Source organism: Pollachius pollachius (genome assembly GCF_949987615.1).
Source record: "Pollachius pollachius genome assembly, chromosome: 5".
Lineage (NCBI taxonomy): Eukaryota > Metazoa > Chordata > Actinopteri > Gadiformes > Gadidae > Pollachius > Pollachius pollachius.
In genome coordinates, this window is record NC_136938.1 from 3554073 (window position 1) to 3626161 (window position 72089).

The 72089-nt window shown below is 49.4% G+C and overlaps 2 protein-coding genes across 2 annotated transcripts in view; both read left to right on the forward strand.

Annotated features, from left to right (window-relative positions):
• The first annotated feature begins 9878 nt into the window (after positions 1-9878).
• cskl (c-src tyrosine kinase-like) lies at positions 9879-49052 on the forward strand. The gene is made up of 13 exons (XM_079737316.1): positions 9879-10057; positions 30309-30388; positions 32123-32236; positions 32661-32773; positions 37222-37441; positions 41595-41688; positions 42852-42917; positions 43345-43444; positions 44009-44099; positions 44491-44564; positions 45176-45371; positions 46217-46303; positions 47506-49052. The coding sequence occupies exons 2-13, from the start codon at positions 30374-30376 to the stop codon at positions 47686-47688; spliced, it is 1353 nt and encodes a 450-aa protein (XP_079593442.1). The 5' UTR covers positions 9879-10057; positions 30309-30373; the 3' UTR covers positions 47689-49052.
• An 18649-nt stretch (positions 49053-67701) lies between these two features.
• The window catches only part of cplx3b (complexin 3b), a gene marked incomplete at both ends in the record, with an annotated part of 5942 nt that continues 1554 nt past the window's right edge, over positions 67702-72089 (forward strand). The window contains one exon of the mRNA XM_079736915.1: positions 67702-67862. Coding sequence (XP_079593041.1) covers positions 67702-67862 — 161 coding nt within the window. The remainder of the gene's footprint in view (positions 67863-72089) is intronic.

The following is a 72089-nucleotide window of genomic DNA, read 5'->3' on the forward strand; positions in this document are numbered from 1 at the left end:
AAAACTATCTAAAAAGCGTATGCTGCCATTGTTGTGAGACATCAACCGAGATAGCTGTTGTAATGAAATCATGCAGAGGGTTTTGAAGTGATAGCATGACTCCTGCACATCAAGACATCAATCAGTGTGTTTTCACATTGTGCGTTCACATTGTGTCAAACAGATTGCCACAACAAACAACCTGACCATATTGTTAATTAAATAAGGTCCACTTTCTATAGCACTTTGTTTGTGTGGTTCAGTGCAGTAATCACATCTGGTGACGGAAACATGAATGAAACATGAATGGTGCACAATTGCAACACAAAGGGAAGTAATAACGAAACATGCAAATGTCTTTTTTCCAGTCAGCGCCTCAGTTCTATCAGTCTCGGTTCAGTCCAGGTCACTGCTGAGTCTCACACCACCGCCTCCATCGAGAACATGGATGGATGCCACTCGTCTGCTAACCTTCTCCCCTTCATCAGACACCCTTCACCCTTCTCCCCTTTACCAGACACCTTCACCCCTTCACCAGACACCTTCACCCCTTCATGAGACACCCTTCACCCTTCACCCCTTCACCAGACACCCTTCTCCCCTTTACCAGACCCCTTCACCCCTTCACCAGACACCTTCACCAGACACCCTTCACCCCTTCACCAGACACCTTCACCCCTTCACCAGACACACTTCACCCCTTCACCAGACACCTTCACCCCTTCACCAGACACACTTCACCCCTTCACCAGACACCATCACCCCATCACCAGACACCTTCACCCCTTCACCAGACACCCTTCACCCCTTTACCAGACCCCTTCACCCCTTCACCAGACACCTTCACCCCTTCACCAGACACCCTTCACCCCTTCACCACACACCTTCACCCCTTCACCAGACACACTTCACCCCTTCACCAGACACCTTCACCCCTTCACCAGACACACTTCACCCCTTCACCAGACACCATCACCCCTTCACCAGACACACTTCACCCCTTCACCAGACACCCTTCACCCTTCACCCCTTCACCAGACACCTTCACCCCTTCACCAGACACACTTCACCCTTTCACCAGACCCCCTTCACCCCTTCACCAGACACCCTTCACTCCTTCAAAAGACACCCTTCACCCCTTCACCAGACACCCTTCACCCCTTCACCAGGCACCCTTCACTCCTTCACAAGACACCCTTCACCCCTTCACCAGACATCCTTCACTCCTTCACTACACATATTTCACCCCTTCACCAGATACACTTCACCCCTTCACCAGACACACTTCACCCCTTCACCAGACCGGTTCACCCCTTCACCAGACACCCTTCACCCCTTCACCAGACACCCTTCACCCCTTCACCAGACACCCTTCACTCCTTCACAAGACACCCTTCACCCCTTCAGCAGACTCACTTCACCCCTTTACCAGACACCCTTCACTCCTTCACCAGACATATTTCACCCCTTCACCAGACACACATCACCCCTTCACCAGACACCTTCACCCCTTCACCAGACACCCTCCACTCCTTCACCAGACACAATTCACCCCTTCACCAGACACACTTCTGCCCTTCACCAGACACACTTCACCCCTTCACCAGACCGGTTCACCAGACACACCTCACCCCTTCACCAGACACCCTTCACCCCTTCACCAGACACCCATCATCCCTTCACCAGACACTCTTCACCAGACACCCTTCACCAGACACACACACACACCACAGGAGCCAGCATGTCATTGAAACACATAATTAAGGGAGCAGGCTCACGCTAACAGGGGGTGTGTGTCTCAGTGGTGACGATCAGAAGGTAATGTTGTGTTGGTATCCGGCAGCGCCCGGGGCCCAAAAGCTTATTATAGCGTGCCCTCTAAACAGGGGCCCAAGCAGTTGGCTTCAGAATGAGCTTCTTCGTCTTGGTATATGCGTGACTTGGTCCTGTGTGTGTGTGTGTGTGTGTGTGTGTGTGTGTGTGTGTGTGTGTGTGGAGGGGCCAAGGGGCCACTGGACTTTAAGTCAAGCTGACGAGCAGCTCACTTTAATTACACCGCGTTACGGAGCCTCTCTCACTGCAGGACTCCTTTGTTTACCTCCTAGTGCCACTCTTATCAACTGTGAGTCTGTGTTTTCTCCTTTCTTTTCTTTTTTACTTTTACTTTAGGATCAAAGCGCCTCGGTTCCCGGTCTCATATAACAATTGTCCTCAGAGAGCTGCAGGGATCCTTTCATTTAACCAGTCCTATAAGACCTCTGTGTCTCAACGCTTCTGAACCGACCGCGCTGAACTCTGGTCTGCTAGCCCTGTTATGCAACACCGCTGTTTCCAACGGCACAGCCTGCCCTCTGCTCTCTATAGCGGTGTCCCCAGCCTCCACCCTCCCTAGCACCACCATCGGCCTCCACCTTCCCCAGCCTCCACCCTCCCCGGCCCCACCCGCCTCCCTGGCCCCACCATCAGCCTCCGCTCCACCTCCAGCCTCCGCTCTGTCCGGTCCCAGTGATCGTGGTGAGGAGGCCACGGCTGTGGGCTCACTCCCTGAGCGGGCTCCTCCTCAGGTCACCTGATGTCATGCCGGCAGCGGGAGAGGCTGCACAGCAACAGGTCGGAGTGCCGTGTGAAGTCGTACGAGGTGGAGTGTGTGTGTGTGTCTAGTGTGGTGTCTGATGTATGCGTTTTTGTGTGTGTGTGTGTGTGTGTGTGTGTGTGTTTGTGTGTGTGTGTGTGTGTGGGTGTGTGTGTGTCCCGGTGTGTGTATGTGGTGTGTGTGTCTGGTCGAGTGTGCGTGTGTGTCTGGTGTGTGCGAGTGTGTGCTTGTGTGTGTCTGTGGGAATCAAAGGAATGTTAAATAATAAGTCCAACCGTTGGCAGCTACTCAGCATGCTTTCAGATGGAGCCAGGTGCATTATGGCACAGCACAACATTGTCAAAAAATGTGTTGACACACATTCAATTGATCAGAATCCAACATTCCTATGAGCGGTTATGGACCTTATAAAGATAAACGTGTTATCTGACATGTAAACGGCATGTACTGGTGCGCAGATTGGCCGTGAGTCACGGATGTGACCTTTGCCCTGTGGCTGCTCACCTTAACAGGTCTGAGAAACACCGGAGATGTTCTCAGGATTAGGTTTGTTCGTTAGTAAGTTATTTAGTGGTATTTCAATTTCCTTTGCCCATATTTAGCTAGATCTGTTCATAGATGTAATAGCTATTATAATATAAGAGCTTTTAGGAGTCCAGGTCCGAGACACAAATAGTCTTAGTGAACACATGTTCACTAAGACTATTTCTCTAACTGTTCATGTGTAATTTCACTTCTGTCCTGCAGGTGTCTCCCTGGTTTTAATTCAGCCTCATCACCTTACTTCTGTTAATTATTTCACCTGTGTTAAAACATGGCCTTAAAAGAGTTTCTTATTTTTATTTCACCTAATTTTCTTTTAATTAATATTACATTTTGTTAAGGGGCTTCTTATAGCAAACTTCAAAATTTTTAAGAGAATGACCAACCCTGGTTAATTCAGCAACAAAATTGTACTCATGTCTAGTTGTCTGTAGCATGTTACTAATGTGTTTTATTGTATCTTGATGTACTTAGTTTATCTTTTTTTACCTTGTGCTTCATTGTATCTCGCTGTACTCAGTTTACCTTCTTTTTTGCTCACTGTTTTACCTCTTTCATCTTATTTTTACCTTGTGCTTTTTTGTATCTCACTCTGTTTAACTTATTTTTACCGTTTACTCATTGTTTTGCAAATTAGCATCCGCTATAAGCACTATGATACTTGCCTTGAATAGCTGTTCTCAGTTTGTCTATGTACACTGTATCTGTCCCTATCAAATAAACCATAAATAAATAAATATAGTCATATATATAGTCATAGCAGTATATAGTCACAGCTCCTCCGATACGGAACAACAAGCCTTCTCTGGGGAACTTCATCATGAACTACTGAACTCTTGCACTACTGCGTGCGTGATAAGACTGCTGACTCCCTTTCCTTGCTCATAATGTTGAAATTTAACATATTTGGTATTTCCGCAATCACTGACCTTTTCTCGGTAAAGACGCCCCATACCGTTAAGACGGATCTGTATCTGTTAGAAGCTGGGGACAACAGCATGTCATGCAACATTAGTTCTGGAATAAATTATGACGTTTCCCAGTGGATATGCGAGCGGTGTGGAATGGCCCCTCACTGTCTCAGTGTCTCCCTCTGGTGGATTTATCCCGGACCAGAACATACCTTATCAGCCCAGAGGATTGATATGTTCACCGTTATGACATGAGTATTACACAGAGTGATAGTAATAAGATCTTATTTTTAAAAGTTGCCTATGATAGAGCAACCAATCTTTTCCAATTATACCTTATCTGTCTGGTCCTTTTTAATTCAACAAGTTCTTCAGGTAGATTAATTTTGTTCAATGACTACAAGGTAAAGGTACAATACCACTCAGTACCTTAGTGTCTCTCCTCTCTGATACTTCTACAATAATAAAGGTTTATATGATCTAGTACCAGTCTGATGTCCAATCAGAACCAGGACCTCAGGGGTCTGCTCCAATCAGCCTCCAGAACCAGGCTGACTGGGTCATGGCCCACCTTCCTATAGGGGTGTCCTGCTTCGTGAATGGTGGATGGGTGAACTCATCCCTGGTGATCATGCTCATGTATTATTACACAGAAAATAAAATACACAGAGAGACAATGGTGAGGGAATGGGGAATGGTATGTATGACCAGAGAGAGAGAGAGAGAGAGAGAGAGAGAGAGAAAGAGAGAGAAAGAGAGAGAGAGAGAGAGAGGGAGAGAGAGAGAGAGAGAGAGAGAGAGAGAGAGAGAGAGAGAGAGAGAGAGAGAGTCAGACACAGAGATCAGGCGCCGCTGTGCTCTGAGTTCCACAGCGATAGCAGAGACAAAACAATGGCCGTCCAAGAATGTACACAGCAGCACTCCGACTTATGGCTTTCAGACCCAACCGCCCATGTTCCGATCAGTGAAGGTTTGTTACGTTCAAATACTCCAAATCTCTCACACGCTATACACATACACACACACACACACACACACACACACACACACACACACACACACACACACACACACACACACACACACACACACACACACAATCAGCAGCTCCGCAGCGGGCATGGGGTTGCGTGCGGTCTCTTGTTTTGGCGAGGGGAAAGGCTTCCTGTGGCGTGGGGTGCTGTGATAAGGGCTCCGTGTGGCCCTCTGCGATCCCCGGGAGTCAATACGCAGACTGCTGACCATTGTGACTCTCCTTATCGCTGACCTCTGACCTTTGACCCCCTTCCTGTTTCCTCTTTTGTCTGGAACACCAGATCAGGGCGGCCGTGTTGGACGTGAGGCGGGGGTTTCTCCACCGGCCATCTGGGTGGTTGTTCTCACACACGCTGGCCCGCTGGTCTGACCAGCCCGGTGGGGGGTGGGGATACGGGTGGAGGTTCACTGGGTGGTTATGGAGGTTCACTGGGTGGTGGTGGAGGTTCACTGGGTGGTGGTGGAGGTTCACTGGGTGGTGGTAGAGGTTCACTGGGTAGTGATGATGGAGGTTAACTGGGTAGTGGTGGAGGTTCACTGGGTGGTGATGGAGGTTCACTGGGTGGTGGTGGAGGTTCACTGGGTGGTGGTGGAGGTTCACTGAGTAGTGGTGGAGGTTCACTGGGTAGTGATGGAGGTTCACTGGGTAGTGGTGGAGGTTCACTGGGTGGTGATGGAGGTTAAATGGGTGGTGGTGGAGGTTCACTGGGTAGTGGTGGAGGTTCACTGGGTGGTGATGGAGGTTCACTGGGTGGTGGTGGAGGTTCACTGGGTAGTGGTGGAGGTTCACTGGGTGGTGATGGAGGTTCACTGGGTAGTGATGATGGAGGTTCACTGGGTAGTGCTGGAGGTTCACTGGGTAGTGGTGGAGGTTCACTGGGTGGTGATGGAGGTTCACTGGGTGGTGGTGGAGGTTCACTGGGTAGTGGTGGAGGTTCACTGGGTGGTGATGGAGGTTCACTGGGTAGTGATGATGGAGGTTCACTGGGCAGTGGTGGAGGTTCACTGGGTGGTGATGGAGGTTCACTGGGTAGTGGTGATGGAGGTTCACTGGGTAGTGGTGGAGGTTCACTGGGTAGTGGTGGAGGTTCACTGGGTGGTGATGGAGGTTCACTGGGCAGTGGTGGAGGTTCACTGGGTGGTGGTGGAGGTTCACTGGGTAGTGGTGGAGGTTCACTGGGTGGTGATGGAGGTTCACTGGGCAGTGGTGGAGGTTCACTGGGTGGTGGTGGAGGTTCACTGGGTAGTGGTGGAGGTTCACTGGGTGGTGATGGAGGTTCACTGGGTGGTGGTGGAGGTTCACTGGGTAGTGGTGGAGGTTCACTGGGTGGTGATGGAGGTTCACTGGGTGGTGGTGGAGGTTCACTGGGTGGTGATGGAGGTTCACTGGGTAGTGATGATGGAGGTTCACTGGGTAGTGGTGGAGGTTCACTGGGTAGTGGTGGAGGTTCACTGGGTGGTGATGGAGGTTCACTGGGTAGTGATGATGGAGGTTCACTGGGCGGTGGTGGAGGTTCACTGGGTGGTGATGGAGGTTCACTGGGTAGTGGTGGAGGTTCACTGGGTAGTGCTGGAGGTTCACTGGGTAGTGGTGGAGGTTCACTGGGTAGTGATGGAGTTTCACTGGGTAGTGGTGGAGGTTCACTGGGTAGTGATGATGGAGGTTCACTGGGTAGTGGTGGAGGTTCACTGGGTGGTGATGGAGGTTCACTGGGAAGTGGTGGTGGAGGTTCACTGGGTAGTGGTGATGGAGGTTCACTGGGTAGTGGTGGAGGTTCACTGGGTAGTGGTGGAGGTTCACTGGGTAGTGGTGGAGGTTCACTGGGTAGTGATGGAGGTTCACTGGGTGGTGGTGGAGGTTCACTGGGTAGTGGTGGAGGTTCACTGGGTAGTGGTGGAGGTTCACTGGTTAGTGGTGGAGGTTCACTGGGTAGTGATGGAGGTTCACTGGGTGGTGGTTGAGGTTCACTGGGTAGTGGTGGAGGTTCACTGGGTAGTGGTGGAGGTTCACTGGGTAATGGTGATGGAGGTTCACTTGGTGGTGGTGGAGGTTCACTGAGTGGTGGTGGAGGTTCACTGGGTAGTGGTGGAGGTTCACTGGGTAGTGGTGGAGGTTCACTGGGTGGTGGTGATGGAGGTTTACTGGGCAGTGGTGGAGGTTCACTGGGTAGTGGTGGAGGTTCACTGGGTAGTGGTGGAGGTTCACTGGGTAGTGGTGATGGAGGTTCACTGGGTGGTGATGGAGGTTCACTGGGTAGTGGTGGAGGTTCACTAGGTAGTGGTGGAGGTTCACTGGGTAGTGGTGGAGGTTCACTGGGTGGTGATGGAGGTTCACTGGGTGGTGATGGAGCTTCACTGGGTAGTGGTGATGGAGGTTCACTGGGTAGTGGTGGAGGTTCACTGGGTGGTGGTGGAGGTTCACTGGGTGGTGGTGGAGGTTCACTGGGTAGTGATGGAGGTTCACTGGGTGGTGGTGGTGGAGGTTCACTGGGTAGTGGTGGAGGTTCACTGGGTGGTGATGGAGGTTCACTGGGTAGAGGTGATGGAGGTTCAATGTGATTTTTCCTCAACATATTTGTGAAGTAAATGGATTCCTAATCCCAGAAGTACTGTGTAAAATAAGAGGGAAGGCAGGCAGCACAAGGTAAGAAGTGTATCCTGGCTACAGGTTGTCTGACTCCTAGTCAGAAGGTACTTGGTTCAATTCCCAATGTCTGCACCCTATAATACATTTACCCACCCTTGTCTTGAACAAAATGCAGGCTCCTTGTTTACATGTTTGTGAAACCACGTATGGCTTTGTATTAAGGTTAAATGCCCTATTATACCAGGTGGGGGTGTGATTAGCCATTACAAACCGTTTCAAAATCTGCCTTTTCCTGTGTTTTAGTGACACCTCGATGTACGCTGGATAGATCAACATTTGCTACAGTCCACTGGGTAGGCCGATAGACTGATCTATGCGGTGTACATCTGGGTGGATATGCCCACTTGTGATGTCACAGAGGCACAGGGAAAGGCAGATTTTCACGGCTTGTAATGGCATATCACACTCCCCCCTGGTGGTACATTAGGGGCCCTTTGAGTGTTAAATGGCTGAGCAGTGCACAGCATAGCGGCCCTCCCTGCTCCAGAGAGCTGAGGACAGACGTCGCCTGACACACGCTGGTTCCCAGGGGAATAGCAAGGGTGTGACTGAGATAGACACCTCAAGGTGGCCTGTCTGTCTGCCTGTTGGTCAGAGTCCGCTGGGATATGCCCACAGAACACTAACTTTGAATTCAATAAGATTTGTTTTCATACAATGAGGGATTAAGATTAAGATACTATATTTGTTATCGTAGGCGTAAAACCAAATTATGTTTGGTACTCTCGGAATAAGCAGCCATTTAAAAAGTCTCCCTGTTCCTGATGAGGTTTAGAGTGGATCCATGGCTTGGAACCATCATCATCATCCATCACCAGCAGGAATGCATGCAGTTGGTTCTAATTTTGCCTAGTGCCACCCAAGATGCTTCATCTGAAACGTTTATCACATCCAGACCACGTCTCCATTGTTGTGTTATTATGAAGACCATTAGACATCTGGAGACTGGTGTGTTCCGCCAGCAGCTGGGAGTGTGTTCTTCACTGGTGGAAGGGGAATGGGACACAAACAACACTAAATATCAACAAACTGCAGGCCTCCTTGAGCAAGATGCCTGGGTAAAAGCATCACCTACTAAATTCATTAATAGGCCAAATGTAAATGATTTATTATTTATTTTGTGTAAAAGAAATCAACACACTATTTCTGCCTACGAAATTTAATAGAAACACCAACTTATTTGACATAATTGCTAGCTAAATACTGACTTAAATGACCTACAGACAGAGTCTCTTATAGTAACTGAATCAGCATTATCTTGCTGCATCACAAAGATCAATGCAGCCTTAATAAAAACAAGATATATCAGAAAATAATGAAAGACAGCAAGAAAGAGAGAGGAAGAAAGGAAGGAAGAAAGAAAGATAGATAGATAGATAGATAGATAGATAGATAGATAGATAGATAGATAGATAGATAGATAGATAGATAGATAGATAGATAGATAGATAGAGAGATAGATAGATAGATAGAACACAAAAATAAAGAATTAAAACTCAAATGTTTACGCAAAATTTTAGGATGAGATAATTCGTACATGCCCTACCTTACCCACAGTACTGCCTTGCTACTTGTGGGGGATGTACTTTTAGAAGTTTCCCACCAGGTGGCAGTTAAGTGTTGTTACATTTAAATTGGTAACTGGTATCTCAGTCGATGGATGCACATGTTGTCCATCTTCATCAAACACGATACATAGAACAAAAACTCAATCTGAATCATGCGGGATCCGTTTCTGGCCCTTCTATAATTCACCATAGGGTTAGGATCTCATGTATTTACACTTTACACTTTACTACACTCATTACTTATGACTACTGTTTTAGTTTCTGTTATTATGACTTACTTTATTTTATTATTAATATTTATTTTTGTGACTATGCTGCTACTTATTTTTTTGCATATTTTTATTTTTTTACTTTATTTAATTTATCTTGTATTGTTGCTGCTTTGTGGCTGTTGAGGAATCAAGCCTAATAATTTGACTCTTATCTACTTTACAATAACATGTAATAAAAGTAACTGCTTCTGATTCTGATTCTCATGTTGCATGATGCTCTCATCACCCCTTCGGCCACAGCGCGGTGCTCAGACTCCGCTCCGCTCGCCGCTCGCGTCTACGCATGCGCGCTGCGATCTGACTGGGGGAGACCATTTCCTCTTCCAGGCCTACAGAGAGATCGCCGAGCATCGAGTCCACGGAGCGTTTCGTTACAGCCCTGTCCCGGACTGGCTCATTTCCCCGAGACCCGAACCCGGACGCCCCGCAGACCGAGGAGTCGTCCTCATGGGAGCGCATCCCTGATCTGAAGCAACATCTGGTCCAACCCCAAAGTGGTCTCGTTTACGGTGAGTTCACAGCGATTACACGCGATGTAGGCTCTCCTTGTGTTCCTCAGGGCAGCAACACTCCAGCCAGGACGCTTGGTGGATGAAGCCCCGAGGAAAGGCCCTAATTGGCCCGTATCGGCTGTTGTGTTGTAGTGTTGTTGTGTACCACCGGAACGCATGCGTGCTCCTGTCGTCGGATCACATTGTGTCTCCACAGGGGGCATTAGGTAGCTTCAGCCGCTACATGGTAGCCTCCTCCGCGTCCACAGCAGCAGGACCTCCTCCTCCTGACTGCGATATCAACACTGCATGCATGATCACTGTTGAGTGCAATATTGTTCTAAGGCTTATTGATATGCGTTCTATCGCAATGAATGTTTCACTCTGCTACGCCATGCATCGCGTAGTCAATGCAGAGATGGCTTGTGTTGCATACAGCCGAGGATGAGCAGGAGGTGCACCGGGGATTGTTGTTGGGAGGGTTCAGGAAACGGGCCGAGAAGACGCCTGACCTGCCCGTCTCACCAGGAGACTCTGTTGTTCTCTGTTTTTCTTGGTCAGGACTACAACATGAACCCGGGACATGTGTTTAGATGTGCATACCTCTACGTGGTGTGGCAGGACGTTTAGAAATACTGTCCCCCTCCGAATGTTGTAGTTGATCATGCCATTGTCTCTAGATGGTCGATATGATGATGGTTGTGGTGGTGGTGGCTGGTGCTTTAAATAAAGAACAATACTGTACTGTTAATCTAATGGATGCTAACGCACCAGTGGGATAGATGTTATTGGTATTGGTACTGTAGTCACCTTTCCCTTCATGTTGGTTTTTATGGTCTTCTTTTGTATTTGAAATCCCCAATTTTCAATGTAAAAAAAACAAACGTTAATTCATTACTATATATTAGAGGTCCTTGAATAAATCACATAGTCCAATATGATGGAACCATTTCCCCTTTTAACATCTCAATTTAAAGTATTCCGCTTTCATCGGTGCAAGAACACAACTCATAACTTCCCCATCACCTCGTAGGTGTCATTTTAATAAGGAAGATTGCAATTTCAAACGGTTGCTTCCCTGCTTGAATATCGTGCTTCGTGTAAACAATTTCCTTAAGTGGCTGACTAATTAGAATGAGTGCAGGGAGGGTAATGAGGCAGAATGATAGCTCAGCGGCTGCCATTGGAGGAATCTGTTGCCATGATGCTCGGAGCTACGGATTAGGACTTCTATTATCCCCCCTGGAATCTGGTCAACCACATGACAACATGTTCGATATGTGGCGTGTGTCCGGGCCGTCCCACCTCTCAGACTATACTGAGGTCGAGGGGTCCTCTCTCTCTCTCCTCCACTCCATCCTACTCGGACCACGTCCCGTCGATTATTGTTAGGGTTCTCTTGTGATCGTATTTGGTCAATTGTTTACCAACTCCTTTTATAATTTCCCTGGTTCCTCTCCTCCTCTTTACATCGAGGTGTTATTACATTTTGATTCATTTAAATGGAGAGTAGGTCTTATGTATTATTGCTACGGTATTTAAGGTATGGAGTCAGATGCCATCGGATATCGAAAATGTCCCCAAACTCTACCGCCCAGTCCATCAAATGGTTAGCAACCCGTCTTGTCACTATCGACACATGCTCCCTGGCCACGTCCCCTCGGCTGACCATTGATTGGCTGATGAACCTCTCGCCGGCGGTCAGCTGTCTTTCTGAAGCAGAGTGCTTAGAAGGGAAAGCTCATCATCTCGTTGGTGTGGAGCTGCACTGTGTTACTGTCTCACGCTAAGCCAGGCGCTCGGGCCTCAGGCTGGTCCGATACCGAGCAGACCAGGCGCCGCGAGGCCCAGGCTGCACTGGGGCCTCCGATTGTCCCAGGCTTAGTATATTAAACGGTTGCGAGTAAAATCAATGTTCCGCGGTGGCCTGCTGCTATCGAGTGGACACTGTTTCAAAGAGTCACCGCTCATGAACTCACATCTTTTAATTCAGAGAAAGCGTCCATGCTGATCTTTATTCTGTGCTAACCTGAGGTAGTTTAGTCACAATGAGTGGATGAATTCACCACGAGCCGGAGGCCAGTGCTCACCGTACGGGGATCATTCTATTTAAAAGATCTATCCTACACTTCTGAAAGGGATTCCCGGTATTAAACAGATGCTGACCGGGAATAGCCCGCCGTCCCGGGAACGTGACCCTGTGCTCTGTGTTTGTTCAGGGCTTTGAGCGGTCCTGGAAGGCGGAGGGATATGTGTTGCATCACTGGTGGTGCTGCGACCAGACGGCCACACCTTCGGCCTGTTATAGCGAGCTCCATTCCTGTCATGACTCAGACAGACCTCGTACCTCCAGTGCTCCAGCTGCTGCCGCGGTTATTTCAGCCCGGCCTCCGAGGTGGCTTCCCACCCCGCTTCCTCTCCCCCTGGTCGAGCGGCCCAGTAGAATAGGCACATTGTGGCGTCCGTTCTGGGCGCCAACGTGGGCAGACGGCCCCGTCTGGACAGCAGGGGCCAGGCGGCACGCTCCTAAAGGAGGCAGGGAGGCCCCGCGTGGCCTTGTACTTGGAGCCAAGGCATGGGGCCTGGAGGGAGGGGTGCTGTCTATGTACTGGGAAGGGTCTGGCTACGTACTGGGAAGGCTCTGGCTACGTACTGGGAAGGCTCTGGCTACGTACTGGGAAGGCTCTGGCTACGTACTTGGAAGGGTCTGGCTACGTACTAGGAGTAAATTGTCTACGTACTGGGAAGGACTTGCTTTCGGTTGGCTGATATTGGTCTCTCACAGATATATCAGTATCGTGTATCCCAAGGAGCTGCTCCTCAATACCACAATATACATATTGAATATCAGCCGATATATCCATATTCAGAATATCTGCCGATATATTGATCTGAATTTCTTCACTCCCTAATATCGACTTTGTCCCCTAGAATCCAGTATCTGTCAGGCTCTACTACGGTCTCCTAGAGAAGTGTGCCAAGAGGAAATACTGACCTGGATCCCAACAGCATCGCATTCTGTGTTAATGATTAGGGCTTGTACTCAGAATGCATCATGGGATTTGTTGTTGTTGTTGTTGTTGGTGATACTCCGGCATATTTGTAGTTCTGTAAAGTCCTAAATCAATTTCAATATAGCATAACGTAGCCTAAAGAAAACAGTTTATTGTCTCATGAGAAACACTGTGGCAGTTACAAACACACTGTCTCCCCATAATAAAAAAATCTTTCACGATTGTGCCCAAACGATGACCGAAACACCATTACTGCTAGCATTACAGAATAACTAGCCTCCAATGCTTGCTCCCCAAATGGCGACAGTCACTGCGATGTGAAAGCCCTACGATTATTATTCACTACTGATCACAGAATCAATCTACTAACCCAGCAGCGCGTTAGACAAACTGGTTTCATCAGAATCCTATAACCTGCCATCTACAACAAGACACATACACACATGTGGTTAGATACCTAGAATCGTTTATCGTCCCTTACTGGATTTCAAATGGAGAAATAAACACACACACACGCCACAGCATAGCACAACACAACACACAGCACAGCACAGCAGGTGCTTTGGGTTATTTATTGACACCACAGGTGGTCTTTGATTGTTTGTTATTCTGTAGCAGATTGGAATTAATAAGCGGGGGGGCGCACGGGTGAAGGACTCTCCCTCCTCCTACCGGACCCCCGACATGTGGGGGGCTCTCTGGCTGACGAGCCGCGATGGCCGGGCTGGGGTCTGTGATGCGGCGGGTGCGGGTGATTAATTTAACTCAGACGGCTGCGGGCTGCTTAGGCACGAGGACTCGGCCGGCACAAAGAAATGGACGAAAGGAGGACGGAGGAGCTCATCTGCTAAGTAGACATGCCCACCCTGATTAGGTGTTTCAGGGTGCGTTTCATTTAAGTGCCCGCCTTGTCAAGCCGACCCAGAGAGATAAACGACCACAGAGTGATGTGGACATGCTGAGGGCGGAGCTATGTCTGACCTATTGGCTCAGTCGAAGCGTCTTCTAATCAGAACAGGTTGGATGGCTTGCCTGAGCAGGATGGGTTGGGCGGTAGTAGCTCAGGAGGTAGAGCGGGTTGACTTGTAACCAGAAGGTTGCTGGTTTGATCCCGGCTCCTCCTAGCGTGTTGAGGTGTCCCTGAGCCAGGCGCCTCACCCTAAACTCCCAGCTGGCTGTCAGTGTGCTGTTGACTCTGCCGTCGGGTTGTGACTGGGTGTATGAATGGTTGTTAGTCGCTTTGGATTAACGCATCTGCTCAATGTAAAGTGAGGCCATTTCAAACTCAATGTAATGTTCTGTTCCGTCTGTTGTCAGACGGCTCGTTGCGTCTCCCTTGTGTTGCTGTTGGTGGTTCCTGTAGTGAACGAGCGCGTTCTTGTGTTCACCCGTGTGTTCTCAGAGGAGCTGCTAACCAGCGGCTCTCAGGGGCCCCTACTCTCAGGAGCCCCCACTCTCAGGGCCCCTACTCAGAGCATCAGTTCACAACACAACCGAGGTCGGGGTGCTCGTCTGGGTTCACAACACCAGCTCTCAGTATGTCAATCATAACTTGTGGGACTGTCGGCTATATCATACAGAGCACTAGAATACCGCCGGGCTAGCCTGCTACACAGAGAATGTCAATGCATATTTAACTATAGTGACTTCAATAAGCTACTTAATAAGTGGCTTATTCAAGTCACTAATGTCGCCAAACCCAATCAAATCCTATGCAGCCATGTATTTTACATGACGTATGATGCACATATACAAGGAGGTTACTGAAGGTTCCAAACAAGCCTCACGTCTATCCTTATACAGCCGCTGCTAATGACATCACACAATGATGTGTGTGTTGATGAATTGCTGGCACTTTACAGGCCTTACTGTTGCTCTTTAAAAGGACACTACTGCACTGGAACAGGAAGTGAAATGTGATGTGTTCTCATGGTGCAATCAGGTTTTCTCAAAGGTACGGTTTGTAGCGGATATTTGACTAATGCTTGAAGGCTCATTTTTCCTCCGCTGTTTAAACGGCAGCAGACACGTTGGTTTGGTTCATGTTCCTCGAGTCTGAAAGGTATGTCAATTTCAATAGAAATCCTAGTCATCTACTGCTGCCTGGGTTCTTTGTGTTGTGTAGACGCTGTACAGGTTATCTTTGTTGTGTTTCATGACTGAAGAAAGGAGGCTAGCTTAGTACATGATACTAGGAACTAGCAGATCCAGTATAGGGCTGGAACATCAGAAGGCATCATGGGACTTGGCGATACTCATATCGAATTGAACAGGCTCAAGAGAGACACTGTAACCTTGGCTAATGAAAACCTTGTTTTGCCAATTCTCGCATATGAAAAACTGGCCATTTCAAACAGAACGTCTCACATAATCACGAATTACTTCTCGAGTAATTACTAAACGATGAACAATTACAGTTATTACATCAGTTTAAGTAATAGTTCCATCAAAATAAATAACATTTCATTGTGTTATTTATTGGAGCATGTCATAGTGATCCTGGCATTACAAAATGGAGGCGGTCATTGTGATGTTGGAGTCCTACTGTTAGTGTTCACTACCTCATAAGATATGTTTACTGTCGCCTGAATAGACAGATGGCCAAATAGATCACTATCAAATAAGACTGTGGAGTTATGGTTTATAAACGGTTGATCTCCTTTCTTCAGCACCTATCATTCCAATCAGCTAAATACTGGTTTGTAGGTCAACATGATCCGTGTTGTCCTGAGTCCGGAGAGCCTGCAGATAGGATTTGCTCCGAGTTCAAGTGTCTTCCTAGTGGAGAACAACACGTTGCATCAGCTTCAGCAGGGCTAGAAAGCTTTGCTCCTGGAACCACCTGTCATTACTTGGTGATGGGTGGTCTTGTTGCTCCATCACATCTGTCACTGCTAGGGATACTAAATCATGGGCTGTAACCCAGGGGCCACCGCCCTCTGTTGAGGACTCCTACGGCCTTTGGGATGGCTCGGGAGGGTTTAAAGATAGGCTTATCTTCTAGCTGTCGCTCATTGGCGCGGTACTGTAACTGAGGCCGTGAGAGCAGGGTGATGCTGTCACACCACTCTGTGTGATAACCCGTCCCATCAATCAGTGGGCTTAGGTTCTAGTAGTGGGGGGGCCTTACTTCCTTTACCTCCTTCTGCTTTTTGCAATAGCTTATTGCAAGTTTGAATTTAGACCATTGTTTACTTTTGTGTTTAGAGGCATATCATGTGAGGATTCAACCCACCGATGCTGAAACTAAAGTCACTTTATCCATCGTAAAAGTTTGATATTGTTTCAATGGCCACTATCAACGGCTTCCTACACATCCCTGAGCTTAACGTGGCTTTCCACTCTCGCTCTGCTGGTACAGCGCTGACTTGCTCCTGAGCACTCTGCCCACATCTGTTGGGCAGGCAGGGAGGAGGGCTGCCTTCTCCAAGGGGGACCAAAGTAAGGCCTTCTCCACGCTGCCCGGATTGTTTTTCTCAAATCACTGCTCTGCTCCTCTGCCAACGGCAGGACATGACCACGTCGCACTTTGGGTCAGAGCGCCTGTCTGCGTCTTGTCAAGTTCACTTCCTGGTTTCTAAAAATACGAGCGATTGTCACAGGAAAGGAGATTACAGAGCAGAGGACCGGCCCTGTGGCTCGCAGTGGTCGGTCTGCGGTGAGGCTATTGGTCAAAAAGTCTTCACTTAGTTTTCCTTCTTTTGAGCCACACGCTTATCGGAATACACTCTACACTCTGCTAAGACACGTGGACTCACTCTGTGTCCCTAGTCGTCCTGATACTCTCAATAACTCCTAAAGCCACCGCCCTCCACTATCTGTCGTTTGAGCTTCAAACTTTTACGCAATAAAATCAAGTGGTTCTCCATAGTTCATCACACTCTTGGTGATAGCTACTCAAAAGCACATCCTATGCTCAGCAGAACTATGACACATATCCACCAGCCTGGGCCTGACCCTGTGTGTGTGTGTTGCAGAATAACAATAGAGTCCACGTTGTGAATGGTTTTGTGTTGGTTTTGCTGAAGAACGTGTGATGCGCTGAAGGCCCTCCCGGCCCCCGGCTCGTGACCGGGCATTGTGAGCGGCACTCTGCAGTGGGGGGCTTTTGTTTTCACACTATGCCCACACTGCATCTCTTCCACCAGCGCTGGGTGGCTGGGGGTCATGTTGTGACCACAGAGAATGAGGCAACCCTTATCAAACGCCTGCAATTGGCCGGAACCGTTGTGATGACCTACATACCTGCATGCCTGTTTCATTTTTTTATATTTGTCTGCGCTGCATCCTTATTCAATTTAGCGTGACATTTCTTATCTATAAATTGTGTCAAACATTTGTTATCATGTTTTTTCTTCTGCACAACAATATAACAGTAAGTTATGTTTAGAACCAGTTCCTTTCTGTAATAGACTGGGAGTAGCCCAGGAGTAGTTAGTCTGAGGCTGGGAATAGTATTGGTTGTTTAATTGTGACACACACTTAAACACTTTCATACTTTTGATGAATTGTTTCTTTGTAACCTAAACCACAAAGTGTCCCATCAAACAACACAACCTTAACTGAATACAGAACAACGCCATATTATCCTATTACCAGCCATCCCAGGCCCTGCTAAAGAAAACCCACAGAGCTCTCTGGCTCCTGGGTCTGTCTGAAGGCCTGGGGGGCGGGTGGGTTGAGGGTCACCATTACCCTATCCAGGTCACAGCCTTTGACCTCATTGTTTCACGTTGGGCTCAAGTTTGGATTCATGTCGTAGGTCTGGGTGATTCACACGGTGGGCCGGGTTAATATCGGCTCTGTGATCGGAGTCAGGAGTCTCATGCGATGGCGTGCGACCTGGTTAGTGGACTTGTTGCTGGTGAAACTTCTAACGCTTCCTCGCTGAGCCGTGCTTCTCTGACACACATGGGCCGGCCAAGTAAACAATATCACTTATTTACAACTGACAGCAGTACTATAGCTCAGCCACATTTACATTTTAAATGAACAGGAGTTACAGTTTAACTTTAAAAACTTTTTCCTGGGGTTATAAACTCTGTGAACCCATCCGCGGCTATAATCAAATTTTAGCAGGATCTGCTCTCTTATCATATTATATTTGTATAATAGTGCAATATTTGCATAACCATCGCCAATCTTTGTGCTGAAGCAGGGATGGAAACAAGTAGAAACTGAGGTAGAAACTGAGGTAGCATTGTCAACAGTAATCTGATAAAGTTTGTTTAGCCCAATAGGCAGTGGTCATGGGGAACGTGCTAGTGCATGCACACACTGTTGTGACTGGAACTTCACTTTCATTCTCACTCAAGCTGTCACATGAGCGTGAACGTTGGCTGAGATGGACGAGTAAACGGAACAGTGGATGGAACGGTCGGGGGAAAATCGGTTCAATGTCCGGTCCAAAGTTATTACCGACATTTGCATTCATCCACACGTTCTCTCTGAAGGGGGGGGGGGGTTCGTTTCATTCGCTGTTTTCATTTCTTCCACGTCTTATGTAGTTCCTGGAGTCCCGTTTGATTCCTCTGCTGGCGGCGTGCCGGAGATTCTCGCTCTTTCATTTGAAAAGCGGTGAAACCTTCCTAGCCTAGTTAACTCACGTTGTGACACCTATCACTCGACTTCATTTTTAGCCGAGCCTATGAAAAGATCTCCATGCCCTAGTTAACGAGGGACTAATCTGCCCAAGGGCAGCACACTGATCTGCTTGATTGATAGCCAAATAAATGTCTGCTATAATGTAAAACACATTTGTGACTACATGTTGTACGTTTAGAGATGATCAAACAGGAGGAGCAATGGTTGAACAGGATGGCTCTGTGTTGATGAAATCCCCCCCCCCTCCCCTTCCCCCCCCTGATGGAGCCTTTAAACTAGAGATTAAAGGGATCCACATCCTGTATGTGTGTGTGTGTGTGTGTGTGTGTGTGTGTGTGTGTCTGGTAGGGCAGCAAGATTCTGATTTATATACTAAAAATTACCGTATTTCGGTCAGAGGTGACTAACGTGCCCACGTTTCAGTGTTAGAGTTAGGGTTCGGGTTAAGAGTTACTGCAAAACGTCTAGTGTCTTCAAACAAGGGCTGGGACAGTGCTTTGATTTCAGTAAAATAATCGACAACATATAAAATATATAACATAAACAAGGGTGCTTATTAAGAAACTGTTAAAACACATAGATCCACCCAAAAACATCAGACCATCAATGTTGATGTTACAGTGTACTGTGTGTGTTACCTGAACTGTTACACATCATTTAAATTAGCTCCAGCAGTGGTGGAGAATCGTTAATAGACACCACACTTTTGACACCATTGTGTTGCCGTCAAACATCAAAACAGGAAGTAATGTTAGTACTGCTGAACTTTGCATTGGGCCCAAAGGTCAGGGTATTTCATCTTTTATAGCACAAATGGGCAGTGCAGATAGTGTTAAAGGTAGCCTACGTGTGTGTGTGTGTGTGTGTGTGTGTGTGTGTGTTCTTCATTTCTATTTATCTATTTTTATGTATTGCACTATTACAGTTTAGGTCTCTTACTTTACCAACTCAGGGTACTTTATGTGTCAAAGTACTGTTTTGAATTCCGGCCGACTGACATATCTGGATTCTGATTCTTAGAGGGATCGGGCCTTCTTGCTTGTGTCCCCCGTCCCCGCCGTCCCAGCAGTGGTTCTTGTGCAAATGGAGGGCTGTGGTTGGCTATCAATTATTGAGTGGGAGGGGCTGGTGAGACTGCAGCAAGAGGGGCGGAGCCTCCATTATTCATGCGGGGCATCTCGTTCCATTCCAAGCAGCACCAGGAATATAACGGCCTCCCAAGAACCGTCTCCCCCCTCACTCTCCTCTCCCTCCCTCTCTCACCCTCTTGTCTCCCTCCCTTTCTCACCCTCTTGTCTCCCTCCCTTTCTCACCCTCTCCTCTCCCTCCCTCTCTCACCCCCTTGTCTCCCTCTGTCCCTCTTTGTCTCCCTCTCCCTCCATATCATCAGTGCAGCCGTCTCTGAATGCAGCTTCTATCTGTTGAACTGAGCTCAACAACACACACTTCTGCCATATTGGTTCCCTGCCATCCTTTAGCTGTCGCCGCTAATAAGCAGCTTTTGTGTACACACACACACACACACACACACACACACTCACACTCACACCCTCCCCTTGTGACTGATGTGAAAGGAGAAGCAGTCAGGGGGGGGCGTGCTGCGGTTTTGCCCAGTGGAAGGCCCCCCCCCTCAGTCCCACACCCCCCTGGGGGGGATCTCTGGAAGTGCCGCTGTGTTGTTGTACCACAGTCCGCCTCAGCCGGGTCAGAGGTCACCTGGAGCCTTCACATGACATTCATGATATGAACTAGTTGATGTTGATACATTGTTTATGATATCCTAGTGATTATTGGAATCATGATTTAGGCTTATAGCTTCAGTGGGCAGCATGGCCTGGTACTTTAACCTCGTTCACCTAGCGTTAGGGAGGAGGAGGGTGACTGTGGTATTCACAGAGGGGCGGCACGTTGCTCACAAGGAGGTACAGCGGGTTGGCTGGTAACCGGAAGGTTGCTGGTTCTATCCCCGGTACCTCCTAGCTGAGCGTCGAGTTGTCCCTGAGCAAGACGCCTCACCCTTACTGCTCCTGACGAGCTGGATGTCGCCTTGCATGGTTGAGTCCGCCGTCGGTGTGAATGTGTGCATGAATGGGTGAATGTTAGGCAATATTGTAAAGTGCTTTGAGTGGCGACTGGGTCGAACAGCCCTTTATAAATGTGTGGAGGGTCCTGCATGATGCCAGTTAGGGACCTCCTCAGGAGGGGGGCTTTGGTCTTCCTCATTTGCGAGGCTCATACATTATTCCATCGCCGCCTGCTTACCTCAGCCGTGCTGCTCAGCCTGTCCTGCGGCGCTCAGGAGAACGCCATCTTTTCCCCCAGTCTCCGCCTCTGATGCATGGCCAAGCTCCCAGCATGCACTGCGTTCTCCTCCCTTACCTCCCCCCTAACCACCATCGCTCTCACTCTCACTCACCGTCTCCGTCTCTCTCTCTCTCTCTCATCTTCATCTCTCGCCCTCCGCTCAGTCATTCTGTCCGCTGCTCTTCCTCAGCTCTCCCTCCTCCTCCTCCTCTGTCACTGTCTGCGCTCATCAACCAAATTGAGTTAACAGGAACTCTCACCTGAAGCTAATGGGGGGAGAAGCACTTCAGACCAGCGCACACGTCCACACGCACCAGCAAGCTAGCCAGCTTCCGTCTGTTCATGGACAGAGACGGATGCCCAAGCTCTCTCTCTCTCTCTCTCTCTCTCTCTCTCTCTCTCTCTCTCTCTCTCTCTCTCTCTCTCTCTCTCTCTCTCTCTCTCTCTCTCTCTCTCTCATGCTCTTTCAATGGTAATGTGGAGCTGGTCTTCAATTAAGTAATTAATGCTCCAAATAGCCTTCCTGTTTGAAAGTTTTCAGGTCTGTATTATCCCTCAGTATCATTACTGTTCTATTGGCACCGGGTCCACAGCCATCACTAAAGAGTTTAAAGGTACGTACGCACATTAGAGACGCATTTAGAAACCATGGAGTGGATCACAAACGCTCATGAATAGAACATAGTGCACTTCGTAATTGCAGTTTGGACAAACAGGCTTCCCCGTTACGTAAGCATCTCTTCCCCAGCAAGTGCACCCCCCCGGCTCATTTCTTGTGCCTCAGAGGGCTTGTAGACCAAAAGTTTTTATTCAGTTTCTTTATTTTTTTTAAATCTTGCGTTTAGTGTCTGACGCTGCATTGCTCTGCTCTGCACTAGAGGATGCTGCTCTGGCGGTTTGGTTAACCCAGGTGTCTGTTATGTCTACTGCTGGTCAGGATGTGTACTTCGGCTCTCCTTCTCCCTTTCTATCAGGTTTGATGGTACCCATCCCTTAAACAGTTATCAAATTTCCAATTCAGGTCTGACACAGATTTTAATACTGGGTTTAAATACATTCCACTTCTAAACTGGTTTGAATAGCTCATGTTATTATTTATAGCTTTTGCTAATGTAAAAAACCTAATAATGCTACAGATGGCACAGTTGCTTTTTCTTGGCTGCTTACCAAAACAGTCATAAAGTACTCTGTCAATACCACACAACATGTTTCTGTGTGCAGGTGGGTGGGTGGTGTGTTTCAGTTTCAATGGCTCAGCCTAGATCGTATTGATGCGTGACTCAAGTACTGCTGTTCAACTCTGTTACACTTTCATGGCTTACCTTCCATATGGAGGCCTACATCTAGATAGCTTCTGGTCTTGTTTTGGTGGGATTAAGTTAAGTAGAGAGGGTCTGCGGGATCACCTAACCTGGAGATCATAGCAGAACACTCTCCCCTTCTCAAGGGCTGATGAAATGAATCGGAAAGCCTGTAATTACAGCTACAGTGTGGAAGGGATTCACAGACTTGTGTCAGCCCATGTTTACCCTACAGATGGACAGAGTCTCTCTGGGACTCCTGCACATAACCTGATAAAGAAATCCATACTGCAGCACTTGTCTAACTGGTTCCACAAAATCCATACGTGAAAAATGTGTAATTCTCCTCAGTCACTGACTGTATGAAGGTATTTATTTATGACTTTGATTATTGGATACACATGGTCAGAAACACGCGCCAGAGGCGCCCACATTACATCATGACGGAAACGCGTTCTGTTTTCAGTTTCCTCCCCACTGGCCGGTCTCCGTGGCGTCGCCGTCCGCCCGCGCTCTGACTCACGGCGGGCGGAGGATCAAAGACACTCAGGGGAACTTCTCCTTCTGTTGTTCTAGGGAAACAGAATGGATCCATTGTGTTTGTTTCCCTCCCTGGCGTTGGATGCCGTGGCCCTGTGTCGGGTAGCCAGCTGAACGGCATTGTGGGTCTAATATCACCGCCCCCCATGGCTCACCTGGGGAGAAGCACGGCGTCGACGCACATAGAATAAACACTCTTCTGCCGTAGTCACACCAGTGTGTTGGTTTTAAAATAGGCAAGCTTCTGAAACCACTTCCCTCTCGTTGGGCTTTTTTCTTTGAACGAGACACAAACAGATGCTATGCTTTCTGCTTCTGAATGTAATGCAGCCTTAGATTATCCTTATTTCTCATTTAAATACTTGTTTGCATATCTCGGTCTAAAGCATGCCACCCGTTCCACGGAGAGAAGGCCACCTGCTCTCGTTCAGAGACAGAAGGACCGGGTGTCAATCACGTGGGGGTCCTTTGGGACATCTTTTTAACGTACGTTTTTTTTCACAAGGAAGGAAGTGGGCATCTGTGAGCTGACGGCGTGGCGTTGAACTTTCTGCTCTCCTGGGGCCAGAGTTGACACGGTGTCTGCATCCACTTGAGGGGGAGACGGTAGATAACATCAGAGCTGTAGCGTCTTCCATTCAACGGGGCTACTGTCATTTACATAATGTGACTTGTGTACCCTTTCATTAGCATATCATTTCATGGAGTCATGGAGACTGAAACACGCTTTCTTTATTTCTGTACCGCTCATGTACCTGACGATTCACTGCTAATCATCTCACACTTCAATCCCACCTGAGGAAGGAGGAAAGGAAAGGTGTGAGGAAGGATGATAGGGAAGTTGTGAGGAAGGATGAAAGGAAAGGTGTGAGGAGTGGAGGCTTCGTTCCTCCTGCCGGCAGTGCTGTGTCCTGATTGGCTGGCCCCTAGAGCACCATGGGGCCCCGGGCTTCAGACGCTGAGGGCCGGAGTCTTCTCCGAGTTCAGGCTGCTGATCTTCATCCAGCTCACCGTGCTCTGGGCAGGGAGGCCTGGAGTTCATCACGCAACCGCTGCCTGACTTCCACTAGGGGCGGCCTGCCCGCCCCCCTGCATCCCTAGTTCCTACCGAGCTCCCTAGATCCTACCAAGCTCCCTAGTTCCTACCGAGCTCTCTAGATCCTACCTACCTCCCTAGTTCCTACCTAGCTCCCTAGTTCCTACCGAGCTCCCCATCTCTACTCGTTTAGGACGAGAGTGTCGGAGTGTCAACAACACAGGAGTGTTTCTCTGCATTTCCTCATGTGTAGAAGGCCAGGGGCCTTCTACACATGAGGAAATGCAGAGAAACCCACAACTCCTGTGTTGTTGACCCTCTGAGAGCTGGTCCCCGTGGCGTCCTGCTCAGAGCGCTGCTCAGGACGTGTTGACGCTGTGTTTCCAGCGCGAGCGCGGGGAGCGGATTCTTCATATTTGCATACCCAGTAGGTCACATTTCCATATCTCCTCTGCCTGCTTTCCCTCACTGCCGCTGAAGGACAATACCAGCGCTGTGCTCGGACGCGGCCGGCTCACGGAAGGAGAAAAGAACTGCCAATGTGCCGTCTGTCCGCACCAAGCCGTCCGTCAGCTGACGCCTCCTTCATCAAAGCGCTGCTTCTCTGCGGCGGCCGGTCCGTTTGGGCTCGCGGCCCGGGACGGCGTCTTCGGTGCCCACCAGAGATTGGGGGGGGGGGGCATACGCTGGGGCAGCACATAAATAGTCCTCTGGCCAGCCTTATTGATCAATAAAGACGTGTAACCGTAAGACCGCCAAATATGGTGGATTATATTTAGGGCATTAAGCAGACTCTTTTATCCAAAGGAACAAGTGAGTCTTGAGTGTTTTGCGGGAGGTGGTGAGCGACTGTGCGGTCCTGACATCGGCAGGGAACGCAGAGTCCCTAAGAGAAATTCAAAAAGAATTGTATGTAGTATTTGTAATTGTTTACATGATTTTGTGTGCAATGGGGGAGGAAGTATTATGGTGTGAAGTGAAATGTTGAGACAGAGTTTATCATTATTGCATCAGTTCCACCTGAATCCGATCGGTCTGAATCATCATCTCCGATAATTAATGTGTTAACGTGGAATTTGAAGCCCTATCTACGTCCACGGCGTATTCTTCCTCTCTGTTCGCCTCGTTGCTGTAGTGTTCTCCATGAATATAGACAGAAATGTCAGGTTGTCAGATGGTTGTCTGGTGTTATTTTCCCAGTGACATGATTGAGTTTGAATATCGACTTGTTGTCCTGCGTGTCTCGCTTGTTGTTCACAGCGTTCAAAGCTGTCGGAACGTTACTACTCAAAACCGTATGCAAAAACCCCAGAGTCTGAAGGTTTCCACGGTTGTATTTCTACGCAGAACACGAGAGGATTGTGAGCAATGCCCCAGCAATTTTATGTAGTGGAGGATACAAACTTTTAAACATTTATGTTTGTTCGACATCGTGTGTGGTAGTAATGACCCTGAGGACTGGAGCCAAGTACTAAACAGTTCTACAACATTACAATACTATGATGTAATATAGAATTTAATATTAAACTCGTAATAGAATAGCCAGTTTATAAACACTTGTGTGTGTGACCTATATTTACTATTTTCATTCATTAAGTTGAGTGGGTATGCTGAGTGTTGTCAGATCCTGTTGTGTGTGTGTAGGTCTGGTGTGTGAATGTTTGTATGGTGTGTGTCCCCAGTTGCAGGCCTCACCAGAAGCTCTAAAGGAAGTCAGTCCCAAATGTGTCAAACACACACGCACACTGTTTTTCACACTTTCTGCCTGCGGTGTGGACGCACACCACAGCTATTTACCAAAACAGGGGAGAGAACGCTTTCTACCAGGCTGCTGGCTGTTTTAGGTTTAACAACGCTTACTTTTTTATTTCAGTTTCGAGTCAGAGGACCCACGTTGGAAATCCACAGTGTGCCTTGATGGCGTCATTCATACTGTGAGTCAAAGGAGTTATGATGTATGGGGTGTATATGTTTTCATAGGAAATATGTCGCATGTAAATATGAGTACCTCATCTTCTGAAAGTGCACATGCATCACAAAATGTGTGCTTATTAATTGTGTGTCGCTCATCAATCCAATGTATTATCTGTCAACCATGCTATCGAATTGTTCCATATTGGATAAGAAACTGAAATTACTTCCTGTATATGCAATAGGAGTCTCTTGGTTCAATATATATGCGGTTCCTCCTGCTCGAGTACAATTTAGCTGGGGAAACAACCGGGCCATTCTATGCCTAACCCCGTTAGCTGAGACAAAAGCAGATTGATGAGAAATGACAAACCCGTGAGATTTGTTTGGTATTTTGAACCGTAAGCACTTTGCTTCCCGGCCTTCGTATGTTTGCTTGACGCACCGAGCTTTGGGAATGTCATTAACTGGCATATATTGAATGGCTGTCTGTGGCCGAGTGTGACAGCCCCTACAGTGTTGTCACTAGGGATTGTAAATTACATTTCCTCCTGGAATTCGAGCGTCTGCTGTCGTCGGTGTAGCCGAGCAGACGCAAAATTTAAATAAATCAGGAGAAATAAAACTGAAGCCCAACTCGAGTGAGTTCGGCTCCATTCGACATGAAACGGAACGATTAGGGACCCCGCTGTCCCCCGAGAGGCTAAGGATACACACTGCACCCCCAGCGGCCGGCTGGGCCAGCAGGGGCTCTTTGTAGGATCATGTGGAGCTTCTTGCCCGTTCCTGGCCCCACACCTAAACACTCGCATCAAACACGGGCACCGCCTGACCCTGAGCAGCGTTCACGTCTCCTAATCTAGTGTTTTATCTTCCAGCTCCCTTATGGGATCCCGTTATTTACCGGGCCGGTGGAACACAGCGAGACCAGCGAGTCGTTTTTTATTTCTCTTAGACTCTTTTTCAGTTTCTTTCAATATTTGATGCATCCAGACTAGGACAGGAAAGCCGTCCTTTGGGGACGGTGGTAGCCATACTCGACACCGTATCCTTCTGCTCTCTGACGGTGAGGAGGGGGGTTCTCAGGCGGACGCTGGAGACCTGCTTCTGTTTATTCCTGTTGATGGATTCATCCGTCGTCGTTCATGCCCATGTGAAAGGGTTTCTGTGTTTGGTTGATATGTCAGTAGGTCAAAGGTGAAGCTCTTGTATGGTGGTCAAATATCGCCCTTTGAATAGTCTCACTACACAACAGAGAAGTATTCTCATTGATTCAGATGTTGTAAACGGTAAACATGAATGCTTTAAAGTTCAGTCCTGATCAGGGTTTCTCTGCTGAATCGTTCACCTTTTTGAAAATGCAGATATATATTAACAAAGCAAAGCACAGTACCATGGTAGACTGCAGCAGAGCAGAAGATAAATGGATCTGTTTTGAGTGGAGCTGGCCACCAACTTCCGGCTGAGGCTGAACTACTGGCCCCGCTAATGACGTTATCTAGAACCACCGCGGAGGCTGTGCCACGGCTCAGAGCGGGGCCCTGCTTAATCACAGCCCTGCCTGCTCCCTACAGCTGTTGTAGTGGTTACCATGGCGCTGTGGCCACGCAGTCTCCCGGTGTCGTCGTGGGGACGGTGATGATAACAAAGGGAGCGGGCTGCTGGCACTGCAGTCCTGCCAGCTGTAGTAACACGTCAGGCCCATTGAGCACATCTCCGTGGGTTTCAGCGCGCACTCACATATACACGCACGTACTCACGCAGCCACAAACGCAAGGGCACGCACTCGCATACGATCACTCACGCACGCATTCACACACGCACGCACATCACACACATGCACATCCTCTAATACTCACATGTGATTGCGTACTCCACAATACGCAATCACATACGCACTCACACATGCACATGCTCACATATGCCCTCACATACGCACACACTCACACCCGCTATCACACATTCACAATCATATATGCACATCCGGACAAACAAACGCGCGCTTAGTGGCCGTGATAAGCCACTTGACTGACTGCCTCAGAGCGCGGGGGAGAAGTGAGCGTTGTAATGCAGCGGCTCTCTCCTCGCCTCCGGGGGTTTCTCCTGCCGACGAGGGACGCGATAAGAATAGCCTTCCCTATTCCCCTCCTCCCATTGGCTGGAGCCTCGCTGTGGGCTGGTGAGCAGCATCGCCGTGGAGACACCAACGTCCTCTCCGCTCCTCCTCCTCTCCATCCTGTAAACTCCCCCCCCCCCCCCCCCCCCCCTCCTGAACAATGCCGGGGCCTCCAGAGAGGAGGCGGTAAGCCATGTGCCAAACCATCGGCACAATCCGGTCCTGACCCGTTCTGTGGAAATCACAACGGGGTCGGTGAGAAAGTCTCTGTCCGTGACACATTCAATCTAATGATGACGGCCTGGAGGTTACGTTTGGAACGGTTGTGGGAACTTCCAGTCAGAACTGGTGTCAGCGCTGTGGCAAACTGTGTGAAGCAAAATGTGTTTGATACTCATAGATGACATCATCTGTTTCTTGTGCTAGTTTGTGTTTTCTGACTGGTAAAGAGACGTTCTTTGTCTCCGCCGGAGAGAGCGGTCCTAGCCAGGGCTATATTTGGTTGTCGCGGACTCTGCAATTAGGCCCCTTCCTGTTCCTGTGCAGGATGTGGCAGTGCTGTTAGACGGGTCGGGGACGCGATCAGGGAAGGCCAGCGAGCCCAGGGCGCCTCAGCGAACACCAGCTATGGTTGTTGTGTTTTCAGACATCCACACATGGAAGTCGTTTGCTCTCGGCACACGACTGACAAATTAAATGAACATCCCCTATTGGAACGTATAAGTGCTACAAAACACTGGTGGCTTTGGAGTGGGACGAATGCACGTCTCTAAACACGGTGACATGAAGGCTGTGATACGATCGGGGAGGCGGATCAAAGTGTGTTTACGCTGTGATTAGTGTGGAACACTTTGACCCAGAGGAAACGCTGAAATCTAAAATGTGAGTGCATTTCATGTCCTAATGTGAGCAGAAGTGTTCAGCCTCCAAACTTAACCTTGGCGAGAACGTCGGCTGGTGAAAGAGCAGGACCCCTCCCCCTTGATGGAGCACACTGGATCACCGTGTATTGTAATACAGGAAATGCCGCGCACACACAATCGGAAAATGTGTGTGAGCCACTTCCCCTTTCGCTGCCTTGTGCTCTCTGTTCCTGTGGGAAGGGAGATGGGGGAGAAGATTGGTCCACAGCCAGCAGAGAAACAACAGAACTCAAGCATATTCTCCTACACAAAGTCCTTTTGATATGCTGCCTTGCTAAACCTTGCAGTGAGCTATATACTTCAAAATAAGGCAGGTTGTGATATTTATTTTTTATTATTTTTTTGTTTATTTAAGCAGGTGAAGATATTGAAATCTCTTTTACAAGGGAGCCCTTGACTGCTGGCCGACACAATGCTTTCAGTATACGACCATGTGCTCACTCTGTGGGCTGTTTGTTTAGCGATAACATGACCGTTTAAATCCAAAAGTACCAGGAAGTAACCAGGAGTAAACCGCTGGGAAAAGGACACACTACTAGGAGTCATGTGGCGTTGTCGGCTAATCGTTGTTGACGTAATGTGACGTTAAGTAGTGGTTGTACGAAAGTGGTACACAAAAAGGGTCTGTGAACAATGTTGACTAGTTTTGGGCTACTAGTTTAACCCGTAGCCCGTTCATTTGCCAGCCGTGTCATGGCAGACCTGGTTTCCAAATCTGCAGTATAGTTAAGCCATTTATCCACAATGTTACTCAAAATAGTGTTATCGTCTCCTCTCCATCCCTTCATGCACTATAGTCCCACTTAAAGCTCCTTCAGGTGAAGCATGGTCAAGCATACACACGACAGCAGACCCTAGATCAGCCTCGGACTGGTTCTACTCCAGGCTGCACACACTCATGGAGGTGCAGATGGAGAGAGGGAGAGGCTTGTCTCTATCCAGGCTACACCAACTCCCCCTTCATTCAGATACACTCCAAGGTCACCTCTCCAAAATACGCCCTTCTGTTTTAGAGAGGAGGGAGAGGGGAGGGAGGAGGAGGGGAGGAAAGGGGAGAGGAGGAGGAGGAGGAGGAGGAGGAGGAACGGGAGGAGAGGGAGGGGAGGAGGAGTAGGACTGGGAAGGGGAGAAGAGAATGGAGGGGAGGAGAGGCAGGGGGGAGAGTGGAGAGGCAGGGGGAGGAGGGGAGATGAGGAGGAGGGGAGGAGGGGGGGGGGGAGGTGGGGCTGCTGAACACTACTGAGGGGCTCCTAGCGGAGAGCAGAGCTAAGCTCCATCGCTGCGATGCCTGATTCTACATACTAAGAAGTGGGTCCATGTATGCTCGGCTGTTATGTTGTCTTCCTCCAGGGAAGCACAGTGATAGTGTTTTTGATGCATCATTAGAAATGCTGCTGCTGCAGCACTACTGGACGTTTCTGAACAATAAATGCTTCTATCTGTTAATGCCTGTGCCTGTGGTGTCTCCGGCCCTGAGCGGACTGGATCCTAACCCCCTCCTCCTCCTCTTGTGTCCCCAGCTCCCATGGTACCTGCTGACCAGTGAGCCCGAGTGTGGACGCCCCCCCCCCCCCCACCCTGCGTCATGTCTGGGGTCCAGGTGAGAGAGGAGGGGGGCTTCAGTCCCTCCCGTGTGTTTGTCATCCTCACTGGATGAAGCCATTGTGCGGCCGGCTGGGCCCACATGCTTCCGTCTGCACACCGCCTGCCTTTGCATGATCTCCTTTAGACACATAACCGGCCTTTATGAGGCTCTGTGTCAGTCTGGGCATATAGCTCTGTCCCAGCCTCACTCTGTTAGACAAAGGGGCCCAACATACACACGCAAACATACGTTGGGATCCAATAACACTCCAGCATACCAATCCAACCAAATGAATGAAAATATGGTGTAAATATAGGACACACACACACACACACTTACATTCACACTTACATACATGCATACATACATACCACGGTCTGGGGGAATACTACATTCTGATTGGCTGCAGGGTGTGAATTAACCCCTGATATATATCAGGGATTAACCCCTTATATACATTCAAAATGAGAGCTGGTAAATTGTGAAAAATGAATTAAACTGAAATCAGACAATGCTATATACCCTAGAGTATCTGTGGTATAAAGGCTGGGAGAATTTCGAATTATAAATATGTACAATGCATGACGTTAGCTCTCTGCCATGTCGTAGCTAAGGTCCATCCTATTTACTGGAGGAGTGAACAACGTTTCTGTTACATAAGAACCTTACGGGAGGGTAATGAATGTTCCAGGTATTAGTCAAACCCTCAGGCGTTACCAGGGAAACAAAGTTATGGCTTGTGAAAAACGTTATATTTGGATTGTAAAACGCATGAAAATATAAATGAATGGTCTTAATTTATTTTCTTTGCCAAGTAACCATGGTATAAGCGGGATAATGCCCTTCGAGGTGTCCATTATCAGGAATAAATGGACTTCACGGAGGAAACCATACATTTTTAGGCCTCCGCGTCGTCCATTGATTCCTGATAATGGACACCTCGTCTGGCATTATCCCTTATATATATATATAAACACACACACACACACACACACACACACACACACACACACACACACACACACACACACACACACACACACACACACACTGCGTTACCTTGATATCAACCGTCTCTGAGCCAAAGCCTCCAACGTCGCCGCCTCACCTTCACACATAATTACACATTAGCATCCTAGCTGCCGCTCTTCCCCTGGGCCAATTAAAGACTCCACGGCAACAAAAAGAGCAAGCTCTCGCTGTCGGATCAGGCCAATAGTACGGGTAACCACTGGCAACCGCCTCCCAAGGTCAGAGACGCTCCACGCTGAGGGGAGTAGAGCCCGCCTTTAAATTGAGACACATCTGTTCTTTGAAAGAGGGTGAAAATAGACCCGGGCCAGAATAAATTATTCATCTCACGCGGTACTCAAAAGGTATTTCTCACACATTAATATATATATGAATGAACGTCTTCCTATGAATTCATAAACGGTACGATTTAGACCCAACTGAGTTTAATTATGCCTCTGTGTGGTTAAAGGCTAGAAACTAGAATGAAATGAAGTAATATGTAATATGAAAAATAATGTTATTCTTGTACTATACTCTATCATATTTTACACTAGGAACCGTCCTTGTATGATTTGTTCATGTGTATAACATAGTGCTTCTAAACAAAGTGAAACAATATGCATCCATGTATCGCCCACCTGAATGGAATCCCTGTTTAAGAAGGCCCACATGCACGGCCCCTCAGAGCCCCGTGCTGACGTCTGTCTGCTGACGTCAGTCTGGTGTTCCCCTCAGGTGCCGTGGTCCACTGGCACAGAGTGTGTAGCTAAGTACAACTTCCAGGCCACCAACGAACAGGACCTCCCCTTCGCCAAGGGAGACGTGCTGACCATCATCGGAGTCACCAGGGTGAGCGAGGCCCATTCACACTCGCAGATTTCACCCACGCAGATTTCACCCTCGCATAGACCCCGGTCAGACCCTCTCCCTGGTCCCTGGAGAGACCGGGGAGCCAGCTAGAGAGCGAACTGTTTACTGATTTACTGTAGTCAGCAAAAACTGTTCTCCAAAGTGACTTCCAGGGAATTCAGACACAGTAGTTAGTTATTTGGTTATTCGGTTTGTTAGTAGGGGTAATTAGGTGTTAGGCATTGCTCAAGGATGCTTGCTAGTAGACTGGCTTAACTGTGGATTGAAGCAATACCCTTTGCCTGATGGTCGGCTGTAACCCTATGTTTGAGCAAATGCCCGCCAGTGCAGTGCAAGTATTGCTACAGCTAAAAGTCTGTGGCTCTGTCTCACTGTTTCTCTCTCCGTCTCTCTCTCTCTCCAGGATCCGAACTGGTACCGAGCGAGGAACACGGGGGCCAGAGAGGGCACAATCCCGGCCAACTATGTCCAGAAGAGAGAAGGCGTGAAGTCAGGAGGAAAGCTCAGCCTCATGCCGTGAGTTCCCCTGAACCCTGACCCCCACTCTCCTGGCCTCAAAGCCAATCCCTGCTGATTACCAGACCTGCCCACTATGTTATCTCCTCTGGTCTTCAGGGCTCGGTCCTCTAGTGGGGATGGAGGCTGGGCTTGGTGGGGTTTCCCTGCCCGCTCTGTTTGGGCAGCAGGTTGACTCAAAGGGTTAGAACTGTAACGACAGGCTTGTGTAAAGGAAACCAAACAGGAAGTGGGAGGGCAGAGTGGTGCAGCTGTGTAACCCTCGCCTTCGTTTCACATCTCCACCAGAGATGGTTACCACGAAGCTTCTTCTAAAGCTCCGTGCTACATGTTGGGAGGTGACCTATGATGGCGGCGGGGAGGTCCTCTGGAAGTATGTCAATGCAGAATGATGGTTTCTAGGGCTGTAACGATATGCGTCTCGAAACCAAAATCGCGACACTCAAAGCCACGAACCTGTCTTGCGGTGTGAGAAGGCAGAAGCGCGACATGCGCTTTCTAAATCCCATTATCCTCGAGTCCAGATCCAGTCACGTGATATGAGCTGTTAGTGCCAAGGTTTCTGTTGTCCGGTAATAAATTAAAGGCCAGACAAAATTGAATCTCTCCGGTCAAATTGTCAAATTGAAATTTGCTAATAATCTGCCTAAATAATAGTTTGCTGACACCGCTCCTCTTATCGATGCCGTAAGTCTGCGACGAGATGCCCTCGCTGTGATGACGGCGTTCCGGTTACGGAGGATTGCATCTCTCCACAGCCTGCGAAGTCCTCATATGCGATATGAACGACATTTATCCAGAGTGGGCCAAGCGCGCAAAAATAGCCTGTGTGATCCCTGTCTCTAGTGTTTTGTGTGCTTTGACCGGCAGTTGGTCTGCTTATAGGTCGGAATGAAGCGGCCACCGATTATTGACAGGCTGGGTACTTTATTCTACCGGACTCATTTGTTTCTTCACTAGACACACACACACGCTACCGCTCGCTCTCCGCGCTCGTCAACTCACTCGTTGACGTCACTCCCACACACACACACACACACACACACACACACACACACACACACACACACACACACACACACACACACACTGCCAATCTTGCGCACACACATACGCTACTCGTAACACTATGCCTCGTTATTGCTAATCAGACGTTCATGTTTCTTCCCATCTATTTGAAAGTAAGTCTATTAAACATGTTGCATTCTATACGGCCTGATTATGACATTATTTAAGCTACATAGCCTAATAAGAAGCGATAATAGGATATTTGACCGAAAACTAAACCTATGCAGGTCACTTTCACCGGCAACGATTTTTCTAGCAGGAATGCTGGTTAGTGCTATCAAACTATTCAAATTACTATTATTTATTTGACATTAATATTTTCAAATACATAAGCCTAAACCACAAAACTAGTTGAGGGTTTTTGACTACCTGCAAGCATCCTCCAACTGCAATCTTTGGTTATTCATTTATTCATTTTGCTATACTTTAATTGTATTCTTTCTGTTCAGTGTTCCAAATTATTTGTTATTAAATGTTACATTAAGTTAATTGTTATGTAAGTGTTGTTTATATAAACTGCTTTTTAAATTAAAAAAAATCGTGGGATGTATCGAACCGTGGGTTGAAAATTGTGATACAAACCGAATCGTGAGTTGGTGTATCGTTACAGCCCTAATGGTTTCCATTTTGTACTATTTGGAAAGTGTCAAATGTTAAAATGTTTACCAACTCGACTGCTAGTGACTATTGGGGTAATTTATATTAATGTCATTTAGTCTGATTAGATCTAGAGAGAGATCCGCTTTCTGTTGATTTAAACGACTCTACCAGGAGAACGCAGAAGCTATCTGGGGATGGATGGTTGATTCCCTTTCAAGACACTCGGTCCCATAGCACACGGTCAGGCAGCGTGTCGTTATGGCAGCTCACTCCCTGCCCAGGAACCAGCATAGCAAGTGAGTCGTCTCCTGATCATCAAACCCCCGCAACTGACGTCAGCGCATAGCCGGCCGGTGGTTTCATGGCGATAGGGGTCAGCGGGGGTCGCGGGCCCTGCAGTCAGTGCTATTCGCCGGGGAAGGCCCGTGGACTGGGTAATGAATTGCTAGCAGATGTGTCTGGGAAGGACCTCTCCCTTTACACGGCCTTACATAATGGCAACAGAGGGGCTCTGTGTGCAAACGGACGCACACTCCCCTCATCTCTCTGGTGCTTCCTGGATATCTCTTATTTCATTAAGCTGCTCTCTATCGCCTCCCTGTGGCGGGGACATTGGGCTTATGGGGGGGGGGGGGGGGATGTAAGGGACAGAATGACAGCGCCCCCATGGCGTCTGGATCGGTCTCTGGCGTCGCAGACGGTGTCCTCGTCCAGTGCCCACTGGGTTGTGTTCCGAGCTGTGAACACGGTGTATCTGATTTGATCCGTGGGGATTTGAGTGGATCATGTGAAAGTGAGCAAACCCACGAGCCAGCTGGGTGCCGGCCCGGCGAGGGGGGAGCAGAAACATCTCGGTGGGGGGGGGGGGGGGGGGGGGGGGGGGCTGTGATTATGTCATCGTCGCGGGTTAGCGCTCCGCTTGTGGGGAACTGACAAACTGAACATGTAAATGTGCTGTGTTTTGATGGAAAGGCGAGCTGGGGGAAATGGCTGTGGAAAAGAGGAAGTTCATATCTGAGTGGTGACTCAGAAGGCTGGCACTCAAACGTTCATCCGCAGCCACGGGCGATGGCTGGGTGTGGGTGTGGTGCTGCTGGCGCCGGAGACCAGGGTCATGGTGTACCTTGTAGCAGCGAGCCCCAACGTTCTTGGTCCCCCGCACTTGGGGCACACGCTCTGCTCCTCTCTGCTACGCTCTGCACCGCTCTGTCTCTACAGGGAGGTGGAGGAGGAGGAAGCCGGGGAGAATCAATAAGTTAATTAGCGCCCACTGGCCAGCCGGCCTGACAGACGGCCCCCGCCGTGGGCGTCTCTGCCACCGTCTGTCCCACGCTGCTGCTGGGGGGGTTGGTTGGCGGGGCCGGTTCACACGTCCTCTCCTCCTGACGGTGGTCCTTTGATCTCCTCTGCCTGTGGCTCTGGCCTGTGGGGGGGGGGGGGGGGGGGGGGGGCCCTCATATTGGATGAGAAGCCAAAAACCTGCAACGCTGACAACATTTGAAATGTATATTTAGTAACGTTCAGGATACATATATTATGCATACGGGAAGGGACAAAATGGCAGCTAAAAATATGAGTAAAGGTCAACGTCTAATTCAGGGGAAGAGAGGCGTAACGCGATGTGTAACGCCAGCGTTCCCAGAAAGCCTTCCACTCATACCCCGTACCGATGGCTGCAGCCCCGCGGCCCCTCTGGCCACATCACACTGTGATGTTCACTGCTGACTGCGCTGCGTGGCACTGGTGCAGTCGTCTCGCTCGGCTGATATTGCAATACATAAATCACCTGGTGTGGCCGGTGCCGCCCGGGTCGACTCGGGGGGTCCGTGGGGGACGGGGGGTATCCCTGTTGCTGCAGAGGGGGTGTTGGTCTAGACTGCTTTCAAAGCAACCTTGAGAAAAGGATGTTCAGCGATAATTTCAGAGCTCCGACCAGACGTCGAACATGGCGACCTTCATCGAAACGGGGATGGAATCCTTAAGAAGTCTCGTTGAAATTTGAACGCATGATTTGATGTGTGACCAGGGTTAATTCATGCTTGTACGATATATATATAGATATATTTCATTTATTTTATTTATTTATTTATATCTGATCATAGCAGTATGAAGTGGTGTTTTGCAGAGGAGATTAGCTAGCTAATGTTATTGTCCTTTCTTCTTCTTATGTTTCCAAAAGAAGCATAAATTGCTGCAGTTTATGATCCTAGCTCCCAGCCGCTACGATGGGGTTAGCCTAGCTCCCAGCCGCTACCGTGGGGTAAGCGTAGCTCTGAGCGTCCTGCCAGACGGCCCCACCGCCGTGTTCCTGTTCGCTCAGCTTCCTGTTATGCGTTTGAGCTCGTTTAGCGGTGTGTTGGGAGCACTGTTTCCTGTTGTTTTAGGTCAGGTACTGTCTTCTGGTCTCCCCCCCCCCCCCCCCCCCCCCCCCCACACCGACTCTCCTGCTGAAGCAGAACAGACCGGGACAGCCCGTGTGTAGTACAACATTCCCCCCCCCTTTCCATGGGGGGTTCACCTCTCCTCTCTGAGACGTGTGCGGGGCTCAGTGGCATTTCTGGCAGAAACTGAAACCTTGGATCCAGAGCAACCGAGAACTGGGTTAGCACCGTTGGTCAGTAGTGCTGGCTCAACGGTACATGGGCAGGGATACGCTTGGGCCGGCCTGGGGTTCAGACTTGTGTTCTTATTCCTTCTCCTCTTCTTCCTCCTCCTCTTCCTCCCTCTACTCCTTCTCCTTCCTCCCCCCTTCTTCATTCTACCTCCTTCCTCCTCCCCAGGTGGTTCCATGGTAAGATCACGAGGGAGCAGGCTGAGCGGCTCCTGTACCCCCCGGAGACGGGCCTGTTCCTGGTGAGGGAGAGCACCAACTACCCGGGCGACTACACCCTCTGCGTCAGCTGCGACAGCAAGGTGGAGCACTACCGCATCATCTACCACAACGGCAAGCTCAGCATCGACGAGGAGGAGTTCTTTGGCAACCTCATGCAGCTCGTGGAGGTGAGAGACGGAGTCGAGTCCCGTCTGGCAGGCCCCAAAGCCAGCTTTATCTGGTTATGTCTGTCGGTGCTAAATCCCATCCATTCACTCATTCATTCACTCACTCATTCATCCATTCATTCACCCGTTTGTGATTTGTTATTTCCATCAGGGGGCAAATCCGGCATTGTTTTTTTATTCAGGGTTACGGTGATCCTGTTGTTTTTTTAATGCAGTCTTTTATGCAGATTTTAACGGTGTCCATCTGGGTGATTTTGAAAACACGAGACGTATCCGGGTTAGTTGTGCTTTGGTCAGGCTGCAGTTAAGGGCAGGGTGCTTTGTTATCTGCCCGTGGTGAAGAAATATTGACCCAGCGTTGACTGGGTCTCGACTTTGAGGGGTCAGGACTGTTTTTGTTTTTTACATATTTCTTCACTACTGGAATGTATACAGGAGAAGAGAAAGAGAGTAATTCTCTTCATGGTGGACCAGTACCTTGCTCTGCTACACATGTCCTCCCTGTTCCAGAGACCCTTCATCATGTTAACATGCTACACGCGTGTAAAAGACAACGTTTTACTGCCCTCAGGTTTATAATGTCAGCCGTATTTCTTTGTAACTAAAGGGCACATGTTTGCCCGGGGTCCTCATTATTTTCTGACATTCTTAATGTTTCTTCAATTATATTTCCTGTCACCATGAAAAGAAAATCTGAAATCCAATTTCCGTATTTAACAAGTTTCAATGACATTTACATGAACACCGGATTCAAATATTTAAACTTGTTTAAGGCAAACAGCACTTTGGATGGCGTGTTATGAGCGTTTTTCTCTGTTTCATATTTTAGTTGTATTATCAATTCTAGATTAATCAATGGAAAAGAAACAGGGGGATTGTGGTATTTGTGAAACCGGAATGACCAAAATGGAGCTGGTTTGTTTCTTAAGATTGATACGTAGTCAAGCCGGCTCTTTAAGATCATTCCAGCTGAACCATTGGGCTCACTGGCTCTTTAAGGCTGTTGAGATCCGCTCACGTTGCTCTCCCTCTCTGAGAGCGGTGAAGGAGGCAGGTGATCAAAGGGTCTTCCCACCTTACGCACCAGAAGGCGTTCACTGGCTCCACATTGGGCCCCCGGGCCGGGCCCTCACTACACGCCTGTCGTCTGTCCCCTCTCATTTCCCTTTTCTTTTGTTTCTCGCTTTTTGTTTCTCGCCTCCTGCTGGACGTATTGGCGCCCTTCTCTCGCCCGCCTCCTTTTCATCTCGCTCTTTTCTTCCCTTCTCCTCCCTTGTCATCTCCGTCTCTGCGCTCCATAGTAGGCTGAGAGAGGATTCCTGGCATTCCTCTTTGTGTCGACGTGGGCCACGCTGCTGTTGCCTAACCGCCCTTCCCCCCCCCCACCCCACAATGCAGAGGAACCAGTCCAGGGCTGGGCTGGGTAAGGCACCCGTCAAGGCAGAGGGCTGATACTGGGAGAGGTTCAAGTCTGTTCTCGGGTCGGGGTTATAAACGCAGTCGCAGATCCGTTTACCCGCTTCAAAAACACAAAGTGACGGATGGGGAACAGATTCAAACCGAAAAGTAGTACATACTTATTGTATGTTGTACATCCTGGCACTTAATGTACACACTTATTGTATGTTGTAGGTCCTGACACTTAAAAATAGTACGTGGCATTGTGTATCATCTTATCCTAGCTATCGTGTATGCGGGAAATGGGTTAACCTAGCGGTTGTTAGTGCTTGGCACTTGGTTCTATGAACATCCTTACTGTACCGAAAGCGCTATATTGTTTCCCTTCTTCTGACAAATGTACTTGTTGTAAGTCGCTTTGGTTAAAAGCGTCTGCTAAATGCCCTGAATGTAAATGTAAATTACGGTGATGTTTTCTACATGGAGGGGATTTGAGCATTGTGGAGCCTTCTTTGAGGGTAATACAGGCACCCTGATGTCTGCCCGGCTCTGTGCATTAAGAAGGCGTTGGACATGAAGCGTGAGTGGGTAGCTAGGGGTGAACCGTACAAGACGCTGCTACTATGAATAATCACAATACTACATGGGTGTTCTGCTGGAAGCCAGTGTGAAATACAGATTTATTTTACTGCATTTAGATAAACCTTTGGCAATAGTAAGGAACTGGTCTGTGACCACTGATACTGTGCATAATCAGCATCTTGGCAGCGCTGGTCTTAATGACTTGATGTGTAATTGGTGTATATTCTAGAAGGAAGTTCTGTTTCAGCACTCTGCTGCCCACTGGTGGTTAAAACTAAAAGCTACAACATTAACTCATTGAAGCAACGGAATTACAATTAATTAGTTGCGTCTGTTTAATACTTAAATATCATTATTTTAAGCAGTCCAGTTTATTTAGATATCTCCCGTTTAAAATCCCAATCAATACATATTCAATTTAAGAATCAAAGTGTATTTTAAAAACTACTAGTTTGTTTTTATGAATGAATAAGAGGGTAACATTGCCACAAGTAATAAATATATTAATATTATACACTGAGGGTTCATTTGCATTTCTCCCTGACATCTTCATGGCACATTGAGTTTGTAACGGCTACAGAATGTGAGCTTTGAACTCCCGGAGCAGAAGGAAACCCTTCAAAGTAGAGCGTCATTTCCTTGAATTTCCCACGATTCAGGCTAATGTTTGACTCGGTTTATGATGTAATTTCTACGTTTGAAATCTCTGCACATGAGCGGGAGCGTCTAATTAGGGTGGCTGGAGACTATGTAGAAGACCAAAGCCACGACGCCACCCAGCGCTGCTGATGTGTTTGAAGACGTTCAACCGTTCCGTTTCACACAGCGGGGCGACGCCGCGTCGGGAATCCTTCTAAAACGGCGCGCCTTCTTCGACTGGACCCAGCAGGAAGTCATGGAGCATGAATAACCTAACCCCCCCCCATGCCCCTCTCTGCCAGGACGCCAAGCATGGTTCTGGGAGGTGTATGCTACTGCATTAATTAAACATATTACACCATTGGAGCACCTGCTTAAGAGCCACGATCAATCTCCTGGCTGTTCACTCTGAATTACACCATCCGCTCGCTCTCTCTCTCTCTCTCTCTGTCTCTCTCTGTCTACCTCTCTGTCTGTCTGTCTCTTTGTCTGTCTGTCCGTCTGTCTGCCTCTCTCTCTCTTTGTCTGTCTACCTTTCTCGCTTTCTCCAAAATCTGAATCTTGCATCAGATTTGTATGTTATTATTGATCCTCCTCTAGATCTTCGAACGTCTTAATCCCTCTCCCGCGCTTCCTCTCACCTCCTCCTCCATGTCTCTTCTTCCCCCCCTCTCCAGGTGACGGGGGTGTGTGGTGGGAAGGGTTCAGTATAGGAGGGGTGGTCTGATACTGGGTCGATAGGTCCGCTTCTATTTTGATCTTGCGTCAATATGAACCTCACACCGCACCGCGACCATCTTCAGACGGAGGACTGGCTGTGGGCGGATATGGTCGTGGATCCGTGGGGGGGATAGAGACCACAAGGGCTGACCTTTCACCCACTGATCCCCGTCAAAAACCCCCGCCCCTTTGCTGGGTGCTGCGTTAATCCCCCCCCCCCCCTCTGCGTGGGCGCAACGCGACCTTGAGCTCCGATATAGAACGATAAACCTACAACGAAATACACACCCACGCACGCACACACACACTTAAGAACCGTCTGTGGTTAATAAGTCTGCATACAGAACATAAATTGTGCAGGAAGTGCAAACATCTCCATCTTTATGTCCCAAAGTGCATCATGGGAGATGTAGGCCTGTACTGTGTTGTGACTCGGCACTAGACCACTCATATTTGAAGTGCGGCCTGCCGGCCGGGCCCTTAACAGGCCCAACGTTGCTTTGTTCCATTCCTCGTCTTGCACCTTGTCTTGTACCTATGCATCTCCCACGGTCTCGATGTGCGTCTCCTGAGACCTGTGGAGAGGAGCTGAGGTTCTGCCGAGGTCCTCGCGGTCTCAGGACTAATCCGTCCTGACCCCGCGTCACTTCAGCTCCGTCGTCCCAGAGGAACACTGAGTTCACAGCGGCTGCACCTCCACCCAAACCCCACCTCGCTCCCCCCGCCTGTAGAGTCGACACGTCTCCAACAGGGACTGGTGAACTAACTCTGTGTGTGTGTGTGTGTGTGTGTGTGTGTGTGTGTCCGCCTGCAGCACTACACCAAAGACGCCGACGGCTTGTGTACCAAGCTGATCAAGCCCAAGCTGATGGAGGGAACGGTGGCGGCGCAGGACGAGTTCTCCAGGAGTAAGAACACACACAAACACCTGAGACACACACAAACACCTGAGACACACACACACACAACTGATGCACACACACACACACACACACCTGACACACACACACACCCACGACACACTCCTCGTGCACACACACACAAACCTGACGCACTCTCTCCTTGTGCATACACAAATGCACACTTTCACACACACTTGCATCCTCTCGCACGCTTATGCATGCATACAAACACACACACTAACCTCAGACTCGCACTGTTCTTGTGCGTGCACAAATGCGCAGGCACACACACACACAATGTCACGCTTAGAGGTTGGCATGTAAGGGCATATAGAAGGACATCCCTAAAGAGAACACACACACACACTGAAACGCACACGCCTCGGCCGTATACTGCTCTACACACACACAGCTGCCAGGGGGATGATGCCCGTCCTAAGCTCCACTAACACTAGTCCTCTGGGTAATCAAGGCTTACCCACACGCTGATCTGAACGGCTGACGGCCACTAACGTGGTTCTGAAGGGCAGCAACACCCACCTCTCTTAGACACCGGACCCACGTACGCTGTCGTCACGCACGCTGTTGTTTGTTGGGTGTGCCTGAACACCCTTAAGAATTACCCTGATCCCAGCCTGAAGAGCGTCAATCAAGAGTATTAACCTCTGTGTGATCGCTCCCTTCAGGACACGGAGGGTCTTAGATGACTCTTAATGTCACGTCTTCTCTCTCTCTTCTTCTTTTTCCTTCTTCTTTTCACGACAAGCTTGGTTTCCCCGTTAATGGCCGACTGTTGACAGTCGCTGCCAAGTGAAACTGCAACACCCATGTGTTCAAACCTGGGTGTTGAAGCACGGCGGATGCTGCAGTTACACTGAATCAGTCACACTGGATTCTACCGCTTTGCCTGAGAGTCCTGTGAACGTTAACTCTGAGGGGCTACTTGCAGGGCAGTGGTCCACTGGGATGACCCGGCCCCTCCCACCCGGGCATCCTTGCATTAAAAGCCACACCACACACACACTACGTCTGGAAGAGATCCAGAAGATCCCGGCCGGCTTGATGTGTGACATGGCGACCGCCTTCTCTGCGTGGTCGCTGTTGGGTTGAACTTCAGAGGCGTGAGGGTCAGTGTTGAGGACTGATGGTTTTTGTCTCTCTCTCTGCAGGCGGCTGGTCTCTAAACAGGAAGGAGCTGAAACTCATCCAGACTATCGGGAAAGGAGAGTTCGGAGGTAAAGGCGTCTGCTGGGGCAGGACGGGTTCTGGGGAGAGCTCTGCTTAGTGTCACGACAAACCAAAGGGAATATTTACTGTAGGGGTGAGACAGCCGTCACGCTGTTCTGCAGTTCTTACTTCTCTGCTAAATACATTCTGCTCTGTTAAGTAGAATGGTGCGTGGGCGGAGGTTGGTGTTATGAACGTTTTATGAACATTTACTCAACACCATTAGGTGTGTATCAGTAAGGCAGATGAGTCGTGCGGAGAGCCTCCCCCATCACAGCTTTACCTGGGAGAGCTCAGCTGTACTCAGCTCTGCGTGGATAACAGCGCTTTAAATGTACTCAGCGAGGGTATGAAGGCATGATTGGGAATCGATGTCAGTTGGCACCTATAGCTTTTAAGTGTGTGTGTGTGTGTGTGTGTGTGTGTGTGTCTCAGACGTCATGGTTGGAGACTACAGGGGGACCAAGGTGGCAGTGAAGTGCATTAAGAACGACGCCACGGCGCAGGCCTTCATCGCTGAGGCCTCCGTCATGACGTAAGACCCCCGCTGTGCTGTGGCCCACTTTAAATAAAACCTGTAAACACAAAACACACACAAGGCGGTGTCTTCCAGTGAACATGTTCCTGTCTTTACACATATACTATTCAGTTATTAAACCTTCTTAACACATACACTGTTTAGTTATTTCAATGTGTTAAGACATATACTATTTAGTTATTCAACTGTCTTAACACATACACTGTTTAGTTTAATCTTAACATGGGTCTCTTAGCGGTCGCTTGTATCCAAATAAACTTAGCGGCAGTTGAGATATAAAATCCTTCAGACGCGGGTTGGAGTTAGGCCTTTGGTGGGCACTGGGATTCAACCCTAGAACCTTTTACGCCTTGGAGGCAAACACCCTAGCCACAAGACTAGAAAAAACACAACCATGTGAAAGGACTTCTGAGTACAGGAATAGCGTGCTTGGCTCTCGCTCTTCATGCAGAGATGAAATATCACATCAACAGAAGCGGTAAACAGCTGAAGTGTCTGTTTGTTGTTGTTGTTGTTGATGGTTCCACCCCTGACCTTTGACCTCGGGGTCTTCCTCCACAGACAGCTGAGGCACAACAACCTGGTGCAGTTGCTCGGGGTGATAGTGGAGGAGCGGGGCAGTCTCTACATCGTCACGGAGTACATGGCCAAGGTCAGAGCCCCCCCCCCCCCCCACCAAGCTGCTCTCCTCCTACGTCTCCTGACGTAGACCAGAAGATGGAACGGACCATCTCCATCCGTCTAGTTTTCTCTCAAAGCGGGCTAGATTAGGACATTCTGAGTTGTAGACGTTTCTACTTTGCCTCTTAGTCCATGGCCCCTCAGAGGTCAGATCCTATGATGGAATCATTTATTTTTTCAAATAAATCCACGCAATTTTGGCTTATTTTATATAGAAATGTTTAAGGTGGTATAAAATAAAAGCCATGTAATTTCCCTTTCCTAAAGAACCGTTTAAGGTGGTATAAAGTAGATCTATCAGTTATCGTGTTGTCCGCTGGTATCAGCGGTGATGTGCTCACCCCCGTGCTTCCTGTCCACAGGGCAGTCTAGTGGACTACTTGCGGTCCAGAGGACGGACCGTCCTGGACGGGGACTGTCTACTCAAATTCTCCCTGTGAGTTCCCTCCTCCCTCCGCCGCTAGACTCTCTGAACCGGGTCGTCTGATCAGCACTCAGCAGTCAGTCGCTCTTTTGAGCCATGGGCTCATTGGTTCATCTGGCATGTACATAAGAAAGACTTCAATAGTCCTTTGCAATTATCTGCCTGAAGATTCACAGCTTCAGCCAGTGTGAGGAATACAACAGCTCTGTGTGATGGGTTTAACCAGCGGCAGAAACCCACCACTCATGGGAGGGTGTAAATGGTTAGGAAAGGATTTGGTCGTTTCTCCTTTCCAGTCATCAAAGTTCTCCACAATCAATACGCTGTCACGTATGTTCAGAGTTGAAGACATGTCTCAAATAGTTGTTGATGGTCAATGTCTTGACTTGTCTCTGTCTCTGTCTCTGTCTCTCCCTCTCTCTCTCCCTCCCTGTCTTTCTCTCCCTCTGTCTCTGTTTCTCTATGTGTCTCTCCCTCTATCTCTCATCATCTCCCTCTGTGTGTTTGTCTCTCTTTCTCTCTGTCCCTCATCCTCACCCTCTCTGTCTTTGTCTCTGTCTCTCTCTCTCTGTCCCTCTCTCTCCCTCTCTCCCTCTCTCCCTCTCCCCCTCTCCCTCTCCCAGTGACGTGTGTGAGGCCATGGAGTACCTTGAGGCCAACAACTTCGTCCACCGGGACCTGGCGGCGCGCAACGTGCTGGTGTCGGACGAGCACATCGCCAAGGTCAGCGACTTCGGTCTGACCAAGGAGGCGTCGTCCACGCAGGACACGGCAAAGCTGCCCGTCAAGTGGACCTCCCCCGAGGCCCTCCGAGAGAAGGTGGGCCCCCCCACCCCTCACCGACTGCCTCGGACCGGTTCTGGTCCTCAAGTCACACCCATTGTGTATGCGTTGATCCGTTGAGCGTCTCAGTCAGGCCCACCATATGCAGCATCCCTAGACTGGGTAGCCCCGCCCATTCTGCCGGCTATTTGAGTTCGGGGGTCTGGAGAAGAGCAATGCATTTCTTTCTAGTTTCGATACAATTTGCGGGAGCCAATCACCAAGCTGGCTTTTCCCCCTGGCGCGCTATTGGCTGGTTTAAAACAATGACGACAGGGAAGCCACGGCAAGCAGCCAATTGCGTACAGAGTCATTTGAACTAGGCCCGTTGATCACGCCTCTTGTGCTGAAGAAAAGTACAGCAGCTTCTCCAGACCAAAGTGCAATCTAAGATTGAGCTTGGTCTGGCAATAGCTGGGCTACCACATCCCCATTGTCAGAGCCACAATATGAGGCTATAATTAAATTTTCAATTCAATTTCATTTTTACAGCCCTTTTTCACAGGTACAGTCTCAAAGGGCTTAACAGGCCATATATTTATGAAAAACCCCTGACCCGAGCCCCCCAGAGAAAAGCGCTGTATAAATGCGGTCCATTTTCCATTATGTATTCTAGTTTGGTGATTGTAGATTTTTATTCATGAGGACAGGTCATTCTGCAAGTCAGTTCTTGAATGTCAATTTCCACTTGTATAGTTATACTTTAAAAACATGGGTGTTTGATATTAACCGTGTTTTGAACGTTGACCGTGGTGACGATGCCGGCTCAAGAACGTTGACTCCAGGAGTTTGCCTGCTCTTTATTCACAGCCAGCCTTTGTCCCTTTTGTCTCGCCCTGCAGCGCTTCTCCACCAAGTCGGACGTCTGGAGTTATGGGATCTTGCTGTGGGAGATCTATTCCTTTGGGCGCGTGCCTTATCCCAGAATTGTAAGTAGGAGCTCTCTGTTCTGCCAAGAACCTGTTGGCCATTTGATATACATAAATAAATAAACTATATTGGTTAATGTGGCTGGGGTGTCTTTGAAGCGTCTTTCCATCTGCGTACATAGAGGTTAAACACAGCATGGATGACCCACACCCGCGCACATTGACTGTTTATATAGCCCTTAATCCCAGGTACAGTCTCTACACAATCACTCTTAATGGGCCAAGGTTATTTATGATACTGTGGCGGTACAGCTTAGTGGGCCCTGGGTTAACTTAACATGAATATCTACCACGTTCCTCTGTAGCCGTAGATGCATTATCCATAGTGCATTCATGAGCATCAGCGCAGTAAACACGGAGAAGTGTTCCCAGGCCGGACCAGGCGGGTCAAACCCTCTGAGGACCAGCAGAGGGCGTGCTTTATCGAGGACTCACCCTCCCAGAAGGGTCTTTTCAGTCCGTCCCCATCTGGATCTGGCTCTCTGTTGCCCTCTCTGGCTGGCTCAGATTTGTGACCAAATTTCACAAATCAAAACACCTATAAAAAAAATACATATTATTCTATATCTATTATTTTTTATCTAATAGTTAAAAGGGTCAAAAGTCAACGCACACATTTATACATTTTGTGAAATAATAAATACTCGCTCTTCCCTGTTTTCAATCTCTGCCTCTGTCTCTCTCCATGTCTCTTTCTCTCTGCTCTCTGCTCTTGGCCTCTCTCTCTCTGCTCTCTGCTTTCGGCCTCTTTCTCTCTGCTCTCTGCCTCTCTCTCTGCTCTCGGCCTCTCTCTCTCTGCTCTCTGCTCTTGGCCTCTCTCTCTCTGCCTTCCTCCCTGTCTCTTTCTCTTTCTATCTGCTCTCTGCTCTTGGCCTCTCTCTCTGTGTCTCTCTCTGTGTCTCTTTCTCTTTCTCTCTGCTCTCTGCCTCTCTCTCTCTGCTCTCTGCTCTCGGCCTCTCTCTCTCTGCTCTCTGCCTCTCTCTCTGCTCTCTGCCTATCTCTCTGTCTCTCTCTGTGTCTCTTTCTCTTTCTCTCTGCTCTCTGCCTCTCTCTCTCTGCTCTCTGATCTCGGCCTCTCTCTCTCTGCTCTCTGCCTCTCTCTCTCTGCTCTCGGCCTCTCTCTCTCTGCTCTCTGCTCTCGGCCTCTCTCTCTCTGCTCTCTGCTCTCGGCCTCTGTCTCTCTGCCTCTCTATCCCTCTCAGCCGCTGAAGGACGTGGTGCCCCGGGTGGAGAAGGGCTATAAGATGGACGCCCCTGAGGGCTGCTCGCCAGTGGTGTACGACCTGATGAAGCAGTGCTGGACCCTGGACGCGGCCGTGCGGCCCAGCTTCCACATGCTGGGGGAGAAGCTCAAGCACATCCGGGCCAAGGAGCTGTACCTGTGAGGAGGAGGAGGAGGAGGAGGAGAGACCCAGGGAGGAGGAGCAGCAGGAGGAGGGGGAGGAGACCGGACGTAGCCCGGCACAGCACTACCTGTAACCACGCTGTTGCCCCGTGGGGACTCCCTCCCTCCCTCCCCCCTCTCTCTCCCCTGGCCAACCCCTGCCTGTTAGCCATCCCCCCTCTGCTTCCATTAGCAACGAAAAGACTGTTTTTCCTGTCGGTGTCGTATAGCTTCAGCCAGGAGGGTGCCCCGCGCTCGGAGAGGGGGTCACCGTGCTCTCCACCTCTCCCTCCCTCACTCTCTCTCTCTCTGTCCCGCCCTCTCTCTCTCTCTCTCTCTTTCTGCATCACTCTTCTTCACTCACTCCAGGTTGATCTTCTTTTTGGATCAAGGTGTTTTTTTAAGTTGTGTCTGCGCTCCTCCCTCCTCTTGTGGACACACGGCGTTGATGATGAAGATGAGGAGGAGGAGGAGGGGAGGCTGGCCTTTTCTTCCTCCACCACATGACCGGGACCCCTAGCTCCGCCTCCATCTGCCCCACAGCCCCACGTGCCAAGACATGCTGCTGCATGCTTACAATGTCCCCTACTACACCCCCCCCATGCAGTCCCTCAGTCCAGACACCATCAACACCCCCTGCGTTGTGTGTGTGTGTGTGTGTGTGTGTGTGTGTGTGTCCAGGTGTGTGTGTGTGTGTGTGTGTGTGTCCAGGTGTGTGTGTGTGTGTCCAGGTGTGTGTGTGCGTCCAGGTGTGTGTGTGTGTGCGTCCAGGTGGGGGCCTTCTCGCTGAGCCAAAGTGCCTCCAGTCCAGAGCATCAGACTTCCCTCGCTCGCCCATCAGACGATTCGCTCGTTCCTTTTTTTAAGTTCATTATTTTTTATGGATCTTTTTTCATTGTGTTGTTGTGTTCTTCTGTTGCATCACGGCTGATCAGGGACATTTATCGATGAGCCCCCCCCCTCCCCCTCCCTGTTCCTCCCCCCTCCTCCCCCGTTAAAGAGAGCATCCACAGGGAGACGGGGGAGACATGGGGGAGGCGTCCCGCCGGCCGCCATGTTGGATCCCTGGGGGTAAGGGACGGGGGGAGAAACAGTTCACTAACGCGGTCGAGTCGTTAAATGTGGGCTTTTTATATTAAAATATATTTAAAGGATTAAAAAAAAAAAACTACTCAAAGTGAACAAGGAAGAAAAAAAAAAACGGACCGAGAACTGACATCTGAAGGACTTGGAAGGGAGGGGGGGCAGGGTCCCGGAGGCAGGGGGCGCGCTGGGTGACCGCCTCCGGGTCGTCCAGGGCGGGTGGTGCATGCTGAGTGGGGGAGGCCTCGGGTTCAAACGTCAGTGCTTTCGATGTTCATTGTTTAATTATGCTACCATGATTATGAATAAATCATTCCATCTGAACAGCCTGGATGTCTTACCGTGTGTGTGTGTGTGTGATCAGACAGAACATCAACACTGACTATGACATCAATGATTGTGTGAGTTTACCGCTTCGTTTAAAGCTGAGGTAGGCAACCGGCCGAAGTAAGGTTGATTTTGAAAGTATGGTGTGAAAAAATAATTCCATCGCTCCCTTTAGGCCTTCCTCCAAAGCCACGCCCCCAAAACATGACTAGCTCAGTACCTTTAGCAATAGGTCTGCTAGCCTCCGTTAGCCGGGTAGTCGTCAATCATTTCATTTGAGCCGAATTAAATTATTGGACAGGGTTTTCACAGGCCTGTGCCAGCCACAGACACCAGATTTTGTAGTCAGAACATGCAATTTATTGTTTGTCAGGATGTTAAGAGTATTAAACAAATATTTCCTCAATGTTAAATAAATGTCCTACCGTAGCTTTAACTGAAACTGGCTCACCTCAATCAGGATACAGAACGTGACAGGGATCTTAATTTCTACCATAGAGCCTGTAGCATCTGTAAACTCTTGATCTATACTTGGATAATTATGTTTTGTAATGTGCGTTTATTTAACAGTACAAACCTCTTCTGTTGGCTCTATATTGTGAAATCTATGTCCCCAATCGGATGTGGTGTGAATGAGATATTCATAGGCTACTTCACAGGCAATTTTCACTCCCATGATGGCATAGGTGCTATGAAGACCCCGTTATAGCCGAGGTGTCGTGGAGAGGTGGAGATGACGGAGCTGTGTGAGCCTCCTCCACCCATCTGCCTCCCGTTATCAGAGATCCTCAGCAGCCTGGGAGGGCAGTGTTCACCAACATGATTCACAACGTGCAATCGGTCACACAGCTTCGGCTTCTGCTGCTTTTATTTTTGCTTTATTTTTATTTTGAGTCCAGTATTTCTATTTGTTAGTAAGTCAGAGATTTCCTTAAACCTACTCGAAAATATCACCCTAAGAATCCCACGGTTGTTCTTGCATTAGGTTCATTCTCTGACCCCCAGGGGATTCAGCGGTTGTGACAGAACGGTAACACCGGACTGGTGACGTAGACCCATGGACCTATAAAGAAAGTAGGCCGGGCGGTTGCGCTCGTGGCCACGACTGTGGTGCGTCGTGACGCATCACCGCTCCACTCCAAGGGCCCTATCTTGCATCCGGCCAATTGACTTAATCACTGGCGCATGTGTCGTTGCTAGTTTGCAACTGGCGCAGAGCGTTCTTTTCCCTCCTGCGCCACGCGTAACCAGGAAATACCTGGTTTAAAGTCAGTGGCGCGTTGTTAAGATGCTATTTTAAAGGCGCATGCATAATGTTGCTTGTGCACCTCGCGCATACACTTTGTTTCTCTCATCTACCTAGCCACACATTCTTGGTAAATTATTTGGGAAAGAACAGCTGATACAGCGGTAATAAGTTGTACTTTTAAATCAATGCATCTGCAAACGCCGTACAGCAAACACATATTTTCTTGACACAGACATCGTGTACATGCCCATAACTTTTAAGATTGATGAGTATTTGATCGTGAGAAAACATTGTTTTACCGCGAGTGAGTGTTAAAAAGAATGAATGAATGCGGGCGCGTGTGTGTATGTGTAAAAGAATTAATGAATGCGGGCGCGCGTGTGTGCGTCCATCTGTTTAGACACACGCATAATACAGTCCATGGAAATGTATATTTTCGGGAGGACACATGCATATTAGGAACACAAGTCGATAACGATAATGCATACAATACTGATAAGAAACGATGTTTAGAATGTATTGCGTGTACCATTAAATAGAACCACAGTTACCGCATATCATATGTTATATCATATAAGTTTTCTTTTCTGAAATTTATTTGAGGACTCAGTATTTCTGAAATTGTGGAAGAAAACCTTATTCCATGTGTGAATTAGGCCATATTATTTGGCCATAAACTGAGCCATTTGAAGTTTGAAATTCATGTGCATCTGTCTCATCGGAGACTGCGGACGCGCTGTCAAAATATCAACCCGTCAGATTCAAATGCGCTCATGGCTCTTAAAGGGGATGGGAGCTGGCACTCTCATTGGTTTATTGCACGTTACGCCTAAACCACACCTACGGGTAATTAGGCTACTTCAGACTTTTTAGATTTGCGCCGGGCGCAAGAGTCGTTTGCGCCGTCGTTTGCGCTGGTAAAATACCGACATCGCCATAGAACCGCCCACAAAGCTACTTGCGCTTTGTGCTTCTCACTTGCGTTTCAGACCGTTAAAATAGGGGCCCAAGTCTCCAACAAGTTTGCGTCCATGGCCATGCGGCCTCTGGGAGATCCGTAACTCATTAGGCTATTTGGGAAATTTTGTTGTCAAATACTGTCCCCACCAATGGAGTTTAAATCCTGTGTAATTCATACTCGAACCAACATAGTCTCTGATCCAATGCATTACATTACATACCCTCTTTAGTGTGGAGGGGACGGAGTGTGATTTAGATGCTTAATCATGGCAATTCGGTAGCATGAACAGAAATAAGCACATTTGTAATGCACACACGTTTTTGTGAGATTCAAAAATGTTATTTGATCAAGTATTCATTGAAAATCCACTGACCAAGACTATGACATCGTGTTCTAACCACATACACGTTCAGTCACCCCACTCAGGAAGAGTTTAGACCCAAGAGGGCTGCTCTAAGGCCCCTGCCGTTGTTGTTCTTCCTGTATGAGATAAAACACTAATGTTGTTTATACCCTCTGGACGGTGCTGTTATCCTTTGTGAAATCCTTGCAGGAGATTTGTAGCCTCTCTCTGCAGTCTTGTCCGGAGATCAGGGCTGGGCTCAAATCAAATCCTCCCGCAGTGGAAGATGGATGCGTTCTCCATGTGCTTCCAACATACGCCACCTCGGTTCCCCGTAGGCCCGGGATAACGCCGTTACACAGCAGTGCCGCCATGGACCACAGCAGGAGATGTCACGGCTGCTTCCCATCCCTGCTGAACCGTAGCACCCTTCAGGACTCTGAGGCCACGGCCGGTCTGTGCAGAGACGCTGTGAGGTCACGTGTGATGGGGTGGAGGGTTGGAGGGTGGGTCGGAGGTCGGTAAGTGGCGCTAGAAAACAACTCTTGAAGTTGTCACTATGACATCAGCATCGTTCGAGACAGCTTTTGACGATTTTTCCACCCCATAATTTGCACCCCACTCGGAGTCCCTCAGAATAGTCTTCGTCGAGGAGTTCTTGGAGGTGCGGACAGTGGCCCGGTCGTTCCAACAAATGGTTCTATGTTCGATCCCCAGTTTACCGGAGTGCACCTTTAAGGTGGCTTTGAGCAGGCTTCTCAGTTCAATGCGTTTCCTCAGCTTCAGCAGAGCCGTCACGTTACACGGCCGTCAGCTTTCTCATAAAGCTTGGAAATGTAACATACAGAATCGTAAAATTGGTTTTAAAAAAATCTCTAGTCTAGTGGGACTCGAACCCAGGTCATAGCGGCGATTCGTGCAAACCTGGACGGCTCAAAACACGTCCACAATAAGCTGCTGTATCTCCTGGCAGGCTGACCGTTCTGTCATTCAGACTTGGCTAATTCCCCCCTGCACCGACCCCCCCCCCCCCCCCCCCCCCCCCCCACCCTCCCACATGCCTTCGGGCCTCAGGGGGGCGGATGTGTTAAGCTGCTTCAGATAAACGATGGATCTACTCTGCTGAAGGCCGTCGACGGTCGACAGCAGAAAATTAGCTTGTGAATTAATCTGATTACGCCAACAGGTTTTGGATAAATCTGCTAAGATGCTGATGGCTGCACATGTTTTGTGGAGCGGGCATGTGGCTGTGGGCTCCCGCCTCAGGGCTGCTGGAGGGCGGACTCGACAGACGTAGCAGAACGGATGGTGTGGAGGTGGACGAGGTCGTTTCCAATAGTATCAATCCAAGCTCCGCACGCTGCAGCTGGGAGCTGTGGCAGCACTACTGTATAGAACCTGAAGGGAATTCTGTATGATATAATGTCTGTGATTATTTTCTCCACCTCGTGAAAGCCGGTATTAAGTCAGGTTTTGCTGAACAATCGTAGATTACAAGATGTGATCACAAGATGTGATCAAATCTTGTCAGTGGATTCTGCCCCTGGGGAAATAAAACAAAGGAAGAATACTTTAGATAGGCTGGAAATTGTGTTGAGTTGCAGCGACTTTCATTGAGTCATTCAGTTTGCAAATTGAAGATCATTCATTTTCCTGATCGTCTTATTCTGGGTCGTGGAGTCTATCGATGCTACCTAGATGTAGATAATGATACAGTAGAAATACCGTTACGTTTCACACATGCATGCACTGTATGAATTAGATGAAAACAGGTTGACATGACGACTACACGCAGACCTGAGAGGTGGGAAGTGAACCCTCCTCTGAGCCTTCGCCTTACTACACCTCTTGTTTTTCTCCCATTCATAAAAGCTACGAATGAAGCTATGAACACGCTTAACCTTGTTGTTTTAAAGGGAACTGTGAAGCCTCCCTTGTCCTTATGAGTCCGAGTACAAAGCTCCAGTCTCTTTTTTAGTTCTCTAGTCAATGATGCAAACAGCCGACCAGTGACGGTCGTACATCTGGAAACGGTATGTTGTTGTTTCTAATCCGTCACCAGGCTGTTGTTCTGGTTAAAACCAGACCCCCGGCTCCTGGAGAAGGTCGGACAGGCCTCCATTAGGGGCCATATTTACCCCACTGTCCTGTGGGCCTAACAGGTCAGAGGAGCAGTGGGGGGTGGGTCTGACGGGAAGGGCGTCTCCAGCCCTCTCTGCAGCGACGGGAAGGAGTGTTGACCAGAGGAGGGGAGAAGAGGAGGCAGTAATATTGACGTTGTCACTGTGATGGGTGGCAGGCTCCACATGGCCACCAAGGTGACAGTCCGTCACCGTCACCTTCCCCCCCGAGTGTTGTCCTTCCTGTCCGGAATCAGCGATCGGTGATCGTGAGCTCTGCAGTCGTTCCGCCAAGAAGCCCTAAACTACATGTTTCTGTTTTCTCTCCTTCAGCTGACGACTCCCACTGTAATTAGCTTCTATTTGTGGGTGTGCGTTCAGGCCACAGTGCAGACAGACCAATTAACATCTCAAAGATGGCTGCCACCGCTTTCACTCCAGCCATGCGTGGGTCAGGCTGAATGTGTAGGTTTCACGACGGAATGTTCCGGAAGCCTGCGTGTCCCACACGGCCCCTAATGACAGACACAGCGGGTAAAGATAGAGCATGTTGTTCATGTCGGCTGGTAACAAGAAGGTTGCTGGTTCGATCTAATTCGATCTAGGTGACCCTCTAGGGACACTTAGAGTGTCAAGTGTCCTGGAGCGAGACACCTCCCCCAATCTGCTCCTGACGAGCTGGCTGACGCCCTGCGTGGTTGACAGCGCCGTCGGTGTGTGAATGTGTGCATGAATGGGTGAATGTTAGGCAGTAATGACCAGCTCCATCGACCCCCCAGTGTTTTATTGCGGGGCATCTAACCGTGGCAGCGGGGCTCATGATGTCATCAGGATGAGCCCTGGAGACTCGCCGCGGTTTAGCCGCCGCCGCTGAGGATGTCGTCGTCTCTTGTGTGAAGTGATGAATCACGCAAATGAGAGCTGAACTCGCGCACGGCTTGACTGCTAAATCAAGAGTGAGTGGAGCGTAAAAATATAAAGATGTGTCTTTCATGTGTCACGTCTTTATAGTGCATGATCTACCATCATAGCATCATTTGGTGCTTCTCAAATATAAAAATGGGTAAAAATGTATTCACTTTGGTGATGATGAAGTCAAGACATCAGACTCCACCAGTCGCTATGTCACAGCTACTGAGTAGAATATGATGTAATATGTAACACAATACAACTTTTCTTCTCTATTTTGTTTCAATTCATGTTTTGGCGACAGGACAGTTTCCCAGATTCAAGGATTCAAGGTGTTCAATTCTTATTGTAATACACAACGAAATACAGTTTGGCACTTTCTAGCAGCATTTATTGTTTTAATGTCTAAATGACACAAAACACAAAAAGGCACAATAAGACAGAGTTGTCATCGTAGCACAAAAACAGGTGCTGCTCATGACGCTGATTATGTCTCTGCTTCTTTATGAACCAGGGGGTACAGTAGACTAAACTAGGGGTCATCACCACACAGTGGCCATTGCTGGTGCTTTGAACCCCAACATTAACCAATGTTAATGTTTCAGCCCTGGTCAAAGGCTCCATGGTAAATCTGCGTTGTGTTACTAGGTTAGTTTACTTCTCCTACCTGCTCCTTGCTACACACAAGTAGCAGACCCACAATGACTGTTCTTACGAGCACCACTTGTGTGTGTGGTGTGACCTGTGTCCCACGGTACCAACTCTGTGACGAGGGGCTTTCGGTGTTCAGATGGAGAACGCTGAGACCAGACAGCTCAGAGACACACGCTGTCATCCACAAGGCAACGACGGCCTGTGATAGGCTGCACGTCTAGGGTGATGCAACAGTGCTGTGTGTGTGTCCTTCTCTGGGTTTGTATCTGTGTGCGTGTGTGTGTGTGTGTGTGTGTGTTTGTGCGTGCGTGTCAGAGTGCGTGTGTGTTTATTTATGGGTCGTTTCAGGCCTCCTCTTTAAATAGCCTGATAATCCCCTGTAGCTACGCCTGCCATGTTCATTTGACTTTGTGAAATATCAAGGTTCCTCGAGTCAGACAGAACATGTTTTCTGCACCGCTTGTCTGCAGGAGTTTACATTTTCTCTGGTGACATTTCATCCTCCCCCGCCCTCCCCCCTCCACCCCCTCCCTCCTCACTGCTCTCATCGCCCGCAGGTTGATGGCGGAGGGCCGCATGCCAACACACATCTGTTGGGCTGGGAGGACGGACCCCGTTGCTCCTGGGTTGCCTAACCCGGCTTGGTGCAGCGACGAGGGTGTTGGACTCCTGGCTGAGAGGTTGTTGGTTTGATCCCCAACAACCGCAGCCTGGCTGGAGGCATTGAGCAAAAAGACTGAGGGCTAAACCCTTTAAAGAGAGAATGGATAGAAACGTTTCTGCTAAATGAATGAACAGTCCATAAAGCCCACAATGATCCCACTCCTAAATCCCCACATTCCTCTTCCTGGCTGCCTGATTCCTCCCTGGTGGAATGATGAACAGGGATGTGGTCGCCAATGCCCATCGCTCTGATCACCACCTCTATTACAGAGTGGGTATGAGTGGGTTATAGAGTGGGTAAACTCAGACACGCCTCCTCACTGCCAAAGAACCGTTAGCCATGAGCCTACACGCTATGGAGCTAACAGGTCCAACGGCTGTCAGAGTCTTCACCACTTGAGCAGAAGGCATTGAGCAGACATCAACTGGGATGTGTTTATTAGCGTCCAAAACGGAGGAATCATCGTCTTCACCAGATCCACGGATTTTTATACCCAGTTAGTTTCATATTACGGGGAACTAACTAGATATTCCAGGTCACAGGCAGCATTAACATCGATCTCTGCCAACGATAAACAGACGGAGATGAGTGAAGCTTTTGAGACGTTTATCTCCATCGATCAGCCAAACCTGCTCCTCTCTCAAGGAAACCAGAGCCGGCGATAAAACAAGCGTTTGTGTATCAGTCTCGTTTGGGGAGCTTGGCTAGCGTCAACAGGAGGCCTGTAAGTGGTGTTGACACACGAGAGGCCAGTCAGCCGGGACTAATGTGATGGTCTGTGTACTGCTGTGGAGGGGGCAGCAAACCCAGGCAGGTCAAGGCTTGTCCCCACTGTATGATTGCAATGGGAAGTGCATTTATACAGCGCTTTCTAACCAGTGGCCACTCAAAGTGCATTACAATATTAACATTCACCCATTCATGCACATTTACACACCGAAGGCGGTGTCAGCCACGCAGGGCTACAGCCAGCTCGTCAGGAGCAGTCAGGGTGAGGTGTCTTGCCCAGGGACATGTTGACAATCTAGGAGAAGCCAGGGAATCGAACTAGCAACCTTTCTGTTACAAGTCTGTGTCGGTGTGGGGCCCCTGGTTGTGGCTCCGGGTTGGTTTGGGGCCCCTGGCTGGTAGCAGGGCCGATGGGGATGGTTGGCCCTTGACGTTGGAGGTCAGCAGCTGTTTCCAGACCCTCAGATACCAGGTCTGAGGAGCAGGCTGCAAGCCAGACGGTATGACAGTAGGATGTCTGCCTCAAACCATGACATCGTGGAGGAAGGAGGAGCTAATCACCAGGAAGCAACCAATTAAAAGGAGTCCATATTAGATCATCGAGCAGATGGCTTTGTCTACTCCTACAGAACGAAACCAGATCACATGACGTCAGACGCACTATTGGACGTTATCCAAGCGATGCGTTGTCGTAGTACGACTCCAGCCTGCACCGCGTGACGAGCAAGGCAGGGAGGCGAGTGCAGACACTGAGACGTGAGCCCTCTCTGGATAACCCCGCTCTCTCCCTGCTCTTACTGCGTACGTGATGTAACCGCCTTCACCGTGGGCAGAGATGACTCGCGGCCGCTCGGCTGCACGTTAATTAGGTTGATGCATTGTGGCAACTCAGAGGCGCGCGGACATGTTTACAGTCACGTCGTGCGGCGGCGGCGGGCAGGCCGTTGGTCTTGTGTGTTTGCGGTCTTTGTTTGTCTCTGAATGGCGGACCAGGGAGGAGCGGCAGCTACACATGTTAGCGTCTGCCCCCACTGCCTCGTCCCGCCAACCAGCCGTGAAACCCTGGCCGCTGGTGCTGTTTGACCCCCCCCTCCCCCCATGCTGCATGATGTATTATCCCTCCTTATTATAGGAGCGTACAACAAGAGGCAGCCGGCTAGACTGCTAGACTAGAATAAACAAAGACACTTGCACAATGTTAGATCTGAAAACAACAACAACAAAGCTGCCCTACATTGGCGTGGTGTTCACAGCAGAATGGAACTCCTCCTCATTAGGGGACCCTTCACAAAGGATGTGCGGGGTTTCCTAAGCAGAGGTTCAGGGTTTCCTCACCAGAGGTTCAGGCTGACCCAGTTCAGACCGGTGCGTCATCCCACCTGGCTTTGAGGTAAACAACAACACACAGCTCTCCATCACGAGGGCATCACAGCGAGCAGGAGTCAGCCTAATGAAGGACTGACGACACTCAGATTTATGTAAGCATGTGTCAGAGGACCGCCCCCCCCCTCCCCCCTCCCCCGGGCGGTCAGAAGGCTCGGTCTCCAGCCAGCGCCCCCGTCTGTGCTGCCCGACTCCGGGACGGTAACACAGGGCCGACCGGGGCTGGGTCTGACCCGCGGGGGTCCAGGGAAGAAGACCGTGAACCCCAGAGAGAGAGGACATGGGGTCCCAGGAGAGGAACGGGAAGAGACACAACGCAGAATAACATAACATTACATTTACATTAGGGGTGTTTAGCAGATGCTTATATCCAAAGCGACTTAAGATTGTCAGAAGAAAGAGAAACAGTATATCGCTGTCCGAACAGTCAGGATGTTCATAGAACCAAGTGCAAAGCACTAACAATTGTTAGGTTAACCCATTCCCCGTATACAACAGAGATGCTACGCGTACCACATACATTAAGTGCCAAATGTGGAGTAAACGGATCGTTTTGGACCTTTTATTTATTCCTGCTACGTTTTTCTAGTGAACCTGCACATGGCCACAATATTTATCAATAGATATTCCCGCCCACTCCTAGAGAACCGCTATGTGTATAGATCGCGGTGTGAAGGGTCGGAGTTGCTCGTACGTTCTCCAGGGCCGCAGGGAGTATGACAGGGGGAGCGATCTGTCAGCGCAGTCCTTATGCGAGGTGAAGGCTATAGAAGCACTGCATCCAGACAGCTGCGTGTGTGTGAGCGTGTGTGAGAGCGTGACCTTCTTGCGTGTGTGTGCTGGAGTTCCTCGGATGGACGTGGTGTTGAGGAGGAACGCTGTTTGCTTCCATCAAGAGTGATGGTGTATGTTGACACCTCTGTGGTTGTAAGTGAACCACTGATTGTGTCTGTTTATATTTGTGTGTGTGTGTGTGTGTGTGTGTTTGTGTGTGTGTGTGTATGTGTGTGTGCATGTGTCAGTAGGAACCTTTAGAACTGTGATTAACGTATGTTCGTGTAGACCCCCCTGACAATGTGATTAGAATTGTGTGTGTGTGTGTGGGTTTGTCATCTCAGGCCAGGTGTGTGGAGGGCAGCGTGACAGGTATGACGGCATGTTAACCAAGACATCTCTCTCTCTGTCTCTCTCTCTCTGTCTGTCTGTCTTTCTGTCTGTCTGTCTTTCTGTCTGTCTCGATTGCTCTCTCTCCCTCCCCCCCCCTCTCTCTCTCTCAGCGTCGTCCATGTAGTCACATGACACGGCGCCCATCCATCGCGGCATCTCAGCGCATGACCTGCGACGGAGCTAACGTCTCGGGGCGGCCTGTCACAAACATCCAGAGCGGCCGTCCGTCTGTCCGCAAAGTTAGCCTACTGGAGTTAGCCTGACAGAGTTAGCTTGATGGGGTTAGCTCAACGGAGTTAGCTCGTCGTGCTCCACCCCGCGACCTACTTGTGGGCTCAGCTCGCCCCCCCGGGTCGCGGTGGACGCCCGGGGGCTCGGAGTTAATGAATTTGGTCGGGACTTGGAGGTCCGACAGAGGAGGAGGGGGAGGCGGAGGGAGGAGGCGGGCTAGGTAAGGGGGGGGAGATGGGTGGAGGTGTTGGATGGGGGGAGGGGAGGGTGGAGGGGGGAGGCAGCCGGGGAGATGGGGTAGGGAGAGGGGAGGGTGTGTTAGCGCTCCGGTTAAGACGGAGCTGACGAGCCGTTGTTGTTTGTTGCTCCGGAGCGCCTGAGCCCGGGGCAAAGGTCGGGGGGGGGGGGGGGGGTTTAACGGTCACTGCTCTGGAGAACCAGACTGAACCCTCGCAGACGGGTCCGGGGCAGATCCCTGATGGGGTGGGGGTAGGAACGGGGTAGGAAGTGTGTTTTCTTTTCATGGCGACGTTAAGCCTAATGAGAGGCAGAATCACGGGGAACCCTGGGAGATGGATTATGGGGGATGCGTGATGATGATTGCTGCAAACTGTACAAACACCGCATATTAATCTTCCTGTCCTGCACGCATGCACACACACGCACACACCTGCGTGGACCTATCCGTCCGTTTAAAACATGTTTTCATGTTCACGACTGAATGATCTCCACCCAGTTAGCGGCGAGACGCCACGTGAGCGCTGGGGAATTTTGCCTGCCGACAGACGGCAAATTAAACGACTGCCGCACCTCGCTCGCCCGTCTCTCACCCCAAACACTTCTCCCGGCGTACCCCTCCATGTCTATTTATAGCTTCCCAGCCGGCTGCCGCCAGAAAGTTGCTCCTGTTTCTACGTGATTCATGCATTTAAGCTTGCAGCGCATACGTCTCTTCATACGTAACCCCCCGTCCCTCTCTTATGCTCTCTCTCTCGCTCTCTATCTCGCCCTCTCTCACTTCCACCTCTCTCTCTCTCTCTCTCTCTCTCTCTCTCTCTCTCTCTCTGCTCGCCCCAGTGGTACTGGCTTCTGTGTGTTTGTGGTTTTCAGCTGCTCTCAGACCTGTTTCCCATCAGCCCCAGTGCTTGGTTTGTTCCAGTGAGTGGCTAAGCCCCGCCCACCAAAGCTCACTGACTCCGAGAGCGCACACACACAGACACACACACACACACTTACAATCACATTCACACTCTCTCACACAAACACACACACATACACACACACACACACGTACCATCGCACTTGCACACACAAACAAACACGCACACACAAACACAGTCACATTCACAAATACTCACACACGCAAACACACACACACACACACACACGCGCACACACACACACACATACTCACACTCACAAATACTCACACCCGCAAACACACACACACACACACACTCACACTCAGAAATACTAACACCCGCAAACACACACACACACGCACACGCACACAAAGAGGCTCTCTTGGGTCCTCTCATTACGTGTATCAGGCTAAGATGGGGTCAGTGGGGCATGATGCAGTGGGGGTCGCAGTTTAGCTGCAGTGCGAGCTGCGCTGCTGTTGGTTCAAATCCCTCAAACGGGCGGCATGGCCCGTGGCTAAGAGCCCTCTGACTCTTTCTCTCCCTCCCCCTCTGCCTCTCTCTCTCCCTCTTCCTCTCTCTCTGACTCTCTCTCTCTCCCCCCCCTCTGCCTCTCTCTCTCCCTCTTCCTCTCTCTCTGACTCTCTCTCTCTCCCCCCCCCCTCTGCCTCTCTCTCTCTCTCCCTCTCCCTCTCTCTCCTGCCTCCTGTTTTAACTCCCAGAATACCCCCTTCCCCTTCCGTGGTCCACCCCTTAACGCCCTTCCGTCCTCCACACGCCTCCCTCCTAGACCAGGGGGTAGAGGGCCGGTCGCTGGGGACGGAGCAGAGAGCAGCGGCTTTGAGGCTCCACCCTGCCTCCGTCAGGACGGTGTTGGTGTGGGGACGGGGCCGAGAGCAGCGGCTGTGAGGCTCCGCGCTGACTCAAGGCCACGTGACACAGCGGCTGAGGGCCATGAGGCAGGGCGCTGTGTGTGTGTGTGTGTGTACTTGTGTGCATGTGCGTGTATGTGTGTGTGTGTGAGTGTATGTTTGTCTGTGTGTGTACGTGTGTGCATGTGTGTGTTTGTGAGTGTATGTGTGTGCATGTGCGTGGGTGTATGTGTTTATCTGTGCGTGTGTGTGGGTGCATGTGTTTGTGTGTGTGTTTCGGTGGGTGTGTGTGCATGTGTGTGTGTGTGTGTGTTTGTGTGTGTGTGTGTGTGTGTGTGTGTGTGTGTGTGTGTGTGTGTGTGTGTGTGTGGAGGGGGGGGAGTCAGGCAGAAACACAGACATTAGGTCATGAGTGGTCCTCAGTGGGATTTTCTGTCTCTCGGAGCAATCATGTATGTTGAGGATGTATGCTGACACGCTTGTGGACGTGTACGCGTGTGCGTGTGTGCATGTGTGCATGTGTTTGTACGTGCGTGTGTTTGTACGTGCGTGTGTGTGTATGTGGCCGCGCTTTTGTCCATGTATGTGTGTGCATGTGTGCATGTGCGTGTTTGTGTGCTTGTGTTTGTACGTGCGTGTGTGTGTGTGTGTTGTGTGCATGTGAATGTTTATTTGCATGTGGGTGTGTGTGCGGCTGTGCATGTACGTGTACATGTGTGCATGTGTGCATGTCCGCGCCAGTGTGTGCACGTGCATTTGTGTGCACGTGTGTGTGTGTGTGTGTGTGCTATATCTCTCCGACGAGGCAGATGGAGTGGCGTTCCTCTAGCAGACCCCACAGCCACCGCCAGATGACAGGATGCGTTTGGTAAGCACAGAGCAGTGCATCATGGGAAGGCTGATGGTTGTGTGCCACAAACACGATGCTCCACGTCTCCCTTCAACCCCTGAATATTAAAACAGAAACCCAATTGATGCACTCTGATATAATATCATACATCATGTCACACCTTTTAAAGAACTTTGCATCTACTAATAACAATAACATTAATAATATAATATTATAATAATATATAAGAAATATAGAGTAATTATAGTCATTTAAAAATAGACACATTTTATGTATATATATATTTTTTTTCTATATTTTAGATATATGATAATATATAAATAAACGTTTGAAACCACCCGTGCGAGGGCTGATACGTGCTAATATATATATGCTGTAAATATATAATGATGCCACCTTTCAACAGAAACAGCAGCATGCACATTCTGCTGTAGTTAGCTGGTTCCATTTGGGAACAACTGAAAGCCCTAAATGTTTTCTTTTGGGCTATTAAACATTGTGGGGTGTGAAAGGCTGTTTGTCGTTCCACTCTTTCCGCCCGCTGCCCTCTGACCTCTCCCGGCTCTCTCCCTCAGCCCCTTTCAACCAGCCAGTCCGCTCCCTTTCCCTCCCTCTTTATCTCCCTCTCCATCACCGCCTCATCCCTCGGGCGGTGCCTCCCCCTCTCTCTCTGCTGGTCTCCCCCTCTCGGCCCGTGGTTCTGCGTGTTTATTCATCATGATAGAGTTATCGCGTCCCATTTGATCTCAGACAGCACGTCTGGTCTCCCTCACGCGGGGGAGGGAGGGAGGGAGGGAGGGGGAGACAGAGATGGGTGAATTATATGAAGAGGAAAGGGATGAGGGAATGCCCAGACAGATAAAAGGATGGCTGATGGATGGCTGGATGAATGAATTGAGGATGGATGGATGATGGATGGATGGGTGGATGATGGATGAATGATGGGTGAAGGATGGATGGAGTCGCTGATAGAGGGGGACTTTTTACTGAAGCATTTAAACGTTAATAGAGAGATAAGCTGGGAGGGTTGAAGAAGAAGACAGAAAGATAAAGAATGAGAGGGAGAGATGAAGCCTTTGATAAGACTGCCCATACGTTCCCTAGAGGGTCATCGTAGAACAACACGGGTTTCGCTCGTAACACTGATTAGTGGTCGTCTGCTACCTGTACCGGTCAGCATAGTATATCTTCACTAGTTCAGCCGGTACCTGGGCTGTGGTACATCAGTAGCAGACCTTTAACTAGTGTAGAAAAGATCTATGGGTTACCTAACCTGTTACCCAACCTGTTACCTAACCTCCCCTTGCGGCTCAGTGTGGGGCTCTCTTTGACGCGGTACCGTCACCTCGTCCTCCTCTGCCTCTGCCGGTGGCTCTGTCCCATTGCCAGGTTCTAAATACAGAGTCTGCTTCACCTGGACCTCACGATGTCATCAAAGTCACATGAGATCAACAGAACCAAAGGGCCCGCGGTGCCGGTCTATGTAGGTCACGCAGAACGCACTCGCTGCATCAGGTTAGAGACGCGCACGGCGTGACCGTAAACCTTCTTTTTCCCAGGGTGTAGACGATGGGGAGAGGGGAGATGTTAGCGGGGCGGACAGGGAGCGAGCCCACCTGGGGGGTTATTTAGCGCCTCCTGCAGCCCCCTGTGGGACGCCCGGCCCCCCTCCCTGGTTGCTGTGCTCTCTGCCATATGCTGGCCTGGCCCCCCCCCCCCCCCCCCCCCCCCCAGTCAGGCCCGCTCCCATAGAGCAGCTGGGACGCTGAATGTGAATTTCGAGGACGGGGACATCGATGCAGATCTGAGGGGTTTTACATATCATATTAATAATGATTATATAAATAATTAATAAATAAAATATAAAAAAATGTTTGTGGCTTACACAGTCACATTGGTGTTGGGTAATCACACGTTTCGGCCAATAATAGCTGGAAGCAATTCCAGTCAGCCGAACCAAAGGAAAAACAGCACTCACACTACTGCTATTAATGTGTTAAGCATAGGCTGTTACCCCTCTGTCTGTTTTGGCATCAGACGCTTTTTTTGTGCACATTGGCATCAAGTGCTCCACATCCATCCATCTGCTGATGGCGCCAGAGTTGTGCTGATCAATAAACACATTCATCATCGAGACGGGAGCTTCTTCTACTGATGTTCACACCTATGCTGTTATCTTCCCTCCTGATTCCCCGTCTGTTCCAGGCTTAATGATTGCATGCCGCTTGTCATGATGAGTGGCCCAAAGATAGCTTTGCATCTCACTGTGAGTGCAGACACACAAGGGCCTTCCTAGACTAAAAGAGTGGACTTGAGGAGGTTGTAGAAGCAATGTTTGAAGGTTCTGGAGGGAGTTCCAGTCGGCCGGGGGACAGCTTTGGATGCTCGAATTATAGCCCAAGATTTGACAAGTGTAATCTACTCAAAATACAGAATCCCCACAGTTTGCTACGCCAGATACCACAGTCCCACCAGCTCTGCACGCCCATTAATCCCAGAATCCTTTACTCCTCGCCTCCGGCTGCGCTCAGGAGACGTTCGCAACAAGACAGACGTATTGCGTTGACTGCCTGCTTTTGTTTGTGCCGTAGCTGGTGGGTTACCAGTCTAGCTATTGCAGCACTTGTCTATCAGCGGTTCATCAAAAAACAAACACGTAACACCGTTTCATATCATCACATAACTCACTAGTGCTGAGCGGAGGTCCTTCTGCTCGACATCACCCTGTATATTAATGCCGCCCGGCAGCCCTGCTATTGTGGGACTCTAATCCGGTGTCAGGAGATGCACAGGTGAGGTGGATGGCTGCTGTGGATCAGAGAGCATGGTGTGCAGAGGACATAAACCCCCCTCTCTCTCTTTCTCTATGTCTCTCTCATTACCTCTCCCTCTGTCTCTCTGTCCCTCTTATTATATCACTCTCTTTCTCCCTTGTTGTCTTTCTCCCTCCTCTCTCTTCTTCTATCTTTTCTTCTCTCAATATATCTTACTTTCACACTTATGTTTTTGCTCTCTCTCTCTCTATCTCTGTCTTTCTCTCCCCTCTCTCTCTGTTCTCTCTCTCCCTCTCTCTCTCTCCCTGCCTCTCTCTCTCTCTCTCTCTCTGTCTCTGTCTCTCTCTCTCTGTCTCCCTCTCTCTCTGTCTCTCCCTCTCTCTGTCTCCCTCTCTCTGCCTCTCCCTCTCTCTGTCTCCGTCTCTCTCTGTCTCCCTCTTTCTCTGTCTCTCTCCCTCCCAGGCGGTAAAGATGAAGTGACTAACTCAGAGCGCTGCAAAGAGCGGAGTGCTGTCATGTTTGACTCAAGGCACGATCAGAGCAGCTCTACCATCAAAACAAAAATATCACACGACCCACTTTCTGTTGCTCACCTCTCTGCCACCACAACGCCACATGATGCATCATGCCCCAGTCATCATGCCCCATGCATCATGCCCCATGACCAATGCACTGTGTGCCATGCGCCATGCACCAAGCACCATGGACCATGCCCTATGCCCCATGGACCATGGACAATGGACCATTCCCCATGCACCATGGACCATGGACCAAGCACCAGACAAATACCAACTAATGGAACTTGATTGACGCTTGACGCTGTGTATCAGAACAGTTATGTCTGACCATCATAAAGGCCTGTCCTGTGACTCTATATAACATAGTTAAAATGCTTATAATATTCCATTCACAGGGTAACAGCTTCACTGGGATATGGTGACCACTCCAATGGTATTATGGTGAGACAGTGTTACTGTGAGGTTTGGAGATTCTGCAGCCAAGAAGGGCCGATAGATACACATCTGTGCAAAGGATTTGCAAGCCATGACATCAGTTCACCTGCACCTCTGCATCGGGTACACAGTGCATTGCTTCTCTTCAGCGATGCAAACACCAGTACAAGGGAACCTTGTTTAATTAATCAAATGGTTAGAATTTGTTAGAATGACAGAGTATAAATGACTTCTTGGCTACCTTCCACCTTCAGAGTTTGAATGTAAGTTCAAGAATACAGATTACATTGTTTTTCAGGCTATTCTCATCATCATCATCATCATCATCATCATCATTCTCATTATGGTATCATTGTAAATCTGATCCTCAGCTTTACATTTACGCGTCTGAAACAATATTAAATATAGGAAAGGAATGCAGGAGACTTCATGCACGTGGCGGTACACACTCTCCTCTCCCTGTGTTCCACATTCAGGGCAGGTTGACAAACATGTAAACACCTCAACAATCAGCGCCATGTTATTCCGCACGTTGTGTTCCCGAGCAGAATGTTGATTTAAATGCGAAGTGACCCAGGTAGACGATGAGGCATCGCGGCGCTGGGCGACAGGCTACATCTCCGCCCGGGCAGCCAGAACTAGGCCAGGTTTGTTGTCACACCACTGGGAGGCTCAGGGTGCCCACGTTGAGGACTTATAATTCACACTGGAGGGCTAATAATGTGAATCTTCATGGCTTTGGAATAAGCCAGAGAGAGAGAGAGAGAGAGAGAGAGAGAGAGAGAGAGAGAGGAGGAGGAGGAGAGAGAGAGAGAGAGAGAGAGAGAGAGAGAGAGAGAGAGAGAGAAAGGGCTAGAGATCCAATATTTGGCTTTCTATCATTATTGGTTAACTTACAAATTCCCAATTTATCGTGCGCGTTGGTTCTGGTTACTGTTTGTCTGAGTGACGCGTGTTTGATGCCCGGGGAGGAAACAAATCGTGCATAACCGAATTGAGACGATAATCAGGATGGGAGTGTATGTAACTGGAAGACCGCTGACACATTCAGCCATTTTTGAGGGGGGACGACGCAAGAAAGAGATCGTATCTTAAGTCACGTGTCCAGTGTGTCCGCTCCTGCCGGGCTCGAGCGTCTGTCTCAGCGCGAATTCTAATCAGACGAATCACGGGACGCCGTGATGCCCGTGGTGCCCCCCGCGCGCATCGTGAGGAGTGCGCGCGCTCTCCACCTCCTATGGTCTGCGGGAGGGGGAGGAGGGAGTGGTGAGCTGGGGACAGAAACACGATGATTGGTCGAGTGAGTAGCGGAACTTGTTGACTCATCCTCGTGCAGCGCCGTCCGTTAGCGCGAGCGTCATTCACGAGGCAGCGCTGTCCGTGGCCAGTGGTGCTGAAACTCCTGGCGGGAATCAGACCCTTTACCGGTTATACTTCTACTCAGGGTGAACTATAAAGTGACATGGTTTTAAGTGAGACTTCCAACGACATAGTTTGAACCCAATTTGGAGGGAACCTCGGACGGTTTACCACTTTTACGCACGGAGCGCGTCAAACCTTAACCGGGTTCCAGGAGCCCACTCGGCCGCGAGGGAGAAGAACGATGGCGTTCATGGTTAAGAGCATGGTGGGGGGGCAGCTGAAGACCCTGACCGGCGGGCTGACGGAGGAGAAGGCGGAAGGGGGGGAGAAGACCGAAGCCGCCGCGCAGGGCATGACGCAGGAGGAGTTCGAGCAGTACCAGCAACAGTTGGAGGAGGAGAAGTAAGAAACCAACTATACGTCTTACCGAGTCGTTACGCATGCACGGGGACGTGTTGGGGCTCGTGATGAGTAGAGAGTCGTATAAACATGATTCGCGCCATATCGGGCACGGGCTCCGTCCAGCTCCCCGTGCGCCATGCGCTGTTTTACGCATGACTGGTGAAGCGCCGCGCGCCGCGCGCTGTTTTACGCATCAGTGGTGAAGCGCCCAGAGAGCGGCGCTCCTCTCGTGCGTTTGGCTCCTATGCAGCGCGAAGCCCTTCCCCAGTCATGCGTAAAACAGCGCGCGCCGCGCGGCGCGCAGCTGCTTCCATCGCCCAGGGAGCATCGGTCCTCTCGTGCGTTTCGCTCCTCCGAATGTGTTCACCTTTAATTAGGGGGGAAAATGTTACCCTGATGTGTCTGTTCAGTTACACTCTGCACTCCGTGAGCCGTATGGTTAGGTCATTAATTAGGTCGTGCAGTATACGCTTAGTTACATTTACTTTTAGAGCATTTAGCAGACGCCTTTATCCAAAGCGACTTACAACGATTCATACAGATTGACACAAATGCAAGGTGAGAAGTAAGGGTGAGGTGCCTTGCTTAGGGACAAGAGCAGGGATCGATCTAGCAACCTTCCGGTTAAAAGTCAACCCACTCTACATCCTGAGCTAAGCCGCCCAGATAGTTATATTAAAATGGTTGTGTCGTTGCTTTGCATAGTAAAGGAACTCCTCCTCCCTGTGTAGTCACGGCGCAGGCCTCCAGTGACAGCTAGGACCACAAGGTCGCACGGCCGACAGCGCGAACACAAGACGGCGCTCAGCGCGTGCTGGTGTGATGTGACCCTCACTGCGGGAATCCAGGTTCGAATGTCATGTTCCCTCTGTCTGCCCCGGAACCACTGATGCTCATTGGACCTCAGACTGAGTAACACATTTTGAATCGTTTTGACCATTTGGGTGAACTGTAAAATGGTAAACGGACTGCATGTAAACCGTGCTTGTCTAACCCAGTGGCCACTCAAAACGCTCTTCAATATTGCCAAACATTCACCCATTCATGCACACATTCACACACCGACGGCGGAGTCGACTATGCACGGCGACAGCCAGCTCGTCAGGAGCAGTCAGGGTGAGGTGTCTCGCTCAGGGACACCTCGACACTCAGCTAGGGGGAGCCGGGATCCGAACTAGCAACATTTCTGTTGCCAGCCAATCCAATACCTTCTGACCCACATGCCTCCCCACGTGCCGCCCTGGACTTGTTATTTTCAGCTGTCGGAACAGGATGTGGACACTGTTGCGTAGAATGTGAAGCTACGTGAATGAATCACCTCTAGCTCGCTACCTCTCGTTCTCAGACCCTCCTGGTCCACGGCGTTGGAGTCCGGACCCAAACCCTCCCTCTGTGTGAGGCACTGTCTAACTCGGAGACAACCCGGGTTAGACAGTCCTGTAGAGGGTTCTGCTCCCCGACCTCTGCCTCATCGCAGCGTCATGCGCTGACCTTCAGAGAACACGGCTTATTAGGCAGAGGCGATGCACAGCAAAACATACATCACCCACACACACACACACAAACACACACACACACACACACACACACACACACACACACACACACACACACAAACACACACACACACACACAAACACACACAAACGCACACACAAACACACACAAACACACACACACACACACACACACACACACACACAGAGACCCACACACACATACACATACACATGCACATACACATGCACACACACACGCAACTAGGGATTATACGACTCAGGGGTGTGTGGAACAACATGTCACATGCAGTCATTTCAAACGATGCCTCTCAACACCCTAGCCCCCCTACATGGTGGCCCCCCCGGTCATCACCCATGCATGTGCATGTGTGTGTGTGTGTGTGTGTGTGTGTGTGTTGTGTGTGTGTGTGTGTGTTTTGTGTATGTGTGTGTGTGTGTGTGTGTGTGAATGTATGTATGTGTGTGTGTATCATTCTGTATGTGTGTGGGTGCGTGTATGTATCTTTATGTATGTGTGTGTTTGTGTGTGTATGTGTGTGTGTATCTTTGTGTGTGTGTGTGAAGGGGCGAGGGGGTACGGGGGCTGGGGCACTCAGAGGCCACGGCCCCTGCAGCCCAGCAGCTCTGGTCCCGGGTTGACAGCAGCGAGGACTGCCCTGTGAGGGGCCCCCTGGGTCGGGCGTATGCCCGACCCAGGGGGCTGGGTTAGGCAGTGGGCCCAGGGATAGGGCCCTGCGTTGGGCAGTAGAGCTTGTGAGCTGGGCTACATGCAGACAGAGGCTCCATGTTGAAGTGTGACCTTCTCCTGACCTCTCGGGTTCAACAGAGTAAAACCTAATCACGTCACACATGCAGACACACACTCACACACCCACTCACACACACACATACACTTACACTCACACACAATGTCTTTCAGTTTCAGGATAATATCCTTTATTCTGGTAATAACATATTTGTATGCGCTGCTAATCACAATGTCAGCTTTCTTGGTGCAGTTGTTTCTAATCCTATTTGGGTTGATGTCACAAAGTGCAAGCTTCGGCCGCCGGCTCGTCAAGAAGTTAGTGGTTTGACCATGCGGATAAGTGCCATCTCATTAAGCCTTAATTCATGTGAGGGATATTCTCGAGGATATTCTCCCGCGGACGACTCTGTTACATACGCGAATACGCGGTCGCTGTTGGTCGGGGACGTCTGACGCAGAGGCCCGTTTGCTGTCCCCTGCTGGAGGAGTGGCAGCAGGACTGTAGTCCTGGGTCGCGAGTGGTTTCAAACAAACACTGATTCTGCTCATTTTTTTCCATGGTCTCCCTCCCTCTCATTAGATGTGTATTTAATTTCTGTTGAAGTCAGAATAACAGATTTAATCCCTGCATAGTGTTGTGCTTTGTCTGTTTACTTTAATTTCCGCAAAGATTGCTCAGAATGTGCGGTTTCAGGAGCATGAGTTTGGGGAATGTCGAATTATCAGTGGTAGATACTGTTTCACTCTTGTGTTACAGATAATAGTTGTTTGACAAGGATATTATACCCTGCATTCCTCGCTGCGTATGCACAACAGCGTGTCTTGTCTTGAGTTTACATCATGTCCAGCCTGATATAAACAAATGTATTAACAACTAATCTGTATCAAACAGCTTGGCTAAACTCTGCAGACAGACCATACTGAGGCATACAGGATGAGTATTAAATGATAAGTAATCCCTGTGTGCTGTTGAGATCTGGCCAGCATCGTGTGTAAGACCGGTGCTAGGGCAGGACTCAACCATTTTGTTTCACTCAGAGCTGCGTGTTTATCTTCAGTCTCCCTGGGGAACGTCAGCAGACAGACCCGGGACAAGACGACGTATGAGTCCGGCCTGTCATAACCCACTGAATCATTCGGTGTTATTCCTAAACAGCAGTGGTTTCCTCTGCAGAGATGATCAATTAAAGACAAACACACAGCTTATGTAAATACAAAGAAACGGGCATGCCGTTACAATGCTATTCACAAGCGTTAGATGCAAAAACAATCATTAAGATCCGCTACAGATCCAGGAACAGCCACTGCTAGTGTACATTTGGTCACTGAAGTAAGAACATACAAATCATGACAGGCATTCAAGTACATTTAACATTTAGGGCGTTTAGCAGACGCTTTTATTCAAAGCGACTTACGACTTACGAAGTACATTTGTCCGAAGAAGAGAAACAACAATATATCGCTGTAGGTACAGTAAGGATGTTAACAGAACCAAGTGCCAAGCAATAACAATCGCTAGGTTAACCCATTCCCCTTACACAACAGAGATAGGTAGGATGAGATGCTACACAATGCTTAGTACTATTTTTAAGTGCAAGGACGTACAACATACAATAAGTGCATAAGAGGGGTAGAAACGAATGCCTTTTGAACAGGCCTGACTGCTGAGGTATGAGGGTTGAGGAAGGAGAGAAACCAGTGCATGAGCACAGCTGTCGAGGTCAATGTCAGGAAGTGATCTGCATGAGGAAGATATGCAACCTGCAGATTCCCTCTATATTTAAATCCAACAAACAGGATTAGCTTATTAGCAAAACAGGTCCCCAATTTGAGGCACTGATGACTCAAATCAGAAACTTCTCTATGTGTAATTGGAGCAAAAACCAGGGGACGGACTTTGACTGAACCTGAAACACTGCTGGCCGGTTAGTAGGCCACTGGCCCCTGCCTGCATCTCCC

What these genes read in the sequence shown, in the direction of transcription:
- cskl (XM_079737316.1), top strand. An exon ending in CCGAGGCCCTCCGAGAGAAG is followed by an intron (nt 45,372 to 46,216) that starts GTGGGCCCCCCC and finishes CTCGCCCTGCAG; the next exon opens with CGCTTCTCCACCAAGTCGGA. An exon ending in GCGTGCCTTATCCCAGAATT is followed by an intron (nt 46,304 to 47,505) that starts GTAAGTAGGAGC and finishes TATCCCTCTCAG; the next exon opens with CCGCTGAAGGACGTGGTGCC.